General features: G+C 34.0%; 4 protein-coding genes across 4 annotated transcripts; 1 reads left to right on the forward strand and 3 right to left on the reverse strand.

Annotated features, from left to right (window-relative positions):
• Nucleotides 1-15012: 15012 nt before the first annotated feature.
• Nucleotides 15013-15939, reverse strand: LOC133036954 (uncharacterized). The gene has a single exon (XM_061113737.1). The coding sequence runs from the start codon at nt 15937-15939 to the stop codon at nt 15013-15015; it is 927 nt and encodes a 308-aa protein (XP_060969720.1).
• Nucleotides 15940-22011: 6072 nt separating this feature from the next.
• On the reverse strand, nt 22012-23533 carry LOC133037235 (uncharacterized). Its single transcript, XM_061114141.1, has 2 exons — nt 22932-23533; nt 22012-22854 (listed from the first exon to the last, which is right to left on the reverse strand). The coding sequence occupies exons 1-2, from the start codon at nt 23531-23533 to the stop codon at nt 22653-22655; spliced, it is 804 nt and encodes a 267-aa protein (XP_060970124.1). The 3' UTR covers nt 22012-22652.
• Nucleotides 23427-25891, reverse strand: LOC133037234 (uncharacterized). Its single transcript, XM_061114140.1, has 2 exons — nt 25175-25891; nt 23427-25064 (listed from the first exon to the last, which is right to left on the reverse strand). The coding sequence occupies exons 1-2, from the start codon at nt 25889-25891 to the stop codon at nt 24870-24872; spliced, it is 912 nt and encodes a 303-aa protein (XP_060970123.1). The 3' UTR covers nt 23427-24869.
• Nucleotides 25892-27608: 1717 nt separating this feature from the next.
• LOC115714227 (protein TONSOKU) lies at nt 27609-44241 on the forward strand. The gene is made up of 20 exons (XM_030642828.2): nt 27609-28136; nt 28363-29160; nt 29943-30119; nt 30306-30397; nt 30735-30833; nt 31074-31522; nt 31607-31650; nt 31737-31886; nt 32037-32184; nt 33297-33413; nt 33755-33855; nt 34118-34241; nt 34417-34529; nt 37529-37640; nt 37838-37942; nt 38038-38101; nt 38207-38327; nt 38437-38610; nt 43155-43272; nt 43394-44241. Exons 1-20 carry the CDS (start codon nt 27864-27866, stop codon nt 43930-43932), a joined length of 3918 nt encoding a protein of 1305 aa, XP_030498688.2. The 5' UTR covers nt 27609-27863; the 3' UTR covers nt 43933-44241.
• The last annotated feature ends 27848 nt before the right edge of the window (nt 44242-72089 follow it).

The raw sequence follows: 72089 nt of genomic DNA on the forward strand, positions 1-72089 counted from the left end.
GCCACTAATGATATAGGCTTATTGCACGAAACCAAGAGATTTTTATCTAAGCAATTTGAGATGAAAGATCTTGGTGACGCCTCTTTTGTATTAAGAATTCAAATACGTCGAGATCGTTCTCGGGGTATTCTTGGATTATCACAAAAGTGCTATATCGATAAAGTACTCAAAAGGTTTGGCATGCAAGATTGTAGACCAGGTGATACCCCTGTTGCTAAAGGAGACAAATTCAGTCTTAGACAATGCCCTAAAAGCAGCCTTGAAATTCAGGAAATGAAAAAGATTCCCTATGCATCAGTTGTAGGGAGTCTAATGTATCTTCAGGTATGTACGCGTCCAGATATTGCGTACATTGTTGGGATGTTAGACAGATATTTAAGCAACCCTGGTATGGACCATTGGATAGCAGCCAAGAGGGTTATGAGGTATCTTCAGAGAACAAAAGATTACATGCTCACATACAGGAAATCAGATCATTTGGAGGTCGTAGGGTATTCTGATTCTGATTTCGCTGGATGCCAAGATAGCAGAAGGTCTACATCAGGCTACATTTTTCTGTTAGCTGGAGGAGCTATATCCTGGAAAAGTGTTAAACAGACACTTATAGCTTCTTCCACTATGGCAGCAGAATTCGTAGCGTGTTATGAGGCATCAAATCAGGGAATATGGCTGAGAAACTTTGTCACTAGGCTGCGTATTTTGGAGAATGTTGAAAGACCACTTAAGATATTTTGTGACAATAAATCAGCAGTGCTGTATTCCAATAACAATAGGAGCTCATCCAAGTCAAAGCATATTGACATAAAGTTCCTAGTTGTAAAAGAAATAGTGCAGAGTGGACAGATTTCCATAGAGCATATTGGGACAAACTCCATGATAGCGGATCCGCTCACAAAAGGATTACCACCCAAGGTCTTTCATGAGCACACTGCTCATATGGGTGTAGTATTACTTGAGGATATCATGATTTAGTGGAAGTTTGTATTCTCTTTGCTTTATGTTTGTTTAAGACATTTATGTATTTGGTTATTTTCTGATCAGAAATAAAGTTTTCAGTTTATTTAATAAAGTTTTCAGTTTATTCACTCTGTTTTGTTATGTTTAAGTTTGACCTCACTTTGGTTTTAGGAGGACCAGTTGGAAATAGGCATGTTCGGTTCACATTGCATGTAATTTCCATGCTACACACCCATGATTGATCTATGTCATTTGGCTATATTTGTATATGTGACCATTGATGGATTTAGTCATGATTGATATGACGAAAATCGCTTTCATCCTATATGGGTATAGTTGATGGACGAGATTGTTGTGAATACCTTTACGTAATAGCAAATTTTAAGCTCATAAGGTTATACATTTATCAAGTAACATATGTTGCCCAAGTGGGAGATTGTTGGATTAAAAATCCTATGTGGGCACATATGTATAATGTATATGCTATTATAAAGTGTGATACAAAATTAAGTGACCAATTATGTTATAGGTATCAAAAGGGTATTAAATTGTTATGGAATTAATGTGTAGATACCATAAGTTAATTTATAATTTGTTGAGGGGCCAAATTATAAATACCCAAAACTCATTCTAAGATGAGTCTATAAATAGGTAATGGTCCCCAAGAAACACTAAAGGTTTCTGTATTCTCTCCTTCCCCATCAGAGAAAATACTTTAGAAAATAGTGTATTCTTGGAAGATCAAAACCTTCTCTGCAATCTCCAACAATGGCTTCAAGTTAGTGCTTCCGCTCATATTTTATCATCTTCTTCTTCTTCTTTAATTTAGCAAAGGCTTTATAGATTTATGATTTAGGGTTTTCTATATTAAAGCACTTTTAGGAATATGTTTGCATCTGTGATTTATATATTTCTTGAGTGTTTTATAAATCCTAACATGAAGACATCATTAATTAATAAATGTCAAAGTAGCATAATATATAATCTGGCTAACAACAAAATTATTACACTAATACAAACTAAGTACAAAAACAGAATTAAAGTAAAATGTTGTGTCTTAAAAAATGAAAATTAAATGAAGCACAATCTAGATGGAGCACAATTTTACAACATTATTGGGCCTTCCAAGTTGTGGAATCTAGATAAACACAAAATTAAGAAATTCTCTTAGCAGCATCACAATAACCTTTTTTTTTCACTTAGTAATCAACTCAATGATTACATGTTACTTCCAATAAGTTAAAATACAGAAAACAATTTAGCCTTAAATAAGCATAAATGCGCAAGATTATAAGAGAGAGATAGAGTACATCAATTTCTCCCTATGATTACCTGAAAATGTTATAGGAAAAAAAATATATTAACCATAGTAATAAGAAAAATATTAATATTAAAATGTATTCTTGAAAAAAAAAAATAAAGATGTTGGACATAAATAATGCGAGGATGAGAACTATTGAATATGTGCATTTACAAATTAAAGTATTTTGCTTCCAATCTAAAAGCTCACTTTCACTACATGTGGTCCTATCAAAGTAAATAAATTTATAACAATTGATAACAGAACAGTAAGCACAATGCTTTTCTAAATTATATCCTAATCATATATTGTCACTTTAATTTGCAATGCCAATTAATAAAGATGAGTTCAACAGACAAAATACACTAATGAGGACTTGATTCTCCATCAACACACTAATTCACAAAAGAACTCGGGCAACTCTCAATTAGCATAATGTCAAATGTGCAAATAAGAAAACAAACAAACTAAAATTGTTCAAACAATATTTAAAACTTACAGGAAAGTAAAAAAAAAGTTTGAGGATTAAGAAAATACCTCTATAACCAAGATGAAGATAATAAGAAAAGTTTTTACAAATGAAAATTACAAATAGAAAAACATAAACTAGAGACCTTTCATGAATCTTCTAGATAATAATAAGTGGATATACCTTAAAAGAATTAAAAAGAAAAAATTACTTTGAACTTTCAAAGGGAAAAAAATTATAGTTCTTTATACTAACTTCAAAAAAAAAAAGTTTCCACTAATAACATCATAACAAATATATATAATTAACTCTTACAAGACATGCTCACCACAAAATGTTTGTTAAAATCATAGCAAATACTATAATTTTAACTCTCCAATTACAAGCCACAATAATATAGAACCACATAGGAGACATGATCTTATAGAATCAAGAAATTAAAGAGCTTGTAATCTAATAAAAAAATAGAGTTAACGAAAGTTCTTGATGTGATATTCTGTACAGGAAGTTTGTGAACTGAAAAATTAAACTCTTCTCTCCACATAGGATTTTTTGAACCAGGAACCATTTAACTACATCAGCAAAATTAGACTCCTCTCCACACATAGGATTTCTTGAACCAGGAACCATTTAACTGCATCAACAACAAATAGACAATTACTATATGCAAAGATAGTAGAGTAAAAGAATTTTGTATTTTTACTCATGCACATTTCTAGTAATATGATATTCCATATAGCTTCTTATAAAATCTTAGCCTTATATTGGTTCTAAAACACACTTGAAAAAAATAAAAAGTGCCCACAAAGTAACTTGAATATTTCTATTTGTTAACACTCTTTGTTATCCATGTTTCCAGATGAGTGACACGTGGTATTTTAGAGGAGTGTTCAGTTCGCATATTACCCGGCCAGGGCCGGCCTTGAAAATTTATGGGCCCAAGACGAATTAAATTTTGGGGCCCTCAAAAATATATCAAAAAAAGAGTGTCATGGGATTTGAACACATGACCTTGGACATTATGTCCTCCACCTCAACCAACTAAGCTATAAATATTTATTGTTTATGTTACACTTAAATTTTACTTAAATAAAAGCCTAATAATTTTTTTTTATTTTTTTATTTTGGGCCCCCGGAAAGTGTGGGCCCTAGGCACGGGCCTAGCCCGCCTATGCCTAGGGCCGGCCCTGTACCCGGCCTAGGCCTTTCGGTATACGAAGGTCCAGTCCAAACTGGAGATGGGGCCCAGTAAGAGTGTACGTCAGCTTGTTTGGTGGATTTATGCTATATTTTATTCACCTCAATATAAAGATCGGGTTATAAAAATATAAGTGCAACCTGCCCAATTATAAAAAAAGAAAATAGTAACCTGCCCAATAAAATTGGTCAGTTTGGTCGGGTTAATCAATCCAAATCGACCACTAATATTTTTTTTTTTATTTTTACATTCAATTGTTATATTTTAGTTAATTGTAATAATGAGAAAAATATATATATATATATATATATATATAGATTGAATTTAAAGTTCAAATCAACTATCGTAATGGAGGACGACAAATATATTCAAGCTCCTCTCTATCAGGAGGACGACGAATCGACATTTTTACAACTTTAAATGGAGCTCGAAATGCTTCCATTGCAAGAATTGGGTTGGAGATGAAATGTGAAATGCTTCTAGTTCTTAGTTAGCAATAGTGTTCGAAGGTTGCAAGTTTTGGGATAGGAGAAGATGGAATATTAGGTTTTTTTCCTTTCTTTTATTCAGATGATTATATTTAGTTTTGGTTTCTAATTATTTACTTATTTATTTTAATTTTAATTATATTTAATTTTAATTTTATTTATGTAATAAATTAAATTGCTCAATTTTTTTAAATAATACATATCATCAAAATAATACACGTCATCAATAATAATATACGTGTATGACACGTAGACCAATTACGTGAGTCTATTATATATGACTTGTCATTTAACGCTTACAACTATCAAATGCAACAAAAATCTTACATCTTACATATCTTATATATATTAAAAGAGTCAATAATTACTACTATTCATAAAATGGTCAACCAAAACGATTCGTTTCTTCCATGCACACATATATATTAATAAAATTATTCATCCACACTTATATACCCCATCTCATCCATTCCACATTTTATCACCTTTTTTTTTTTTTTCTTTTACCTTAATTATAAATCTACATTATTGAAGAAATGCATATTAGCTTTCTTTTTAAATGTATTTTGCAATTTAATAATAAAAAACCATAATAAATTTCTTTAAATAAAAATAATCTTATTCTAAATAGCAAAATAAATTTATTAATAATTACAAAAAAAAAATAATAATAATATTTGTATGACTACCAAAAATACTATTTTTAGTGATATTTTTACTAATAGTCCAAACAAAATTACTTGTTACTAAAAAATAATATTTAAATACAAATTATTATTAATTTAATTTTACTCACAATATATTATTAATAAATTATGATTTATGTGACTAATAATTTTAGTCACAGATTTTTTAAAAATAAGAGCATCAACAATAGGAACAATTTTTAGTGTTGCCTAAGTGAACCCATTATTAGCTCTTACCTAATCAAATTTTTGTGGGATTATTTCACAAATACACAAAAACAACAAAAAAAATTACAAAAATACGGTTTCATGGAACTTTAATATTTTTATGATTTTTTGATTTTATTTACAGAAAATATAGTCTTTTTATGTTGTACTCTTGTTAATTTGTTGTTAATTTTTTGTTATCCGTATGTTATTTTTTGTTGTTGTTTTGATGTTATTTTCATCTTACTTTTATGTAGTTTTCTTGTTGTTTCTATAAAAAACTATAAAAATGAAAAAAAAAAAAAAACAATATTTAAATGTAAAAATGTATTTTTTTTTAAAATAATTAGAGACCATAAGTGATTTTTTTAATAACATTATTTTATTTCCAAGAACAAAGTGAATTATAAATAATTACAATATATATATATTAGCATAGATCTGCATATTTTATTATGAAAAAAATACATATTTTTAATTAATATTTATAGCTTTGTTTGATAATATATCATACTATTTATTGTTTATATTTCATGTGCCTTTAATTTAATAATTAACTACAAAAAATTTGAGTATTACCGGTAGGGACACCCGCCGGTAATAATAGAGCAGGCCGCCGGGACTAATTAATACCGGCAGAATTCGCCGGTAATAATCTGGCGGTATTAATTGGTCGCTATAAGTCACTATTAGCGACGAAAAGGGTCTTCCGCCGGTAATAATATTAATACCGGTGGATTAATAGCGGTGGAGTCTGCCGGTATTAATATCTGTACTTTTACACGCAGATACATTAATACCGGCGGACCACAATCAGTGTTCCACCGGTATTAATATTTATAAATATTAAAAAAACAAAATTTTAAATATTTTATAATTAAATTAATTATAATTATATATATAATAATTATTTCATAAATATATTATTAATTAGAAATAAAATATTAATATTAAGAAATTAAGCATTAATATTAATTTGTCCATTACAAAATAAACTATATTATCTTAAATAAAATTAAGAAATTGTCTTTAAATAAACTTTAAAACATAAAAATTAACATAATTAAAAAAAACCTAACTATCATTGTTCAAATCAGTATATTTAAAAATTCATCTGTATTCGAGCTAAGTCTTGAACCATCAAGATTATCACGGGATTGAGCCGGCGGGGCAGGATAATAAGGTTGTCCAGTCTGCGGTGTAGGTAAGATCTCCACAAATTGTCGAGTATGCGGGCGAACCAGAATAGGTTGTTGCTGTTGTTGCTGACTATGTGCACTGAAAATCTGACCATACATAGGCTGTTGTGGAGATACTCCCATTTGACCATACACCGGTTGTTGCTGCAACAATGACCCAAATTGATCGTACATAGGGTATTGTTGTTGGGATGAGCCTCCAATATTGCCAACCATAGGCTGTGTCTGAGATCAGCCTGCGGCATCCGAAAAAAATAATGGAGGAGACTGTGAGGGAAGCCCGAACATGTAATGTAACTGAGGCGATTGTGAAGAGCCAGCAGACATGTTGGGAGAATTTTGTTGTTGTTGTTGAAAGAAATGAGGCATCTGAGGCGATCGTGGTTGTTGTTGTTGTTGTTGTGGCACTGACGTTGGAGGGGGGCTGAACTGGACGCGCTACCTTGCAGTTGTGATGGTAAAAACTTTTGTAAAAAATTGTCAAACCACGGGTCATGCAGAGACGAGTCACTGGAAGTGCCAGACTGATCAATCTTTCCACGCATTTCTAACATAAACTCGACGAAGACTCCCATATCTTCCAGAGTAATGGATGAAGTCGGTCCTTATGATTGAGCTCGACTTTGAGTACTAGAACTTGTTTCCGAGCTGCCTTTCAATTTATAACCCAGTCCTCTTAGATAGTCTGACCGACTCCCAAGAACTTTATTCATAGCTTTTAATTGCTTGTATTTGCTAGCAGACCCATCGCTGGAATCATCTTCTGTATCCGTCATGCTAGCAACCTCTTCAAGCATTTTCTCCTAATCAAATAAAATATTAGAAACACAATAACAACATCATGCATTAATTGTAAAAATATTATTAAAAAATATATTAAAACTTACATGTAGTTCTCTGCATGTCTCGCTAATCCAAGTGTCTTCTGTTCCTTTTCTGAGGTGGCCTCTCTTTCAAGTATGGATTACGTAGTCTTCAGGGACGTCCTGTTCAAAAATAGAGTTAGTTTGTGTTTAGTAAAAGAAATTGCTAATAGAAAGTTGATAATTTTACTTACATATTCATAACGAGACGCTGCCATCGACCTTGAGCCTTGCGTGGACAAATACTTCATTTCCCCTCTATTTTTCTTGTTTTGATTTGAACGCGCAATGAATTTTGGGCTCAAAAATAAGTCAATGATTTGCTTCTAGCTCTCTGTAGTGCAGTGATCAGGTACAACTTCAATAACACTTGTCAAATCATTTGGATCCCCAGAATAATGTTCCTGAAACCACGTGTGCCTGATATTCTTTCTCTCAGAATATCTTCTCTTCATCTCATGATAAAGAGTTCTCATCACTCTTTCAGGCTCGGGATGGCCATCAATATCGTACAAATACTACAAACAAATAGTATTTGTTTAAAAATTATGTATTAATTGAAATTAAATATTTGAAACATTAAACTTGTTAATGTGTTTTACCTTCATTTTTTCTACAATTTGGTCTTTAAAGTGTTGAGGGACTTCATTAAAATTCAAGTAGTGTCCTAACAACGTAACTGTGACCTCAACACCCATTTGACGGACAAAAGCTTGATTTCCGTACCAACCACTTTGCCTGTCACGACATCAAGTTTTAGTGGTAATGGTTTTCCTGCATCCCGCCTTCTTTGCTCAACATTCAGGTTGGTAGCAAGGCCACGTCCCTTTCTTCTTGGCAGTGGAGCCGTCTGACAAGTCGGTGGTACCCTACTAGGGTCCGGTGGATCGGTACCACCCCCATCTCCACCATGATAAGTTGATACATCAGCTGACATTACTTTTTTTTGAAAAAAAAATATTTCATTTATAAGTAATAGTAACAATAGTTTAAAATTAATAAAGTTAACTTGAAATAAGATATATTAACTTGAAATTAATAATTGTATGTATTACAAAATAAAGTGATTGAAAATTAATCATCCATATCACTATCATTATTAACTAAATGATCATTCACATCATCTTCACACAAGTCAACTAAAATTTCTTCGTCAGATTCTTCAGTAACATCTTCGTCGTCCCTGTTGCGGTCATCTTCGTTGACATCCAAACTTGGTTCAGTGCCAATGTCCATCGGAGGTTGATTAGGTAGCAAAATTAACTCCCTAAGATCAACTGTTAACACAAAATTGGATGAGTTGGTGTTGTGTACCAAATCAGTTTCGACATTAGCATCATCATCCACGATGTCCCAAATTTGTCGGTGATTTACATTCTCAACTATTTTCCAATTTTTCCCTCTCAATAAATCATCAAGATAAAACACTTGCTTTGCTTGACTAGCAAGTATGTATGGGTCATCTTTATACCATACACCACTGACATTAATACTAGTGATAAGGTTCTCGACGATTGTTTTCTTCCGTCTTGGATTTGTATTGTACCACTTGCACTTAAATAATGTGGCAGAGTAAACACCAGTGAAGGTTAACTTTAGCACTTCGGTGAGTGTGCCGTAATAAGTAAAACATTTTGTTCCTGCCACAAACACTCCACTATTTTGTGTGCTCCTCTTCTCATCTCGTTTGGTAGCCATAAATCGAACTCCATTCACAATACAACCTTCATAGTAAGTACCTAAGTGATCAGACCCGGATGCTAAAGCTAGCAACTCTTTGCCATTCTCTAATGATCCAGACTTGTACAAGTCATATATCTATAAAAATAAGTACCTCATTAAAAAATGACAAACACCACTTAAGATAATAAACCTTTACTACACATATATATTCACCTTCTTGTGAAACCACGGACGAAAATGTTTTTTGTGTAGAATATTATGATCTCTATTCGGGTAATTTTGTCGGATCACTTCCAAGTGTTCACTGTAAAATCAAATAGATTTGAATGGATTGATTGAAATTTAAGGTGAAAAAAAAGAAAAATTAATAAAAAAAAAAAACTCACTCTAAGTAAGCTTGAATTTCAGGTGAATTGTTGAATATATACCACTCTACTTGTTCACGAGATGCGCGATCAAGTGGCCGGAGATTGCCTTTTGTAATGGGCCGACATTGAGATTGAAACACAGAAAGCTTTCGTGGGACAACCTCATCTTTATTACGATCAAGACGGTTAAACCTTGTTTCAACCCCCTTGAAATACATTGAACAAAATGTCACAGCCTCATCAACAACGTAACTTTCTGCTATCGACCCTTCAGGACGTGCTTTATTTCCTACGTAGTTCTTCAATTTTTTCATGTACCTTTCAAATGGATACATCCACCTCATAAAAACAGGTCCACCCAAAATTGCTTCTTCAGACAAATGAAGGACCAAATGAATCATTATGTCAAAAAATGCAGGAGGAAATATGGACTCCATTTTACACAAGATTAAAATAAGATCTTGTTGAGCAACCTCCATGTCTTTAACATTTATAGTCCTTGAACAAATTTGCCTGAAAAAGTTGCACAGTTTAGAGATGGTGGTCGATATAGCGTTCGGGAGAAACTTGCGAACACCAACAGAAAGCAATCGTTGCATTATTACATGGCAGTCGTGTGACTTCAATTCAATGAAATTTGTTAAATTTTCATTTACTTTTATTTTTCAAATTTGAACAAAAGCCATCGGGAAATTTCACATCCTTAATAAATTTACAAAATTGGATCCTATCATCAGGTTTAAGCACGTAAGGTGCATGAGGTTTCAACAGCTTCCCCCTCTCATCTTCATAAATCCACAACCATTCTCTGACGCCTAGCTTCTTTAAATCGTGTCTTGCATTGGTAGTGTCCTTGGATCTCTCATTGTCCGAGATTGTGCCCAATAAACTATCACAAACATTCTTCTCAACATGCATGACATTAATATTGTGTTTAAGAATATTTGAACACCAATAGTCTGTTGGGTTTTGTGCCCTAAATAAAACCCATTTTAATATAATCAGATTTACTTATTAATAAAGATCAGAAATAACATTTTATGTTGCATGGTTCACATGATTTATTTTATGATTATATATATAATGTATGAATTCTATTTAAGTCCAGAATACATGAATTTGTTAAAGATTATAGTGTTGTCAGCATAGTGGAATATAATCTTAATTATATGTTCGAAAGTTTATTCCCTGATTTGTCAGTACACTGGATTTAGACTGACATGATATAATCATCGATAGGTATTCTTACACCTTGGAAAAGTGTTATGTCCTTTCCAGGACATTGGCAAAGTTTACCAGTATCGGATGTATAAAGTATACATCGGAAGGGACCGATATTGAACTTTGATTAGATATATAAAAATTTACCGTAGTATCTATTCAATTCAATATCACCCGTTGATCCTAGATCAAATGATCTTAATCCTGATATGTTTAGGTTCGATCTCAAGAGTACTATACATGTTCTTTGATTTGTTAGTTAAGCCTACTTTTGGGTCAGGGTGATACGTACATTTTGGGAACATGATAGTATAATTGAGTGGGAGCGCTAACATAAATATGGAGTCTATAACTTCTATAGGAATTTAGAAGTGAAACGATGATATCCTTCGAGCTTGGCTAAACAGAGATAAATGGTGGAGATCTCATTTCACTTCGCTGAAATATCATTTATACGGAACTAAGTGTTTTAAGGATAAAATACATTGAAGGTGTAACGGTAATTTAGTGCATATTCAATGTAGATCATCTATTAGAGGGTCGTTAATCAAATTAGGATTATAACAATGGATAATTAATAGCGTATCTATATCGTGGAACATATAGAGCGTTCTATATGACTGAGAGTACAATTCCAAGTTCTAAGTGTGGATTCAATAAGGAATTAATAAGTTAGGGAATTTACTTGGTAAATTCGGTTCGACTTATTGGAAGCTCGGAAAGATAGGCCCATGGTCCCCATACTAGTTGAGACCATACTGCTTGTAAGACTCAGTTAATTGATTTTGATTAATCAATTATAATTCTAAAGTTAGACTATGTCTAGTTTATGAATTTTCACTATGTTATGGCTTGATTGTGAAGAAATAGTGTTTTGGGATTTATTTGTTAATTAAGAGACTTTATGGAGTCTAATTAATGAATATTATAAATGACAATTTTATTTGATAGTTATTTTAATTATCAAATAAATAGTTTGGCATTTATAAGGTTGAATTGGAAAATATGGTATTATTGAAAAGAAGAATAAGTGGTTGAAATAAAGTGGCAAAATGTAACTAGAGATTGGTCCACTTATTGTATACGACCAAGAGATATTTTTGCTCAATATTTTATTCTTTTTTAATCCATTTAATTCAACCCTAACCCTATTGAAGAATTGTAACGCCCTAATGCTAAGGCACGCTACAGTGCTTTTTTTTAATTATTGTGTAATCTTTGCTAATCAAAGAAATTTCTCGAAAAACGTGTCAAATTAAAACTTTTGCTTTAGATATTAAACTTTGTAATATAATATAATATTTACAAATTCCGGGATCCCGATTTCAAGCTTTGTAAAATTTACTGTTTAAACTTTACATTTCAAAATACATAATTTTTCAGGTCGCACAGCGACTTTCAAAATATAACTCCCAGATGTCCCGAGACCGAACACTCCAGGTCGCGCTGCTTGACATGTACAACCTCACCCGAGCTCAGGTTCACTCCTGTTCAGCCTTCGCCTTTCCTTTACCTACACATAGAAGCAGAAACTGTGAGTCAAGAGACTCAGTAAGAAATGCATATAACATACCATATAATTTCCGACCTGTAAATAGGCGCCCATACACCTATTTACAGAGCTTAACAGATGAGTATGAACGTTCAATACCAGGGTACAACCACTATACCACATACACATCGTACCTCACTGTACGAGTGTTGGTAGGGTTTGCCCCGATCACTGAGTGACACTAAGTGATGTACCACACACCTTAGCATTTTCCCATGCTTATGTTGGTATCACTGTATCGTACTCACAATCATAATAGTCACTATACCAATGCACTCTATAACTTATTCATACAAGTGTTGGTAGTGCTTAACATAATTCAAGCATGCATATATAAACACATATACACACATTCAGATAATCACACCATACATTATACACAGTTCTTACCTGTTTTCCGAATTCAAGTGTGCTGGCCGACCTGAACGGAATTCACGTGCTAGATGGATGCCCTAATCACAATAATTGCAACACAGATGAGTGACTCACTAAATCACTTTCCGGGACTTTAAACTTGAAACTAAAAGTTTCCCTATCGATAAACCTCATGGCAATACCCTAAATATCTCAAAATTGGCCAAAACTAGGGTTCTGGAAATTCCCCAAACAGGCAGACCGGTTCCCAACCGGCAATCCGGTTCTGGGTCACCAACCGGTCGACCGGTTGGTACTGGTCTCCCAGAACCGAATTCCGCTTCGCCGTGGGAACCAAAAATCATCCCCCTTGATTCAATTCAATCCCAAACCTTACCAAACTCTCCAGTATACCTATACAATGCATAAACAATAGAATCCAAGCAGTAATTCACAGAACAAACCAATAAATCCAATTATGCCATTTAAGCTCAAAGCTTTGAACTTTAAACCTAAAATTGCATAAAAACCATCTACACCCATTAAAACCAGCAGCTAGGACTTAGAATCAACTCAACTAAACCCTAAAATTCGAACCCTAGGCACTTCAAGCCTTCACAGCCCCTAACTTACAATTTCACAAACTCAAATCAAAGAAAAAGCTTAAAATCATATCTTTAGAAGTTCTAGGGCTTTACCTTAGTTGGAACCTCCTTGAATTCTAGCTAAATCCCAGAAAAATGGAATGAATATGTTGATCCTTGCCCTGGTTTGCTTCAGCCGAAGGAAAGAGAGAGAGAGAGAATTCAAGAACAAAGCATTTTTTTCTAATTTTTCCTTTTCTTAATTTTCCACAAAAGACAAGAGTTTTTTCCCCAAAACTCTTTGCTGAAAATAACTTAGATTAGGTGTCAAACACCTAGGCAGCCACCTCACTCACCTTAAACAAAAGACTAAAATGCCCTTTAGACTTAAAACTAGGGTATTTCTAAAGCTAGGGGTAAAATGGTCAATTTCCATAACCCCGCTCAATCCCGATAATTTATTTTCTCTAAATTATTTCCCACTATGAAATAGGGTTCTAAACTTACCCATGTGATCAATCTATCCATCCATCGCATTTTCCGTTGTCGCCGAGCAAAAATTACAAAAATAACATATTTCACATATAGGCTAAATAATACCCCTAGAGTTTAATAAAATCTCCGGAATTGAGAAATTATAACTCTAATATTTATTTCTAAATATTGGGGTCCACATTTAAATTAATTCACAAATAATAATAAAATAATAAAAATTAGTGCTAATTGCCTTTACTAAACCAAATTACTAGAGCGGTCATTACAAGAATAGTATAAAAGGAAGGTTATGGTCTCATTATCCAACTAATGCCTCCAAAGCTAAAAACCTATATGAGACCTCTTCCTTCTTCTTTCTTCTTCCATTCGAAACACTAAGCCTATCTTCACACTAAATAATTTCAGCCATTAGTGAATGAGTGAGTGCCCACACACATCAAGTGGTATCTCAATCATAGTGTGTAAGACTGTAGGAGATTCTAAACAACAAGAAGGAGAATTAGCATCAAAGGAAGGAGAGAAAGAGATCCAGGTTCAGATCTTGGTGATGCTCTGTTATAGAAAGGAATCAAGGGCTAGAGATCTGAACGGAAGGAGTCATTATATTCTGCTGCACCCAATGTAAGGTTTTCTTAAACCCTTATGTGTTTATTTCATTGTTTTAGAATTCATATTAGGATGTTAATAAAACATACTTGTTAGTAAATCTAGATCTTGGTAAAATATTTCCAACATAGTCAAGCTCGTAGAAGATGTTTTTTTTCCTGCTAATTATGATTTTCTGCAACTCGCCTACGCTTCACACCACCAAAGAGCTCATGATTTCCAGGGAGATGGGGTGGGAGTTTGTTTACTTGTTCTAATGCTTCTTCATAAGTAAAACGTCTTGGAGGAGGTCTTCTCTCAATTTGTCCGTCAAATTGAGTATCCCTTCTCATTCGATGGTTATTTGGCAAAAATCTTCTATGACCTACGTAAGATGTCTTACCAATTACTCGAATAGAAGATGTATCTTCATTGCAAGTGGGACAAGCTTTGTATCCTTGACCACTCCAACCAGACAAATAACTACGAGCAGGAAAATCATTCACTGTCCACAGAAGAGCTGCACGCAACTTGAAGACAGTGTTGGTTCGAAAATCTCTCGTATCTACTCCGTTAACCCACAACTCCTTCAACTCATCCACCAAGGGTCTTAAAAATACGTCTATGTCTATTTCGGGTGATTTATCTCCAGGAATAAGAATGGTCAACATAAAATTATTATCATTCATACATAACCAAGGTGGAAGATTATAGTTCGCCAAAACTACAGGCCACATACTGTAAGCTTGGCTCATGTTGCCAAATAGATTAAAGCCATCGACAGCTAAACCGAGACGAACATTTCAAGGTTCACTAGCAAAATCAGGATGTTTGGCATCAAAGTCCTTCCACGCTGCTCCATCCACAGGGTGTCGCATCACACCTTCATCTTTCGATTTACCATTGTGGTGCCATACCATGTATTTTGCTGTATGCCTTGAAGTATACAGTCTCTTCAGTCGCGGAATTAACGGAAAGTAACACATCACCTTATGAGGCACCTTTTTTGCTCCTGAATATTCTGAAGTTATCCATCTACTAGTGCCACAAACTGGACATGAATCTTTATTTGCATGTTCATTGTAAAATAAACAGCAATTGTGCTTGCACACATGAATTGACTCATACCCCAACCCTAATTTTTTCAATCTTTTCTTGGCATCATAATAGTTTGATGGAATTTTATTTTCCTTTGGAAAAGCTAATTTTAATAACTTCAGTAAATCATCAAATATGTTGTTAGAAATCTTTCCCCTAACTTTCAAATGCAATAACTTTGCCAAAACGTTAAGAGAAGATATCCAATCACAACCAGGATACAACTCAGCCTCAATCTCTTCAAATAATTCGTCGCGCCATTGATTTGCATCTGGATTATCATCAATTTTGAATGACGGCTGAAGGAAGTCATCCACTATCGGAATCATCTCGTCAATTTTAGAATCATCATCAGCGGCATCATTGTCATTCATTGCATTAGTGGCACTAGATTCTGCTTCACCGTGGTAAGTCCACATCTCGTAACCAGTAAAAAAACCCCAATCGAATATGTGTGCTTTCACAACAGGTAAAGTTTGAAGCCTATTGTTCACACATCTTACACAAGGGCACCTAATTCTACCATCACAATCTTTACATTTCGAGGCCATCTCTAAAAATGCATTTAGACCATCCCAATATTGTGGACATCTACGATTTCGCAAAGTGGTCCAAGACTTGTCGATTGTCATCTAAAATTTTTATGAAGACATAAGATTTAATAATATAAAGAAAAATTGAATGATAAAATTTTATGCTATTTTATGATATTTTATGCTATTTTATGATATCTTATGATATTTTATTAAAAAAATTTACATTATTATTTTATTATAACTTACACCATTATTTATATATTATTATAATATTAAAATTCATTATTAATTATATTTTATATTGATAAATTTTAAAGGAATATTATTTAAAAATATTTCCCATATTGAAACTTTTTTTAAATAAAATTATAATTAAAATCGTAAAAATAATTTTTATTCTTTACATCAAAATATTTTTTTTTTGCTTTTATATTTATTTTTAAAGTAAATATTACAATAAAATTTTCATTTATTAAATTTTTTTAATTTTAAAAAATACATTATTATTAATATTTATTTTTCACATATTTAAATGTTAAAATTTCATTATTTAATTAATTTTTTATATTTAATTATTAAGTATTTATTTCATAAATTTTTTTTGTAACTTAAATTTTGATTATTAAAAAAATTATAATTTAGATTTTTAAATCTTATTTAATAATTTACATAAAAAAGTTATTTTTTTATGTTTTATATTCATAAAAATTAATTATATTAATTTATATTTATATCATTAATGTTAAAAAATATTTTACTTATAAGTATTTTTTTCAATAATATAGATTTATCCTAATTTTTTTACTATATTTTTTTAAAAATAATCAATTGTATATCAATTTTATAATTTTAGACATATTTACAAGTTGTTTATTATTCTAAAATATAAATAACATAAAATTCCTTGAGAAAATTAAATACTAAACTCTATAAATTACATTTATTATTACATAATATATATAACAGTATATTAGATATACAATATATACAGTGTATATACAGTATACATACAGTATATATACTGTGTATATTATATACACTGTATATACTATATACACAGTGTATAAATTGACAGTATATACACTATATAATATACAATACACAGTATATATATAAAATATATAACATACAATATACAGTATACACAAAACAACAATTAAAATTACACTAAACTATAAATCTTAAATCTCTATGAATATATAATATATAAGTGTATATATAAATTTTTCAAATATAACACATACATATATCATATTTTTTACAGAAAAAAAAATTTATTTTTATGAGATATATACACAAATATTGTAAGAACTAACCTTCAAATATTTAGACCACCGACCGATCCCGGCGTTTTACTCAGAAATCTCCTCCCCACCGATTATTTATCTCAAACTTTAAAGATGGAGAAAAAAATTAGATATTAAGAAAAAAAAAATAACAATATGTAAAAAAGATAAAAAAGAAAAACGAAGAGCATTACCGGTGCACTGGAGGTTACGGGCGCTGCACTGGCGGTGGACGGGCGGCGCACTGGCGGTGCCGGGGAAAAAAGGCCGGAGAAGGGGCCTGTTTGAAAAGGGGAAGGGGGAAAGTTTTTCTGAAATGGCAAAAATGGGTTTCTGAAATGGGGTTGGATATTTATAGATATTTAATACCGGCGTGACCCGCCAGTATTAATTGGCGGGTCCTGCCGGTATTAATCCGCCGGCATTAGTGTATTCAAAACTTTGGGCGGTAAAAATCCCACCCTCTTTTTTCGAGGCGGGATTCCGCTGGTATTAATACCCTTCCGCCGGTATTAATATATTTTAAAATAAAATTTTATTTATTTAATTAATATATTATTTATTAAATAGTTATTACCGGCGGATTACTAATTCCGCCAGTAATTCCCCTATTATTAGAGGCGGGTGGGGTCCGGCGGCATTAATACCGCCGGCAATGCCCCCATTTCTTGTAGTAATTTTAAATAATAGTAATAAATTTTAAAATAACTAATACAATTATATATATTAGCTCAATATGTAATTTTAATTTATCTTTATTAATTATATTTTTTATATCGAATATCTTTGCTATACATTAATACTGTATATGTTTATGTGAATTTAATATAATATTTATTAAAATAATATTAATATATTTTAAATTAATTGATACTTTAAAATTTCTTTATAATATAAAAAAATTTCGAATAGGATCATACATATAATGGTAATGATGGTAAGCCCTTTTGATGGTTGCTATTTAGTAAATATTTTATGTTATATTTTTTTATTTAGAAAAACTTTGTATTCTACCATATTTAATTTTGAGTGAAAGAACTTTTTATTATTATATCAACTTTTATGTATGTGTAATTTTTAATTTCATTTTAAAGTTTAGTATCAAATGTATTATTTTTTAATTTTTTGAACAAATTAAATGTATTATTTTATTAAAATTCTTTATTATTGTGCCATTTTCTAATGATATGTATTTTTTTTTTATTTCAATGTCTTTTAATACATATTGTATTAGAATTATATGTTCCATATATATTTAACATAAAATATCATTAATAATGATTGTAATAACTATTTAAGAATTTTATTATTAAACATATTTATGATACAAATTATTTATATCCATAATTGTACTTTCAATTAACTTTATGATAATATATAATTTTTAAATAATTTACCTTTATAATAAGGGAAAAAAATAGGAATATTCTAAAAAGGGTAAAATATTACAACAATACTGTGGGCCGGCCCAATCAATATTTGTACAGCCCAAAATGAAAATATTACAAAAATACCACTTGACCTTACCTTCAGCCGCACGTCACAAACGGAGAGGATGAATGAACCTCCATCGATGCAGTCGGCTACGCAACCAGAATGAAACCAGATCCAACGTAAAACAACCATAAATTCCGTCTAATTTCAATAGGAAACGAACAAATCCAAGGATCTAAACAGAAATTTAAAAAAAAAAAAAAAGACCAGGAAAACCGTGGAGAAACTGAAATTCAACATTTGATTTCGGTTTTTATAGTGCAATATCACTCAAACGAGCGTCGAAAATTCAGATTGAAGCAATGTAAATCTGTATTGAACAGATCTGGAGCTCCCCCTCAAATAAAAAAAAAGGTATGAACTGAAATTTTTTTTCAACAATGATACACGTCATTTGCAGTTGCATTCTGGTTGATTCACTGGTGTACAACAGGAAAATCATATGGTAAAAACAATAAACAAGAACTGATTCTGATTAAGGAACCACGTGATACTAATAAGGTATTTTATTTTTTTTGCGTTGGCTTACAGTTGCATTATTGTTTTAAAATGGTTTAGAAATCATGAAGAAGTGTCAAATGACAAGTACCAAGAGCTAGCATATATACAAGGTAATATTTATGTTAATGGTAGCAAATTAGTTTTATAATAGTTGTAAATCGATCTGATTCGAATAAACATGATGAAAAATGACAATGAGTAAGAACTATGTAATTTTGGGGATAGAATTGTGGTTTTTAAGTTGGTTTACAGTTGCATAATCATTTAATAATAGTTTCATTACGTTTTTTTGCAGGAATTTATTTTGGAAAAGATAGAGGACAGAACAGTTTGAGAAATGGTTAGTTTCACAAAATTTAAATGAAGTTTCTTAATAGTTTTATTCTTGTTTCTTTGTAGTTTATTAACAACAAAAAAAATGGCAAAATCAGGAATCAGGACAGGAAATACAATGCTTGAACAAAGGGACAGAGATAGAAGTAATTTTGTACTCTATTTCATAACAGAATCAAACCAGTTTTAAAATTCGTTGCCTCGGACTAATAACCATTGCAAAAACACAGGAAAGGAAAGACATTCCATTCCTAGTCTTCTACAATGGACAATTCGATGATCGAATGAATTATGAGAATTATGAAGCCAATGGACATTACATTTCAGCCAATTGTAACTATGAAGATTTGCAACAGAAACTCAAAGATGTCCTGGAGTGCAACCAAGAAAACACTGTTTTGCAACTGAAATATCAAGTGAAGGAAGGATACCAACCATTGAGGATAAAGGATGATCAAAGCCTGCATTTCTACATACAACTCAAACTGAAAGACCCCGACTTCACAACATACCCAATGTGTGTGAATGTCATCAACAACCCAACAACAACCATCGATGCATCATTCTTGGGAAATGACAATTCATTAATTACACATACAAGCGCCTTCCAACCAATCGAATACAATGCAGCAACAACAGAAGACTCAACAAATCAACAACATATAATTGAAGCTACAGTACCGGAATTTGGGGGAGAAAGTTTTGACTTCATGGACTATGCAAAACTTGTGGCAGAGGAGATGGTTGAGCAACTGGAAAACAACAGAAAAAAGGAACCAGAAATCACAGATTATGACGAACTACTAATCACAGATCCGCATCATCCTGAAATAGAAGAAGCACAAATATACAAAGACAAAGAAACACTGCAGAGTGTGCTTGGTTTCTATGCAATTAGGAACAACTTCCAATTCAGAGTTAAAAAATCATGTGCAAGAACATACAAGATTTGTTGTTTGGATTCAAAATGCAAGTGGGCACTAACAGCATCCAGAAACGGGCCAACAAAGTCATTCATCATTCGAAAGTACGACAGAAAGGTGATACACACTTGTGATCTAAACATCAGATTTGCCGACAAGAGACAAGCTACAACGAAATTGATTGGAAACTACATCAAGCCACGGTTCACCAACATAAAAACAACTCAAACGCCACAAGACATCAGAGGAGAAATGAAACACAAGTATGGGGTGAGAATGAACTACATGAAAGCATGGAGAAGCAAAGAGTACGCGCAAGAAGAATTATGAGGAAAAGCCAACGAATCATACAGGTTGCTGCCCGGTTTTTTGCACATGTTGCAAAAAAACTAATCCCGGAACAATAGTGCACATGGAAACAGAGGATGACAACAGCTTCAAGTACTTGTTTGTCGCACTGGATGCATCAATAAAAGGATGGAAGAAATGCAAACCTATAATAGTTGTTGACGGAACTTTCCTTAAATCAACATATGGAGGTACATTGCTCTCTGCTTGTACACAGGATGCAAATGGGCACATTTTTCCACTAGCTTTTTCTGTTGTGGATTCAGAAAACAACAACTCATGGCAATGGTTTTTCACAAAAGTGAGAGAAACATATGGGATTAGAGAGGAACAGTGCTTGATCTCAGATAGACATGAGAGCATAAGTAAGGCAGCTTGTCAAGTATTTCCAGAAATCACACATTGCTATTGTGTATACCACCTGTTAAGCAACCTAAAAGCAACCTTCAAGAAGAATGCAAGCAAGCTGGATAAACTATTCTTCGCTGTAGCCAGAGCATACACAGAGAGAAAATTTGAATACCATATGAGCGAGTTGGACAGCTTGGACATCCGTGTAAGACCATATTTACAACAAGTTGGATACCACAAATGGTCAAGATACCACTGCAAAAACAACAGGTATTCAACTATGACTTCAAACATTGCTGAATCTCTAAATGCAGCAAACTTGGCAGCTAGAGAGCTACCAATCACAACACTGATGGAGTCATTGAGAGCATTGATTCAACAATGGACATACACAAACAGGAAAAAAGCACAGAAAACAACAACATTTTTAACACCTACAGCAGAGAAGAAATTAGTCGACAACTTTGTGGACTCATTGACAGAAAATGTAATGAAATGTTTATTTTAGTTGCATTATAGTTTCTTAATAGTTTGTTTGCCGTTGTTATACATATTAACAGTTTTACACTTAATCCGCAGGTAAAACCAATAAACGAGACCATGTTCGAAGTCGTTGAACTAACCAGATCATGGGTCATCAACCTCAAGGAGAAAACATGCAGTTGCAACAGATTCCAACTTGATGAGTTACCGTGTGCTCATGCGCTTGCTGTTATAAAAGAGATGAACTTGAATGTTTACAACTACTGTTCAGGTTATTACACCACGCGAACATGGCTTGAAACATACAGCGGCTCAACATATCCGGTACACAATCACACAACTTGGGATGTGCCACAAAACATAAAAGATATCATTGTTCTGCCACCAAACCAAAAAATAAGATCTGGAAGACCAAGGAAACGAAGGTTTTTATCTGAATGGGATACAAAAAAATATAACAGGTGCAGCAAATGTGGACAACACGGACACAATCGAAAGACATGCAACAATCAAGCAATAAAATAGATACATATGAAATATTTAAATTGTTTAATTTTGTGTGCAAATTCAAACAGGTTAATCTGTGATGTTCTAAATACATGGGATTTCATTTTTATGAAATTTGAAACAGTTTTTTAATAGTTTCAAAATCGTTTTGTTACAGTTGTGACCCTTTGTAAATATTAAGTACCGGAATGACTTCTTCTTTACAGTTTTAAAGGCAGTCAGTCAAGAATTGATAAAACATAACTAAAATAAAGGGAAAATGATTAATGGAATACGAAGAATAAAAATACATTCATAGCACAATTTAGAAAAAATAAAAACATTGTTTGTATTCAGTTGGTTAATAGTTTCTCCATAGTTGTGCGACCGTATAAAAGAACTTGAACAATTAAAAAAACAAACAACTTTGGGAAATACAAACCTATACAATATTATAAGGAGTAAATGTCAAATATCCTAAAAGTTTTAAACCAGGTGCATAGTATAAAATCAAATATAATACCTACATTCAACCAATAACACTAAATATTGTCTGGTAATAGATTCAACAAATAACAGAAAAGAGTCACCAAATTAAAAGATCCTATTTCTTCAATTTAGATGTCTTAGAAGACTTGTTTTGCTTCTCATCCTCGCTGTCAATGCTTTCATCAATTTTCCTTTGGCCGTACGAGAAGAAAAGTGAAGCAAGTCGGGTACGATAAACTTCGATGTCAAAGTCCGCAGGGACATCCTTTCCGTGGATAAAGAATTCAGCAAAGGCAGCAACATATGCTCCGCAATCACTATAAAAAATAGAAGAAAAAGTAAACAGTTTAGAAACTAAAAAACAACATAAAAGAAAGTTAAAAGAAACACTCACTTCTTCTGCTGAGACGGAAGACCACTAAGCTCCACGATTCTTAAGGGAGCTGTAGGGTCAGAACTTGAGGTAGGAGCTTGTGCCCTATTCTTCCAAAACCCAAGTAAATCGAAAAACAAAGGCAACAACACAGAATAAGCCTTCATGGCATTCCTAGCTGCTGCATTCATCTTCGCGGTCCTCAAAGAATTGTACAGAAACAACATCCCTTCGTTCAAGTCAAGACGCCCAAACACCCAATGACTTTCCCTTCTTAAATTGATGATGAATAACACATGATCGGCTTCATACCAAGGCTTGGAACAGGGAATGCGCATACCTCGGATGTAATGCGCTATTGGGTGGGCAGCGTGAATGTGTGACATCTTAGTCTTCATTGACTTGGCCTTGTTATATTTGTGGTACAAAGCTTGGATGGAATCATCAAAGAGACAATCAGTAGTTGCGAAATTCAACGTCACAGCGGAAGAATATTTACCTTTTTTCCGAAGGTAATAGAATATGGTGTTCATATGCTGAGAAAAAAAACAACACAGAAACACAAATGAAAAGGTTGAACAACTGTAAAAAAACTGTAATGCAGTATCAAAACTTAAAAACATTTATAAAGCAACTGAAAACAAACTATCATAACTACAATATAAATTGGAAACTTTACCGAGTCGTTCATAAACATGTCGCATGTAGCCAAATGATAAAACCAAGTTTTATCCTCAACATAATCAACACCTAGCCTAAAACCTGGGGCAAATTTCTTTGCGCCATCTTCATGACAATTATAATGCCTACAACAACAAAAAAACAGCAAAAAAATAGCATTAAAACAGGAATAAAACTGAAAAATAAAACATAATACAAAAACAGATTTAATAAAAACAGTCACCTAGGATGTTTAAGCAATCCTTCACCAATCCAAGCGTCAAATTTTGCCTCAATCTCGGTAGATACGGGATCAACAAACGCATCATTAAGAGCATAAAGGCCCTTCACATAAGTCACCATTTTGAAATTCCTATCATCCCCAGCTGATTGAGAACCTGAGGACATAAGCTCCATTGGAGTGCTACCGACATCAGCAGACCCGAAATCAACAAATGGAGATTTCAAGGCCGGAGCACGCTTCCTCTTATCCAACAGAGGTGTATCAGAGACAGTGTCCTCAGTTTCTTCATCAGTATGAAGGGCTTTTGACTTCTGACCAACAACATCTGGATTGGGTGGGGGAACCTAAAAAGAAAGAATGCATTAAAACAGTAGCAAAACAGACTAGAAACTATTGAGCAACCAAAAAGAAACCTAGTTTTCTTGAAAACAATTAAAAATAAACTTACATGGATTTTACCAACAGCCTCCAAGCCAGCCAACACAACTTGATCATCATCTATTTCAAGCTGGCTCAACCCATCAAAGAAATCGTCCCCCTTCAATCGAGACTCATCGCCCTTTGGCTTCTCAACATCCTTAACATTTTTATCACTCCCTCCAACAGCCTCAGATGGATTCACATCAGCAGCGGGAACAGCAGTAACAACCTTGTCAGCATCATCAGCATCCCCACCAACTTTAACCAACTCACCACCATCGTTGGAGTCAGAATCAATATTTTCTGGATCAGGCAATTGCTTCTCATCATCCTCGGCATCATCATCATCATCATCATCATCATCAGCATCATCATCAGAATCTTGAGTTACTAATTCATCCGATGACTTTCCCTGTATCAACCAACATAAATGAAACTTAAATAAAACAGTAAAGAAACTTTTAAAAAAATATATGAAAAAACCTAAACAATAAAATATGAATAAATACCTCATCAGAAGGACGACGATGAATGGCATTAACCTTCTCCTGGATATCCTTAATTACAGTCATTACGGACTTGAAATTAAAATCAACAAAACACCTCAATGAAATGAAGTCCTCGGCCAATGATGATTAATTCGAAATGACCATCTCCAACTTAGATTTCATCCAATCAATATCTGCTGAATCAGACTTCTTTGAAGATGACCCACCCTCAAAGGATTGCTTCGCTACACCACGGTCATCAATAGATTCATCAAGAAATAAACCGTCAAGTTGAAGCTGCTGCCTCTCTTCATCAGTAGGACGCATGTTTTTTATCTTCAACTGAATAGCATAATCAAACATAATATGAAAAAAATTAAAACAATTGGAAAAACTAAAAATTAACAACATAAATAAAACTGAAAAGAAACAGTAAAGAAACTGTAAATTACCTTTTCCAAAGGTAAATCAAAAATCTTGCCCTTCAAGTCTCGAAGAGTTGGATTTTTGGTGACGATGGTGTTGCTCCAGTTCAGAATCCTTGGAATAGAAGATGAAACTCTCTTACAGAAAGAGTTCACCATTGCAGGACAGCATTCATAAAACCAAACCGTGAAAACCCAAGGACATCCCAATGCCCTATACCAGCCATCATATTGGCCTCCCTTCTCTGCCTTCCTATTTTTCATAATAATCCCATGCTGGATCCTACCTTTGAATGAGTCAATTGTCAATTCAAATGATTCCCTACCCCAACAATACTCGTCCCACCGACCGCTATCCACTACATCTAGATCAAACCTAGACACTTCTTTGTCAGGAGTATTGCTAAGAAGAAAACACTGAATGAAATACAAAACAGCCATTTTCAAACCAAGAGACTCATCCAAACCCCACCGACTACCCAAAAAAGCATCCTCGATGGCTTTGTGGTCAATAGTTTTTACACCACGGAAACATGTTTCTACCAATTGATTTGTTTCCTGTGAAAACAACAACTTGTTGCAATCACCGAAACAATCTAATCCATAAATCAAGTAAAATTCTTCGGCACTAAACCGTATGCAACGGCCAACAACCTTAGCCCAAAACTCTTTAGGATTGGGCTGGAAAACTTCCCTTAGTAATAAACTATGTACGACTTGCGGATGAAAAACAAACTCAGGCATATCCAGAAAATGCCCAAACTAAGTTTGACGAAACAAAGAAAGCAAATTAACAAATAAAGTGTTCTTAATATTATCTATCACGGAATAAACACTGGTGCATACACACTTAGATCTATAAAAATCAGAAGGACTAAATTTGTAGTCCCAAACCTGCAACATAACGAAAATGGCCACAATAAATTATAAATTGTGAATAAAACAGTATAAAAACTGAAATACAACTATAAACAAACTACAAACAAACTACCAATAACATACAACTACACAGAAAAAAACAGTAAAGACCTGAAATCGTTTTGAAACGTAAAAAAAACAGAAAACAACAAACCCTAAAGGAAATCGAAAAATACAGTATGAAAAGAACAATAAAACTATATACAAACAACAAACAAACTACAAAACAGATACAACTATAGAAAAAAATAGAGCAAAGATTTGAAAATCGTTTTGAAACCTAAAATATAACAGCAAACAACTAAACCTAATGAAAATCGAAAACACATCAAACATACCATTATCAAACTATTTAAAAACTTATAAGAAACTACAAACGACTGATTGAAAACACTAAAAACGAAAACAAAACACATAACCTGTAAGCACAAAAATACACTGAAAATAAAGAAAACAAAACCAAATTAAAGAACAACACCCAGAGAAGAACCAAATGAAATGTTCAAAACCAACAATAAATAACTAAAAAATTTAAAAACATGAAACGAAATGTGCAAATGAAACCCTAAAATTACACAAAGCAGAATGAACATAAAAACGTCAAAATCTGGGTAAAGTGTAAATGAAGGAAAAGGGGGAAACGATAATGAAACTAAAAACCAACCTGAGTTCGATCTTCAGCAGATGCAAGAGTTTTTTTCCCAAAAATTTCTGGAACCGTGTGCTCCTCCAAGTTGAGCTTCGTTTTCTTCGAAGAATGGGGTCTCCCACGCTTGGGCATTGGAGCTTCAAAATCAGAATCATAATATTCAATGATCGGGCGTTTACCCTTGGATTTGTTGGCCAAAGATTTCTTGCCCATTTTTGATTTTTGTTTGAGAACTGGAGAAGGGGATGCTGATGAACGAGTGATTGCCATCTTATAAATAAAATTGAAAAAAACTGAAACAGAGAGGGAAAAACAGTTGATAAATCGTGGGCTTAGAGGGAGTTGAAATTTCGTGGATGAACAAAAAAGAAGAGGGAAAAACGTGATGAATAATGGGTGGTTAATCTTATGAAGGGAGGTTACTTGTATTCAAATGAAGTTAGAAAACAGAAATGGAAAATCGAAAATGAAATGAAAAGAAAATGAAAAAAGAGAGGGAAGAGAGTAGGATTTGATTGATGATGGATGAGGAAAGCACACGTGTATGTGCATGAAATGATGACTAAGTGGTATTTGTGTAATAAAACCAACATTGTAAGTAAAAAAGTTGATATAAGCGTATAGAAGTATTTTTGTAATAAATTGTGCAAAAAGGATTTTTCATGTAAAAATTTCAAATAATAACATATGATTTTTCTTTTTTATTTTTTTTAAACAGAATTACATACAATCTTTAACTATATTTATTATCTCAAAACTAGTAAAAGTTAAGAGACTTTTACCGCTATTTTTTTTTTAATTGAAGTCTTACGTGTTACAAATCAAAATAATAAAGGGATTTTGACGCAATTTTTTCAATAAAAAAATGAAAAATAGAAAGACATAGCTCACTGTAAAATACATGATCTCTCCCCTATCAAAATATATCTCTCTTTTTTCCGCACCGCCAGAAAAAGTGTTTGGCGGGAAAATCATTAAGCCCTCAAAAAAAAAAAAAAAAAAAAAAAAGAAAAAAAACAGGGACGGGGAAGAAGTTCAAATCAAACAAAGCAGCAGCTAAAGAAAGCCTAAAAAGTCTCCATTACCCGTAATTAACACAAAATCGAAATTTTTTTGCTTCGAAATTGTTCAACGCCTTCTCACTCGAAAATGGCTCGCGATGATACACAACTGAGAGCGGCGAAGCGTTCGTACCAGAGCGCCAAGCTGGAAGGGAACCACCAGGAGGAGGCCAAGTGGGCTAACGTTGTCGGCCATATCTTGAAGGACCGAGGAGAGTATGTGGAGGCTCTCAAATGGTTTCGTTTCGATTACGATATCTCTATCAAGTTCTTGAATCAGAGACAATGCCTCGCTAGTTGCCAGTCTCTCGGTGAGGTCCATCTTCTTCTCAAGCAGTTCAAAGATGCTCTTTTCTTCCAGGTAACTGGGTTTTCTTATTTCTAATTCTTCATTTTTTTTGATACAATCTTTATTTAGTTGAAGCAAATGGATCTTTCCTAAATAGAGCCCCAATTGATGTTGAAATATTTTTATGTGTAGTTTTACACGACAGTTTGATTTTCGCAAAACATTGCTTTTTATATGAATATATGGCTCCTTGAATACACTTACAGATAGATACTTGCATTGTTATTTATTCTGACAGAAAAAGCATTTAGAGCTTGCCAGGGATGCGTACGACAATGTTGAGCAGCAAAGGGCCAACACCCAGTTAGGTCGTACCTATTATGAGATGCTTTTGAATTCTAAAGATGATAATCAGGTAGTGCTGAGTGCCAAAAAGTATTTTAAGTCAGCTATGGACCTTGCACAAGTTCTGAAGGAGAACCCACCTTCTAATACTTGTTCTTTCTTGACGGAATATATTGATGCACATAACAATATGGGAATGCTTGAAATGGAGCTTGACAATTTTGAGGAGGCTCAAAAGATCCTGAGTGAAGGATTAAAGATATGTGACGAAGAAGAAGTGACAGAACACGATGCTGGGCGTAGCCGGCTCCATCATAACCTTGGGTTTGTTTATATGGAGTTAAGGGAGTGGGATAAAGCAAGGTTTCACATTGAAAAGGACATTTTGATTTGTAACAGTATCGAGCATTGTCAGGGAGAGGCAAAGGGGTACATCAATCTTGGTTTATTGCATTACAGAAATCAGAAGTATGATGAGGCACTTAGGTGCTACAAAAGGGCACGTGATCTTGCCAAAACAATGGAAGATGAGGATTCCTTAGTTAATGAAATTGATCAAAATATTAAATCTGCCAAAGAAGCTTCAAAAATAGAGAAGGAATTGATAAATGAAGAGCAGAATCTTAAGAAGCTTATTAGAGTTTTAACCACTGCAAGAGGAACGCCTCGAGAAAGAAGTTGCCTACTGAAACAAGACACTTCTCTTAATTGTCTAATCGATAAAGCCAGATTAATAACTTCATGGTCAAAGGTACAGTGTAGACCTAGCAGTTTTCGCTGCATTTTTTTTTCCTAATCACTTTATTGTTGTTCACATAAAACAATTTTCTTACAATAATGTCAAAGATTCTCCTGGTCTCCTTTTTCTGTCACACATTGATTCATGTTCTGAGGGTGGGAGTAATATGCTCTTAAGATGTCTTGCTCAACTATATACTATTCCAGAATGTTCTTTGTATGTCATCTAATGCTTTTGAATCTCTGTCCTGTTGACGAAATGGGACTGCGCATGGTTGTCAACATAGAAAAATGTGATTCCACATTTGATGTGTATATTTTCACCATATTACAGCCATTTTAACCATGATGAAGCATCATCAGTAGTTGACCATGAAGACCAGACTGTGTTCAAGTATTTACTTCGTGCCTTTTTTACGGGCTGGTGGTGACCAAAGAAGTCTTAGAACTGAGCAGTCTTATTCATCATTGTGTCAATAGTCTTAAATTTTTGTATAACACTATCAATATTAAAGTGTTTATTACACTTTATACCACAATATATGGAATAGTACTATCATTATCAATTTTTGATTATAATTTATATTACGTTGCCATTTTATAGAAGTCATTGAAGCCTGTTATGCATTTCTAGTGATTTCTTAACTGTGTTACTGGAGGGAGAAAAAGGGCTAATGCTCTGCAACTAATTGGTCTGAATTATTGTAGTCATTAGAGATGAATATGACCTGCAGATAATTCTTGTTGTGATAGAATTTGAAGTTGCTTATTTCTTCTGTTGATATTTTATTGTAGCTTCTTAAATATGGAAAACAGAAGAAGAAGATATCCAAAGAACTTGGTGACGAAGAAAAATTGAGTGATTCATTTTTGTTTATTGGAGAAGCATACGAGAACCTCAGAAAATTCAGCAAAGCTAGTAAATGGTACACAAAGAGTCGAGAAACATACAAGTCAATTCGCAACCTAGAGGTAAGATGTTGTTCAGTTATGCTCTGATGTCAATAGTATTACTGTTATTTCACAAGGAATAATAGGCGAGTACATATTTTCTAATAATAATATTCGAATTATTCGTACTACAATTTAAGTGTGAGATTCATAGTTCATTTATTTAGTTACTTTCATGAATTTTTACTCTGGATTATAACATTTCAGGGGCAGGCAATGGCTTTACTTAATATTGGCAATGTTTTGGATAGTGCTGGTAATCTGAAAGAAGCATTGAAAACATACGAAGAATGCTATAGGTCTGGTTCTTCTAGTGGGAATTTCTTATAGTTATGTTTTTGTTTCTTTTGTTGTCCTTTGGAGTTTGAAGGTTACAAATGAGAACACTATTAATCATTAAATGCCGTGCATATTCAAATTCTAAATGCAGACTCTTAATATTGAAAAGATTCTGATACATGTTCCAAATGGTTTAGAGTTTAATATTGTATTGAATTAGTTTATATATATAATTTATTCGTGGCTGTTACTTGTTGCTGGTTTCATTTTACATGATTGTGGTTTCATTAATTGTTTTATGAAAAGAAAAGAGATATCCTTTTTATATTAATCTACACATATAATTTTGTGTCCCAGGATTTCCCATGAAGCTAAACTATATTCTATTCAGCTTAATGCTCTGGAGAATATGAATTACATCCACTTGATAAGGTCTAATGACATCAATGAGGCCAGGTAAATGCGGTTCATGTAACCTTCTCACTAGTATCAACTCTAGCTTTAATGTTCTATGAGGAAGTTAAAGTCAGGATCTTATGTTGTACCGAAATATTGTTCTCTATTTATTAACATTTCACTGGAAGGGGTGAGTTTTGCTATCTCCAGAAGCAAATTAAGGGGCATTTATTTGGCTTTTGCATAGAGAAATGCCTTGCATGAGTCTTTTCACTGATTAACGAAACTTTCGCCTTACAGTAAATATCAGCTTCAAATTAAAAAGTTGAAGGAGTCGGAAGATAAAGAGCTTGAAAAACAAGATATGGTGGAGAATTACTGCTCAGAATCTGACACTGAATGGAGCGCTCATATCTCAAGTGACAGATCAAATGCATGTGACTCACCTGACACCTTGGCTGGCATAGATGAGATGAGTGATGATGCACCTTTGATTTCACTTATTCAGTCCACGAGGAGGTCGCCCAAAATCAAGCCAACTTATATTGGAAAACAAAAACAATCTTCAAATTTCAATAAACTTTCACCAAAAGGTTCCGCTAGATCAATCAGTAATCAGGAGACCATTGGTCGTAAACGTGTTCGTGTAGTGCTTTCTGATGACGAGGATGAAACATTTGTTGAAGTGGAGCATTCTAATGGCAGGACTCTGAGTTACCAAGCAGAGGATGTTGCTACATCTGATGAATGTAGGTTTTAGTCATAGCTGATTCAAGACTTCAACAATCATTTATTTGAAACAGAATACTGAATTTTATTCTAATTGGTTGCAGTTAAAAATAAAAGTGATGCAGTCAATCCTGGTTGTATGATTCAGGTAAAGGAGCCACTGCGCTATAATTAGAAAGCACTATTGGGTTATTGTAATGGGTATATGAAAGCCTAATGCTTTGGGTTTTGCAGGGTGTGTCAGGAGTTGTTTCCAAACACACAAACAGGTCCTACACTCCTGTTAACATTGAAGAAAGCTCCAGTTCATACAAAAATACAGGTCCTTTTGTTTCCACTCAACATGACGAAGGTCATAGATCTTCAAGTACTAAAGAACATGATGTGAGTGATTCTCTTGCTCCTTGTGATGATATGTTAATGCAGTCCTGAATATGGCTTTACCATATTGTGTAGAGAGCTCAAGTTTTTGTTGCTTTACTTTTGTTATCGTTTTAAGCTGTACTAATCTATGGTTGCTTGTACTAATTTCAGCAATGCGTTGCAGTCAAGGTTGACACAGAGCTGATACATGTTGAAGCTGAAAAATTTGTGGCTACAGATAAATTGAGTATTGAGTCTTTGAAGGTTGAATTGGCATGCTTATACTACTTGCAACTTCCGGTTGGAAAGCAATCAGAAGGCAGGTTCTGGATTTTGAATTTAACATGCTTCTTATTGACTGTAATTGCTCCTAATTCAATGATAGGTTTGTTTACAGGAAAATAGCTAAACACAGTAAGGATTAGGAAGAACACAGAAAACTTGCATTGATGTCCTATGAAACTTGAGAGCTTGGTCTGTCCTACCCCATACAAAGCTCAAATTACAACCTCCCTTTCTTTCTTTCTTAGCTCAACATGCAATATTCCAGCTATATCCTTCCCCAACCCTCAGAGAGAGACAACCCACTCCTATGCTAATAATTTATGAGAATATTCCCTGAGGGATAGCCAATCACACTAAGATGATGTTTCCTTCTTATGGTTCCTCCTAGCATACTGTTACGCCCCAAGTAAATTCACACACGGCACATAAATGATTGTATTTGATCGACCACCTATCTCCCAAGATAAATAGCTTCTAATTGAAATTCATACAATACATATCCTTTTAGTCTCTTTTACTATAAATGTATAAAGTTCATAAACTATTTGAAAGTTTTTTACACTTCCCCAAAACCACCTGTGGTCTTTTAATACAAACCATACCTAACATTCTTGAAAATCTTTAACACTTTCCGCTACGCATCATTGAATTGTCTGCCATTAAATAATAATCCAAAGGGAAACTGACATTGTTGGAATGAAATTGTTTTTACCACAACTGAATAATTCTCACTGCACAGAAACAGGATGGCAAAAGCATATTTTTTGATATAATTTTATTCTCACCTATGGAACATTATCGTCAAAATATGTTTGCCACTAGAGAATTTACTTGATGACTGAGACGTAGTAAGTTGCCACTTGGACTCATAGAAGGCTTCTCTTATCAATGACGTTGATGCTGAAATATTCTGATTCTAATTTTTGGAATTGAAATGACTTCAGATCAGTTGCTATTCCCTGTTGCAAAGATATAATGCTTTTCATAAGGGCGGTATTGTTTTTCTTTGGCCTATTAGGCCATATCAAGTAATGTAGGATTTGCTGATTCCGCACATAGATTTTTGTCATGTTTGTGCATTGATACTGTCTATTTATGGAAGTGTATCTTTAATATTATTCTAATATCTAAATTTTCTTTTGCCAGGTTTGCTTCCCATAATTCACCATATAAGATGGGGCGATAGAGTGATAGAATCCTTGGAAGCAATTGAAACTATAAAGGATCAAATGGGAAAAGTCTTGGTTGAAGCTTTCTTAGATGGTAGATATATTGCTTTGAGCACATTTCTTCACGTTTTATTCTTGTCATTGTTGTTTCCTATCGTGTGAGTGTATCATGTTGGAGAATTAGATCTCGTGGGGACAATTTTTATTTCCTACATGCAAGTTTGATATTTTCCTTTCATCTAAACGTGACCTTCTAATATTTTGTCACTCCAAGTAGTTGTTAAGACCTCAGGCATTTGTCAGACTATGCCGTTTCCTGTTTTGTTGTAACATCAATGCACTTTTATCAGCTTACTAACATTTCCCAGCAACACCATTGAGCAATTTTTCTTTTTTACGAGTTAAATTTATAATAATATTACATGACTGTTGCAGGATGGGTTCAAAAGCGTTTGATAAAACTCTACATAGATGGCTGCAAGGAGGTATCAGGAACACCCAATTTGAAGTTGTTGAAGAAATTATATGATTTAGAGGTAATAGTTGAATTACGTGCTAGGGGAAATTGTTTGATGCTCTTTCGATATCATTACATTATGTAGTGCTAGGGTGTCTGTTGTACTCTCTTTATGAAACCGTGTTCCTATAAGTAAAAGCTTTTTTAACTAAAAAGGTGAAACTTATATTTTATAATGTTTCTCTTTATTTGTAAGAATTTGACACACTTACTTGATGCTTAATGGCAATGTTGAAAACATGATGGATTTAGAAAATGAATGTATTTGTTGGGTATGACAGGTTTCAGATGATGAAATTTCTGTATGTGACTGTGAATTGCAAGACTTATCAGTAACCCCTTTGCTCAACGCCTTGCAAACCCACAGAACATTTGCAATGTTGGACCTCTCTCACAATGTATTAGGTATCTACATCTCATTGATAGCCCCTTTTTAGTTTTGTGGTTTTTACGAACTCTGAGGATGACACTAGCATTTTCTTCAACGCTCTTAAACGTGCCCAGTGTGGCGCTACTCAACTAAGAAATAAGTAGTTATCCATATGTGAGTAGTGTTATCCATTTACTCATTGTTCCCCAGGAAATGTAACTATGGAAAAACTGCAACAAGTATTCACATCCTCAGGCCAAAAGTATGGTGGGTTGACATTGGATCTCCATTGCAATCGGTTTGGTCCAACTGCTTTGTTTCAGGTTTGTAACCATTTTCAGCTTGTTAAAGTCTTTATGTATGATTCTCTAGAATTACTTATGCTTTTTATTCAACACTAGCTACAATTAGTAGACTAGTAGGTTTGAAATTCATTCTAAATTATCCTTTATGGAGCCATAGTAATGATATCCCCAGGTCAAAATCAAATATTGGTTCCATAAAATTTTAATTTTGAATAAATAGGACTTTTTCTCTATGACTCTCGTAGTGTTTTGTCCTTTTGAATTATTGTTATTTTTTTTTTTTCGAAAAAAATTCTCTCCAAACTATGAAAATAGTTACAAATATTTCCTTTTGGTTGCATTTTGCTTGATCTTTTTAAATAATTTGCTTACAGTAGCGTTGTAGCACGCCTATTTAACTAACTTAAGCTAGTTGAAATCCAATTTATTGATAGACATATAAAAAATAATTCTAAATACTGACACATTATCCCAAAATTCGTTACTTACCCCTATTTATGCATGTATTTTCTGTTCAGATTCTTGAACTTTTCCAGATTAGCATCACATTAGTGTTACATCAACAAATTATTTTTTTTAAAAAAATAAACAGAATATAACCAAATGGGAACATTTGCAACAATTTTTATAGTTGGAGAAAAATATTTTTACAAGAAATGTGTAGAGGGTGAAACTCTACAAATGTCATAGTTGAGGAAAAAAAGCCTAGCTATTCTAAATTTTAAGTAAGCTATTCTCCTTCTCTCCTCTCCCATCAAGATTTCAACAGACCTCAACGTTCTTTTACTAATCCATTTATATATATAAATATAGACTAGTGGCAACTCCACGTGAAACACTAACACATGTAAATATGTAATCAAACTCATGCTATAATTGAGAATCTCACTATTAGTTTTGACAATTTAGTGAAATTCATACATTCTACTTATAAATACAATAAAACATAATTAATATCTCATGGTGATCATTCTTTAAAAAATAAAATTATATTTCACGGTGATCATTAGTTTCTCCAATTAAGTTATTATAATTGATGTTTTTGAAATAAATCATAATAGTAGGCGTTATATATAGCTAGTTTCTAAAATAAGTTGGTATACTTTGCTGCCTTTATTATACTATATGAAGAGAAATGAAAGAAAATAAAACTAAAATTAAATAGTTGTGTTTAATTCTATGCCTTTAAATGCACTATGTTTATTAAGACGATTAAGGTATTTTTTTCACTCTGACAACAATTTCAGTCATCTATGTTTTACCTTCTTTGTCTTTCGTAGTCATCCACCACATGTTCATCTACCAGTGCCACCACAATCACACACCATCAATAATTTGTGTACAAATTTCATAACTTTGATCGTATCAATATATGATTATATATATGTTTCTATTAATCTATTTTGTATTATTAAGTTCATATATATCTTGCTTTCTTAATTGTAATATCGATACTGGTTTCAAAAAAAAAAAAAAATTGTAATAAGAGTTGTTCGATTTTTTTTTTTTCATTACTTTTAACTTTTGGGAATATATATGGTATTTAAACAAATAATTGAATCGATAATAATTTCATGTATGATGTATGGTATGTATATATATTGGTACTGATGAAAAACGACAGGTGTGAATGATTCTTCTATGTACTGTAAAAGACCTAATTACCTCTAACAAAGCATAACATAACAATAAATTTCTTTCTCATAATTCCTAGGACAAAATAAAGAACCAAAATCTTTAGATACTATATTATCTCATAAATTTTTAAAGTTTTGGCATCACAAATTTTGTTTAAGATCACTCATTTTTAAATCTCTCATGTTGCAACTTTCCATGTTATCTTTGGCATCTTATCACATTTTCTTTGACAATTTATCACAAAGTTGAAGGAGTTGATCAAAATATTGTTGATGGATAAGCGAATGTGTTGTTAAAAAGAATGTGTAGGTGCGGTATAAAATAGCTTTTATTAATATTATTACTTTTATTTGTTTTGTGCTAAAAAATTACTTGGAAAATATCGAGTTGATGAATTTTGTCAAAGTTGACATCTTTAGGATTTTTTGTTGGTTTGAACGTAGCTTGCACATAGTTTGAATTAGGTTGGAACCTAGTCTGCACATGGTTTGAACTAGGTTCGAACCTAGTCTGCACATGGTTTGAGCTAGCCTTGCATAGTTCAAACATAACCTAAAACATGGATCGAACCCATTCCTATTCATCCACCATGTCATCATTGTCATGTTTGATAGGCCTTTTTTGTAAACTAACATGTTTTATACAACATATTTTGGAATGGGAAATAAATCCCTAAATATTCAGTACTTTAAAAATAATGATTTTACATATGAAAATATTTGATAAATATGTATTCTTATTTTTCTTCACAAGTTAATCCAAATTTAGTAAATAATTCAAATAACATACCTTGAAGCGCCATTAAGATAAGGAAGGTGGAAACTTGGGGTGGCTGGCAGAGACTCATGGGGTGCACAACTTTTGAGGCAGCAATTACTGGGGCAGATGGCGGTGACAACTATGAAAGTAAGCGACAAGAGGCTTCAAATAGAATGAGGAAACTGATGGCCTGTGGGGGGTTTCATGGGGCGGCGATGGCAGCTTGAACATATGAAGGAGGGATGTGACTGAGAAATTTTGGAAAAAGACCTCTAACTTTCATTAAGGGATTAAATTTTCTCACAAGGTCTTTAAAATATATTGAGGGATATATTTAATAATATGTATATTATGCGGTAAAGACTTATCCATCTCCAAAGGAAAGTCAGTGATTCCGCAGGAGAAATGGGAGAGAAGAATGCTAACCTGTTAAAACTTGTAAAGTAAGACTTCTTTAGAAGGGGAAGAAAGTGTGTTTTCTCGGAATTGTGTATTGAGTAAAGTCAATGATGTTCCGAGAGAATCAAGCTCTATTAACAGGATTTTGTGTTTCATTTCACAATGATGATGAAGAGTAGTAGTATTTTTTCACTTCCATAATGAATGTTATTGTACTTCAGGTTTGTGAATGTCCTTCGCTATTTGCTCGATTGGAAGTCCTTAATATGGCTAGTAATCGCCTCACTGATGCTTGTGCATCCTACCTATCAACTATACTGCAAAATTGCCGAGGTACCTTTTCTTAGTAATCCTGCTGATACCAATAATTCCATTTCCAATACGTTTTCAGAAATTTTAATTTTTTAGTACCTTATCAATAACTTCGAATAGTGTCGCTTCTTTTTGGAATATGTTGCAATTAGTTGTTGGAGGATATTTTTTTGGTCAATGCAGATATTCTCATGCTTCAGCTTTGCTTTTGTTTGTAGCCCTTTGTAGCTTAAACGTAGAAGACTGTGCCATAACGTCTAGAACAATTCAAAAGGTTGCTGATGCCTTAGATGCTGGGTCTGTCCTTGAACAATTATGTATTGGTAAGTTTGCTTATCTTTTTTTTTTTTGGTGATGACAGTGTCCTTTGATTTTCTTATTTTTAAATTAAAAGGTTGCTCAACTTCCTCTCCTACAGGACATAACCCTGTCTCTGGAAATGCCATCGTTAATTTACTGGTCAAGCTTACTGCCTTGAAAAGGTTTGAATCAATTTTTAAACTTCATTATTGTTCTCTTACATATAGCTATAAATTTGCTGCCAACTGAAGAACAAGTATGTTTTTTTTCTCCTGATTTTTCTATAGTTTTTCAAAATTGAGTCTGAATGGTTTGAAGCTTAGCAAGCCTGTAGTTGATAGCCTTTGCCAGCTTGCTAAAACCTCTTCTTTGTCAGCATTAATGCTTGGAAAGACTGGTATTGGAACTGTGAGTGAATTTCATTTCATTTTAAAAGTACAAATGTTATTGTTTATTTAACTGTAGAGTTCATGTTGCAATTTCTCCTATGCTGACTGCGTATGATCTATTCTGGCAGGAAGGGGCTTTAATGATTACGGAGCTTATGTTCAATGGGACTGATGATTCTGTAAAACTTGATCTGTCATATTGTGGACTTACACCTGAATACATTTTCAAATTAAATGCTGATATCTCCATCATTTGTTGCATTCTTGAGCTCAACCTGGCAGGAAATCCCATTACACAGCAGGTTTGCTATTTTATGCTGTATTTTTTCTGTTGTAACTGGAAAAAAAAAATCGGCAGTAAAGAATCAAGTGGTAAATACATTTATACATTTATTTCCTCCAAAAAAAAAAAACATTTATATCCTAAACCAATCATTGAAGTTTTTATTTTTTATTTTTTTATTTCACTTTTGAAAAAGAGGGACCAACCACTGAACACTGTTATGCTCTTATCATCCAATAATATATGTTTTAGGGGATATCATTTATCTTCATTTGATATAATTCAGAACCTGTCAATGTTAACCTATTATCAATGTTTATAGATCAATTTTTTTTCTTCAGTGTTTACTCTATCAAATGATAGTCTGAAATTGCATAATTTTCAACTGTCATAATCATCCATGTGTGAAAGAAATAACAGTTTGGAAAGTAATGGTTCTCGTTAATTTGGAAATGAAGTATTACAGCCTTTTAAGTAGAAGACTACAGAGAAACCCAAAAAGACTAAATTACCCTTACCTATTAACTAATTAACTAATTAACAGAGTTAGTTACAATAGGTACTAAACATTATTACTCTTAACACTCTCCCTAAAACTTAGGGTAGATAGGGACTCTACTCGAAGTTTGTTTCTAAGCAGTATAAACCTTGCATTGGACAGTGCTTTTGTGAGGATTTCGGTTGTTTGATCATATGCAGGAGTGTGCTTAACCACCAGAGTTTTAGCTAGGACCTTCTCCCTTACAAAGTATAGGTCAAGTTCTATGTATTTTGTTCTTGCATGAAGAACATGCTTTGCAGACATCAAAGCAGTGCTAAGGTTATCACAACACACTGTTGGCCTTGGAATGGATATTCTGAGTTCAGATAGTAGTGACTGGATCCAAGTGGGTTCAGCTGTGACACTGGATAGACTCCTGTACTCGGCCTCAGTGCTTGATCGGGAAACTTTTTGTTGTTTCTTAGATGCCCAGCTAACCAAATGGGAGCCAAAGTATACACATAATCTTGTAGTTGACCTTCTATCATCCATGTCTGATGCCATCAGAATCACAAAATCTTACAAGATCAAGGGAATTTGATTTTTGGAGTGTAAGGCCATAGTTAGGTGTCCTTTTCAAGTATCTCAAAATACGTTTCACAGTTCTCCAATGAGACTTTAATGGTGAGTGCATGAACTTGCACGCTTTATTGACAGCATGGGAAATCTCAGGTCTTGTTATGGTAGCATATTGGAGAGCTCCCACAAGGCTTCTGTAGTATTGAGGGTCTTTAACTGGATCACTCCCAATGGAAGATAGGTTCTCCCCCCAAACTTTGGAGTTGGCAAACTGTTGGCAAATTGAAGCTTGGCTTTGCATAGAACATTTGTGATATGTTTGGTCTGAGAGAGATGTGTTGCAGTGTGTGTCACCTGAATTCCAAGGAATTAGTTGATGTTACCAAGGTCTTTGAGAGCAAATTGAGAATTCAGTTGAGTGATAAGTCTTGCGATCTCAGCAGAGCCATTTCCAGTTACAAGAATATACACTAGGATGAATGTGGTATGATTGGGGAGAATTGTTACAAAAAGAGGTGTCTGCCTTGGAACTGTTGACACCCAATTGAGTAAGTGTTTTTCTGAGCTGATCAAACCAAGCTCGAGGAGCTTGCTTCAAGCCATACAAGGCTTTATGTAATTTGTAGACTAGGGTGGTATCTTCATGCTCAAAGCCAGGGGGTTGTTGCATAAAGACTTCATTTAATGTGCCATGTAGAAAGGCATTGTTAATATCGAGTTGTTTAATTAGCCACTGTCTTGAGAGAGTAAGAGCATCTCCAACCATGTTCTCTAAACACACTCCTTAGCTAAAATAGGTAGTGAGCTTTAAAAATATGAACTCCAACCATACAAAAAATGACTCTCTATGATAGAGAATGGATAGAGAGCTCTCTAAATGTAGGGAGCTCTCTACTTTTTCGCTAAATTTTTTTAATAGTATTTTAATCTAAAACTTTATTACTTTTTCATTATTTTATTAAATTAATTTATATTTAACATATTTAAATTATAAAATATTATTAAAATAATCAAACACTAATTAAAATAGGGTGATTGGAGCAAAAATAAAAAATTGGCTCTCTATTTTAACTTTTTAGCTATTTTAGCTAAAATTTGGCTAAAAAATAGAGAGAGGTTGGAGATGCTCTAATAGCGAGTATAATTCTGATGGTAGGTGACTTGACTACAGGGTTGAATGTTTCTTAGAAGTCAAGGCCACATTGTTGGTGAAAGCCTTTTGCAACCAATCGGGCTTTGTATTTAGAGACTGTTCCATTAGGGTTCTCCTTGATCCTTAAAACCCATCTGCAACCTATGACTTTTCTTTCATGAGGTAACTTGACAAGTGTCCAAGTTTTTTTGTTTTTTTTTTTGAGAGCATACACTTCACTATTCATGGCTGCATTCCACTTGGGATCAACAAGAGCATCAACAAGAGTCAAGGGTTTTTTGGAGCTGATGTATACCTTTGGTTTATAGACATTTGCCTTTGCTCTTGTTTTCATATGGTGAGCATTGGTAGAGGGTAACTGCAGGAGAGGAAATGGAGGGTGGAGAGGAAGATTCTAGATCAGTGATGGTGGTGTAGGCTCAGGTGTAGACTGAGATGGTGAGTTAAGAGTTGGAGTAGCAGGGTGAAAAATAGATGGGCCTTTGGAACAGGAATAGTAGGAGTTGGATCTTCAGTTGTAATAGTTTTGAGTAGGTGTAGGCTGTTTATGTTTAGCATAGGGAAAGTGGTACTCATTGAAGATGACATCTCGAGATAAAGAGTCTGCCAGAGGTAGACAGACACATTATAGCCTTTATGTTTTAGACTATAACCAAGAAAAGTGCATTCCTCAGTTCTAAAGGCAAGTATGTGTCTATTGTAGCAGGCGCACCCGAAAACCCTTATTTGAGAGTAGTCAGACTGCATGTGAAAGAGTTTGTTAAAGGGAGTATTCCCTTTGAGTGCTGAAGATGACAACCTGTTAATAGGAAAGGTAGAGGCACGAACTGCCTCATCCCAAAATTTTAATGGAAGAGAAGCACGAGCAAGAAGTGTCAAGGCAGTTTCAATGAGATGCTTTATGTTTTTTCTCTGCCACACTATTTTGTTCATGAGTGGTGGGACAAGAGATTCTATGATCAATGCCATTGTCAACAAGATATGGGGTGAAGGCTTGAAATTCACCCCCCAATCAAATTGCAGCCCTTTTACGGGAAGATTAAACTCTTTTTCAACAAGAGTTTTAAAGTTAATGAATGTTTGAACAAATGTAATTTTGCAGCTCAGTTGTGTATTGATCGATTTTTGCTTCAGTTTGTGACGTGAAGTACATTCCGAAAACTGACTAAAGCTTGCCTGAGGTTTCACTATTCACAACTCGTGTGAGAATTGGTTCGGTCATTGATGAAAGTAACCAAGAAAATAGCAGTTGATCTTGTTGTTCCCAATCAACGAAGGCAGGATTCAATGTTCCTGAAGCACGATCATTTTTTGAGAGAAATTGCGGTGGTGGAGTAGCAGTACTGATAATATATCGTTGAAGCTTATGACCTCTAATGCCGGAAAGAACTTGAGGTCTCCATAGAAGGAAGTTATCATGATCCAGTTTCGTAGCTAACTTGTGGGAGAATACAATAGGCATGAATGATGAGGCTGCAGCACCTGAGGGTGATGACTGACTGACGACAAATCAAGAATGAGAATCAGATATGCACTGATACCATGTGAAAGAAATAAAAGTTTGGAAAGTAATGATTCTCATTAATTTGGAAATGAAGTATTACAGCCTTTTAAGTAGAAGATTACAGAGAAACCCAAAAAGACTAAACTGCCCTTACCTATTAACTAACTAACTAATTAACAAACAGAGTTAGTTACAATAGGTACTAAACATTATTACTCTTAACACCATGGTCCTATGATTGAGCTTTCTGCCTTTGAATAATCATGTTGGGACATGTTTTGCAATTAATCTAATCACTTGAGCTATTGGTTCTCACTGGTAAGGTCACTTGACTTCTGTCATATAATTTTGGCTCGGTGTTTTTCAGACTGAATTGTCTTATGCCCAATTTGATTACAATTGCCTTTTTGTTAATATTCTTTTCTGGAGGGTTTTGTTGTTTTTTTCCCTCCTAGTCAATCCATCTTAGTAAAGTTATCAAACATTCCTTTCTTTCTTGCATATAGCTGATATAGATTACACGGCTGGTTTGAAATAGCTTGTTAAGAGGCTTTATTGATAGTTATGCATCTCTGATATTGCCAGATATAAAGATAGAATTAGTTCTTTCTCTCTTGCATATCTTGTGACCTTTGTTGGGTTGTTTTTGGCTTCACATATTACTATCTCTACAAGTAGCAGACAAAAGGAAGATGGTATTTTGTTAGCATGACTCCAAATTCTAGGATGAAATATTCAAGGAAGATCCGATACAGTTATATGTTATCAAGTTAGAATACATATATCCTTTATCCTTTAATGAGATTTTTTTTTTTTGAATTTCTATGATTAATTTATGTAAAACAGGGCACAGGGCCTTTATCATCAATGCTTATGAATCCTCAGTGTTGCCTGAAGGTTTTGGTGTTAGAAAAGTGTCAACTTGGTGTTGGTGGAATTCTTCAAATACTTCAAGCTTTAGCAGGTGAAAAACCTGAATCCAACTTTTTCTTTCAGATAATTAGCAAAAAAAAAACTTTTTCTTTCAGATGTATCTAATATGTAAATAGCTTTACTCACGAATCATTTGATTGCTGTTTTAATAGATAACAACTCTCTCGAAGATCTAAATCTTGCTGCCAATGCTGACACTGATCAACATAATACTCCACAACACGCCACAACAACAAAAGAGTGCACCACAGAGATCGTGCAACCAAAGACTAACATAATCGAATCTTCTCCCATGATGTGTACACTGCAGGAAGTTGTACCTACTCAACAGGGTTTCCCCCTCGAGAGCGTTGATTTAGATCAGCTCGAAGTTGCTGACAGTGAAGATGATCATACTAAAGTTGAAGCTGCGGCATCTGGAATTGATGACAGCTGTGCAAGTTCATGTCAAAGAAACTTATCTCAAGAGTGCCAACTTATTCAAGAACTTTCCACTGCCATCAGAACGGCCAAGAAGCTGCAATTACTGGATCTTAGCAAAAATGGTTTATCAACAAAGGCTGTAGAGTTGTATGCGGCATGGTCAAGTTCGAGGCCTTGTCCTGCTTATAGGCATATTAAGGACCGAACAATACATTTGTTCACGGAGGGTAAGAAATGTTGCATAAGATCCTGCTGCAGAAAGGATTGACTCTTTTATCTGCTATTGTTGGAAATGGTCCAACAGTTTTGTTACAACTGACCTGGTGAATAAAACTAGCTAGCATTTTCTGAGTTGCCATTATATTGTTCTTCCATGATGCATGTTGCACTGACACATATGTTGCTATTGTATAGATAAGGCTTAGTCCGATTAAATCATAGATTAATTTTTTTTGAATTGCAGTTCGTCTGTGTAACAGACTTATAACAGTAACTAGTTTGTATTCCTTCCATCATGTATATTGTATAGGCCTTATAATTATTGAGATTTTAATGACATGTTTACTAGCTTAAATTATTCTGGAGTATATTTTATATTTCCCTCCACTTTCAGCTAGTGTAATGGATATCTCGCTGTACGCTCATGGCTGAGCTTAATTTCAAAATTTTCCTTGACCAAAGAATGAGGGTTTTTTTTTTTTTTTTACAAGTTTAGTTGAGTTATATGTCAAAATTTTCCATGACCATAGAATGAAGGCTAATTAGTAATTTTTTCCCTTGAACTTTGACATGTACTAAATCGTGCCCCTTGAACTTTTTTGGCCGTTAAAAATTCCCCCTGAACTATTGAGATTGTTAAATTTAAAGACTTTTGTCTAATTTTAGTAAAAAAATTCTAACATGGATGAAAGTTCAAGAGGAATGATTTAGTACATATCAAAGTTTGAGGGACATGATTTGGTAGATATCAAAGTTTGGGGAGCATGGTTTAGTACACAAACAATCACTGAAACAGTAAAATTGAATGAAATTAGACAAAAGTCCTTAAATTTAACAATCTCAATAGTGTGGGGGGAATTTTTAACGACCAAAAAAGTTCAGGGGGCACAATTTACTACATGTCAAAGTTCAGGGGAAAAAATTACTAATTAGCCTAGAATGAATTCTTTTGATTGTATTTTGAAAGTGTAATCCCATGTTGTTGTTGTAATACCACTTTTTGGAATAAATGTAAGTTTTTATACAGGGAATCTCCATACTTAACAGTGGTTTAGTTTTTATAAAAGTTATGTTTTATATTTTGATTAAAAGTTTTAATTTTCGTAAATTAATAAAAATATTTTAAAAATAAGTTTGTAATAACACATGTGGCGTCCTTGTGGGACAATACGTTACAACATGGTATCAGAGCGACTAAGGTTTAAAGATCCTGAAGACTGGTTTGATATGTACATTGGCTGTGAAGACTCATTCGACTCATGGTTCAGTAAGTGTTAATTGTTAGATTATTTGTTTATTACCTGATTACCTACTTATTTGAAATATGTTAGTTAGAAAAGTATAGTAAATACTGATGTGTATGTGAATACATGGAAATACTTATTAGTATTGTATTGTCATGATTTGAGATATATGAAAGTTATGGTCGCAGGTGTATAGTTCATGCACTCGAGGCGATCTGGTAGGGGTAATCGCGAGCTTGTTGGGCTTGGGGTTGGCGGTGAGGGTGAGGAGCCTCCACCACCATTGAATTGGGAAGAGTTATATGCCGCGATGCAAGAGACCATCCGGTATCAAAGTGATCAAATTCGAGAGCTGAGGGAGCAGCGAGCTTAGCTTGCTCCAAATCCTAATCCTGAACCTCCGGCACCTCTGGTAGTGCCACATAATGCAAGAAATCGTCTGGAGCCACTGTACGAGCAGTTCAGAAAGTGAAATCCGCTAGTGTTCGAGGGTGGTGCTGATCCACTTAAGGTGAAGCAATGGATGAGTATGATTACAATCCATCTTTGATTTCATGTGGGTCGAGAGTAATGATCGTGTTAGGTATGCCATTTACATGTTGCGAGAGGATACTCACATCTGGTGGGAAATTGTATCACAGGGTCGTGACTTGAATAACATGACCTGGGATGCTTTCCGTACCCTATTTTACGAGAAACACTACAACAAATCCATCCGAGCTGCAAAGGCAGAAGAATTTATACGATTGATCCAGGGTAATATGACGGTGACAGAGTATGCCACCAAGTTTGATCGACTGGCAAAGTTTGCCTTAGATGAAGTGGCCACTGAGGCTGCTAGGAAAGCTAAATTCATCCGGGGATCAGAAGAACACATTGCTAGAGATGTGATTGTTGCTGCCAAACAACCTAGGTTTGTTCAAACCTATGCTTAGGTGGTTGAGTTGGCCCTTGCTGCTGAGGGTGTAGAAGATTAGATCTAGAAAAGAAATTGTGCAAGAAGAGATTCATGGAAGCAGACGTCTAGTGCTAGTTCGGGTAAGGATGCTGACCTAATGACCATAAGAAAAGGCCCAATGATCCGTTGGCTATAGGACCAAATAAGAGGTTTCAAAGTAACCAAGGTCTCCGTCGTGGTGGAAACGAGAATTGGCAGACCTATCCAGAATGTCCAAGGTGTAAGAGATGTCATCAGGGCGAGTGTCAAGCTAGGGCCTGCTTTCAGTGTGGGGTAGTAGGCCATATGAAAAGAAATTGCCCACAGCTACTGCGATCGGAATAAAAGAAGGATGATACACTTGTTCCTACTCGGGTATTTGCCTTGACCCAGGCAGAGGCCGATGCTGGCCTTTCCACTGTGATAGGTCAGCTTTCTATTGGTGGTACTTTTTTCGACTGTTGTTTGATTCCAGTGTGACACATTCCTATATTTCAAGTAGAGTAATTGGAAATTTGAATAGACCTAGTGCTGTGTTATCGAGTGGTTTTGGTACCTTGTTGCTGTTGGGAATATTTTACCAGGATCTAGATTTACTAACAAGTATGTTGATTAACATCCTAAATATGAATTCTCTAAAATAATGAAATAAACACATAAGGATTTAAGAAAACCTTACATTGGTTGCAGCAGAATATAATGACTCATTCCGTTCAAGATTTCTAGCCCTTGATTCCTTTCTGTAGCAGAGCATTATCAAGATCTGAACCTGGATCTCTTTCTCTCATTCGGGTTTGGTTACCATCGTCTTACTCACTATGATTGAGTACTTGACTTGCTATGTGTGGGCATGTCACTCATTTACTAAGGGTTCGATTAGGTGAAGAACAATGAAGGAGGTGAGAAAACACTAAGGAAGGAACTCTCTCATCAAGTTTGGTTGAAGTCATTAATTTGACAAAGTGTCAAGTTGATGAGATGAGAGTATCATGTTCCTTTTATAGTGTTTCAACTAGGGCTTATGGTTGAATTATATGGATTAAAAAAAATAAAATATTGGGCAAAAAAAACAAAAAAAACTCGTGGCCGTACACAATAGTGAACCGATTTCTAGTTACAATTTTGCCACTTCATTTCAACCACTTATTTTTCTTTTCAATAATACTATATTTTCCAATTCAATCTTATAAATGCCAAAATTATTTATTTAATAATTATAATTAATTACTAAATAAAATTATCATTTATGTAATTTATTAATTAGACCATACAAAGTCTCTTAATTAATAAATTGACCCCAAAACCTCTTTTCTTCACAATTAAACCCTTGCTTAGTGAAAGTTCATAAATAAGACATAGTCTAATTTAAGAATTATAATTGATTAATTAAAATCAATTAACTAAGTCTGCAAGCAGTATTATCTCAACTAGTGAGGGGACCATGGGCCTATATAACCGAGCTTCTAATAAGCAAATCTAGAATTTACCAAGTAAATTTCCTAACTTATTAATTCCTCATTGAACCACTATAGAACTTGGAATCTCACTCTCAGTTATATAGAACACTCTATATGTACCACAATATAGATACGTTATGATTATCCATTGTTACAATCCTAATAGTCAAGGATCCTTTATAGATAATCTACATTGAATAGGGACAAATTTACCGTTCTATCCCTCAATGTATTTTATCCTTAAAATACTTAGCTCCCTATAAATGATACTTCAGTAAACTAATATAATTACTGAAACGAGGCCTCAATCATTTATCTCTATTCAGCCAAGCTCGAAGGAGATCATTGTTCACTTCTATGTCCAGATAGAAGCTATAGATGCCATATCTATGATTAGCGCTCCCACTCAATTGTACTATTATGTTCCCAAAATGTACGTATCACCCAGACCAAAAGGTAGGCTTAACTAACAAATCAAAGAACACAAATAACACTCTTGAGATCAAACCTAACCATGTCAGGATTGAGATCCATAGACCTAAGATCAACCATTGATATTGACTTAGAAAGATATAATGGTAAGTTTACGATATCTTATCTTAGATCAATATCAGTCCCTTCCAATGTATACTCCATACATCCGATACTGATAAATTTTGCCAATGCCCTGAAAAGGACATAACACTTATCCAAGGTGTAAGTATACCTATCGTTGATTATCATGCCAGTCTAAATCCAGTGAACTGACAAATGATGGGAATTAAATTTTTGAACATATATTCATGATTATATTCCACTGTGCTGACGACACTATAATCATGAACAAAGACATATAATTTGGACTTAATAGAATTTATACATTAAACACAATCATGAAATAAATCATGTGAACCATGCAACATAAAAGCGATTTCTGATCTTTATTAATTAGTAAATCTGATTACATTGAAATGAGTTTTATTTAGGGCACAAAACCCAACAGTTGCCTACTGGAGAACTGGTTATTTCCAGCAGGTGGGTTAGGTCCCTTCCAATGTTTGTGGATAGATGAGAATTGTCAGTTGATATGATTGAGCTAAATTTAAAAGATTATGATGTTATACTAGGAATGGACTTGCAACCATCGATTGTAAAAGAAAGATGGTAACTTTTGAACCGGAGGGTGATGACCCATTCTTGTTTGTGGGCAAGGTTCAAGGATCCTGGATACCATTAATCTCGGCACTTAAGCTGAGAGATTTGCTATGGGATGGATGTATCAGTTTCTTAGCCAGTGTGGTGGATACTACAAACGAAACACCAACAAGATCGGAGCATGTTCTAGTGATTCGAGAATTTCTAGATGTCTTTCCAGAGGAGTTACTAGGGTTACCACCGAAGCGGGAAATTAATTTCAAAATTTATTTAATATCGGGGGCAGAGCCTGTATCTAAAGCTCCGTATAGAATGGCACCTACAGAGCTGAAATAGTTGAAAGTTTAGTTACAGGGGATGTTGGATTTAAAGTTCACTAGACCGAGTACCTCACCTTGAGGTGCACCGATTTTGTTCGTGAAGAAGAAAGACGAAACCCTACGAATGTATATTGATTACCGAGAATTGAATAAGTTGACAGTAAAGAACAAGTATCTTTTGCCGAGGATAGATGACCTATTTGACAAGTTGCGGGGAAAGAGCGTCTTCTTTAAGATCGATCTTCGATCTGGTTATCACCAGTTAAGGATTCGGGAGGAGGATATTCCAAAGATAGCTTTTCGTACCCAATATGGACATTATGAATTCTTGGTGATGTCCTTTCTGATTAACAAATGCTCCAGCGACATTCATCGATTTAATGAACCGTGTGTTCAAGGACTTTTTAGATGATTTTGTGATTGTCTTCTTTGATGATATTTTAATCTACTCTGATTCAGAAGAGACACACGAGAAACATCTTCGGATGGTGTTGCAACGTCTTCGGGAGCATAAGCTTTATGCAAAATTTAAAAAATGTGAGTTCTGGCTGGCCCATGTAAGCTTCTTAGGGCATGTGGTGAATAAAGATGGTGTCCTAGTGGATTCAGTGTAAATTGAAGCGGTTCGGGATTAGCCTCAACCCAAGTCTGCAACTGAGGTTAGAAGCTTTTCGGGATTAGCAGGAACTACAGATGATTTATTGAAGGGTTTGCTAAAATTTCTACGCCCTTAATAGAATTGACTCAAAAGAATTGTAAGACAAGTGCGAGAGTAGCTTCCAAGAATTGAAGCAGAGGTTAATTACTGCGCCAGTGTTAACTTTGCCGGTCAGTAATGAGAAATTGGTGATTTATTGTGATGCTTTGAAACAGGGGTTAGGTTGTGTTTTAATGCAGTCCGAAAAGGTGATTGCTTATGCATCCAGGCAACTGAAAGAGTATGAGCAACGATATCCTACTCACAACATTGTACTAGCAGTAGTCATTTTTGCACTGAAATTTTGGCGCCATTACCTGTATGGCAAAAAGTGTGAAATCTATACCGATCACAAGAGCCTCAAATACTTTCTCACTCAAAAAGATTTGAACATGAGATATCGGCGATAATTAGATTTGGTTAAAGATTATGATGGTGAGATTCTCTACCACCCTGGAAAAGTAAATATGGTAGCAGAAGCTCTAAGTCGAAAGGGTCCAGGACAAGTTTATGAATTGAAGAAGATTTCACCGACGTTGGCTGAGGATATGACTAGAACATGGATTGAGTTTGTGGTTGGAAAACTTACCAATATCATGTTACAGTCTGATTTGCTAGAAAGAATTAGGACGACCCAACAGAGTGATTCCGAGCTAGTGGGGTACAAAGAAAGGCTTGAAGCTAAGTCGGCAAAAGACTTTTCAATTTTGTCAGATGGATTATTAAGGTATAAGGCCAGGGTTTGTGTACCAGCTGACAAAAGTATCAGACATGATATTCTAGATGAGTCTCATACCACACCATATTCCCTGCATTTGGGGACCACAAAAATTTATCAAGATGTAAAAGCCCTCTACTGGTGGTCAGGCATGAAAGGTGACATTGTGGAATATGTATCGAAATGCCTAACCTGTCAGTTGGTCAAGGCAGAGCATCAGAGACCCGCTGAACCTCTGAAGATTCCTGAGTGGAAATGGGAAGATATAACCATGGACTTCGTGGTTGGATTACCAAGAACATTAAGGTACTATGATTCTATTTGGGTAATTGTGGATCGATATGCATAATTAGCGCATTTTTTACCAGTGCAAACTACGTATACGGTGGATCAATATGCTGATTTATATGTCAAGAAAATAGTTCGACTTCATGGTGCCCCAAAGTCAATCGTTTCGGATCAAGATCCAAAGTTTACATCCAAGTTCTGGGAAAGTCTGCAACGAGCGATGGGTACCAAGTTAAAGTTCAGTACAACTTTCTACCTCAAACTGATGGTCAGTCTGAGAGGACTATTCAAATACTTGAGGATATGCTATGAGCGTGTGTATTAGATTTTGAGGGTTCCTGGAACAAGTATCTTTCTCTAATTGAATTCTTGTATAACAATAGTTATCAGAGTACTATTGGCATGACACCGTACAAGATGCTTTATGGAAGAAAGTGTCGTTCACCCATTCATTGGGATGAAGCCGTTGAACGGAGATACCTTGGACTTGAGGCAGTCCAAAGAATGAGTGAGGCCATTGAGAAGATTTGAGCTCGTATGCTTGCCTGACAGAGTAGACAGTGTTGGAAATTGTTTTACCAGGATCTTAGATCTACTCACAAGTATGTTGATTAACACCCTAAATATGAACTTTCTAAAACGATGAAATAAACACATATAAAGTTTAGGAAACCTTACATTGGGTGCAGCGGAATAATATGACTCCTTCCGTTCAGATCTCTAACCCTTGTATCCTTTCTGTCGCAGAGTATTATCAAGATCTGAACCTGGATATCTTTCTCTGAATCTTTAGTGCTGAAACTCCTTCTTGATGAAATCTTTTTTCACGATCTTCCTCACTATGATTGAGGTATCACTTGCTGTGTGTGGGCACTACTCTAATCACTAAGGGTTTCAAAATATTAAGGAAGAAGAGAGAGAGAGAGAGTGGGCGGCCAAAGGTAGAGAGAGAGGCTCATGTTTTTCTGAATGGAAAGTGTAATTTTCCTGAAGCCTTCACTACCTATTTATAGCATTCTACTAGGGTTAGGTTTGAATTATTTGGCATTAAAATAATGAAAATATCAGAGGATAAATCCTATAAAAGTGGTCGGCCATGGCAGTGTGGATTTGGGCCTCACTTTTTGCAATTTTGCAGTTTTATCACTTTTGCATCTGATTTTCTCAAAAACGCCAATTTTCTAATTCAACCATTTAAATGCCAATTCTTACTATTTAATAACTATAAATAATTATTAAATAATATTGTCATTTATCATATTTATTAATTGAACCATACAAAGTATCATAATTAACAAATATGCCCCTAAAACTCTTTCTTTACAATTTCGCCCTTACTTAGTGAAAAATTCACAAATAGACATAGTCTAAATTGAGAATTATAATTGATTAATCAAAACCAATTACATGAGTCTTACAAGCAATATTATCTCAACTAGTAGGGGGACCATGGGTCTATATAACCGAGCTTCCAATAAGTAGATCAAGAATTTGTTACTTAAATTCACTACCTTATTAATTCTTCGTTGAATCCACGCATAGAACTTAGAATTGCACTCTCAGTATATAGAATGCTCTATATGTTCCACCATATAGACACATCATTAGTTATCCATTGTTATAATCCTAATTTGATCAATGATCCTTTATATGAATGATCTACACTGTAAAGGGATTAGATTACCATTACACCCTACTATTTATTTTATCCTTAAAACACTTGACCCCATATAAATGATATTTCAGCTTATGTGAAATGAGTACTCCACCATTTATTTTCGTTTGGTCAAGCTCGAAGGAGATCATCCTTTGCTTACTATTCGCCAGATAGAAGCTATAGATTCAATGTTTATGATAGCGCTCCCACTCAATTGCACTACCGTGTTCCCAAAATGTACGTATCACCCTGACCTAAAAGTAGGCTTAACTAAAAATCAAAGAACATGAATAGCCTCCTGAGATTGAGCCTAATCATAACAGGATTAAGATCATTTGATCTAGGATCAACTAGGCGATATTGACTTGAATAGATTTTACGGTAAGTTTAATAAATCTAAGTCAAAGTTCAATATCGGTCCCTTCCGATGCATACTCCATGCATCCAACCTGAGCTTTACTTTAACCAATGTTCTGGAAAGAACATAGCATTTCTCCAAATGCAAGTAAACTCTTGTTGTAGATTATCATATCAGTAAAATCCTGTGTCTGATAAATCTAGGAAACTTTATTCACATAGTAATGTTTACTTTCCAAAGTGTTGACAACACAATAAACAAGATCAAGTATGTGAAAAGGGTTTCAGATGAATTTATAAATCAAATAGACAAGCAATTGATAAGGTGAACCAAAACATACACAAATGAATGAAAAATACTTCTATTTCTTTATTGATGTTGAATAAAATAGATTACATTGAAATGGAGTTTTATTTAGGGCATAAACCCAACAGACAGAAGAGCTACGCTAATCCAAATTGTAAAGATATTGAATTCCAGGTTGGGGATTTTATCTTCCTGCCGGTGTCCTCAATGAAGGGAATTCAGAGGTTTGGGAGAAAGGAAAAGTTGACTCCTAGATTTATTTGCCCATTTAGATTCTTGAAAGGGTAGGTTAGGTAGCCTATCGACTAGCTTTACCCCTGCTTTATCTGGGGTTCACAACGTGTTTCACATCTTGATGCTTCGAAAGTATGTGTTTGATACGACTCATATCCTAAGCTATAAAGATATCGAGCTCTAGATAGATTTGTCGTACGAAGAACAACCATTTCAGATTCTGGACAGAAAAGAAAAAGTATTGCGGAACAAGACTCTTCCGCTAGTTAAAGTGTTGTGGAGGAACAACAAGGTTGAAAAGGTGACTTGGGAGTTAGAGTCGCAGATGTGGGAGCAGTATCTTGAGCTATTCAGGTAAATTTCAAGGATAAAATTTCTATAAGGAGGGAATAGTTGTAATATTTTGAAAAATATTATAATATTTAATTATATTGATAAAGAAGTAAGATTATGATCTTACTTAAGCTAATTGTGTGATAATTAGTTTAAATTTAATAAATGATTAAATAGAGCGTAATTTATTAATTACAGAGATTAAATCGAATTATGTGGGTATTGCAAATATCATTTTTGAAATAACTTATTTTTGAGTTCGGCGGCCCTAGGAACTCGATGGAGTGGTAAGAAATGTCACAACAATTAAGTTGCGTTATATTATATTTATACCAGACTAGGTTGAAATGTTAAGAAGTAGGTTATGTCGAGAAAGTTGAAAATGACCATAGTGCCCTTAAGTTATGTTTTTAGCTTGGTGTGTGTGAAATGAGTAAAATAGTCATTTCATAGGTTAAAATATTATTTTGTCTTATTTAGATTATTAGAGCTGAAAACTTAGGTATGATGTTTAGTTTATTTTTCTTAAGTTAATAATTTAGAAAAGGTAAGAAAGAAATAGAAGAAACCTAAATTAAGAAACCTCTCAAGCTTTCTCTTTCTCCTCTTTTCGGCCCTAGAAGAAAACGAGGGGGAATTCAAGTTCTTTCATCTCAATTTCAGCTCAGTTTTGCTATAAAACTGCTCTAGTTGCTATCCAAATTCTTGAGGTAAGTTTCTTACTAGGGCTGTACATCGGTCGGTTTGGGCAGTTTATCCTATATATTTTCTAACCCAATCTAAAGTTCGGGTTGCTAAAATTTAAGTGCAACCTGCCCAATTTTAAAAAAAAATTGTAAACCAACCAACAGTTTGGGCGGTTTGGTCGGGTTAACCCGCCCAAACCGGCCAAACATTTTTTTTTTGGGTTTCAAAGTCAATAAAAATTAAAAAAATAAATTAAACATATAAAATTCCACCAAAGCACAACACAATATATATGACTTTGAAACCAACAATTAAGTATACAATTTTATATTATTATGTATATTTAATCATTTATGTTATATATAATAAAAACTAAAAAGTAAAAAAAAAAAAGCCAAAGTTGGGTTGGTTGGGTTATTCGGTTTAATTTCGCGGGTTGGACCTATTTTTAACCCGCCCAATTAACAGATTGGGCGGGTTGTAATTTTTTTGGGTTATTTCGGTTTGTAATTTTTATCGATTTTTTCGGTTCAGTTTGGGCGGTTTAAACTTTTTTTTGTACAACCATATTTCTTACTATGTTGTTTAGGAATTTTTCAAGTTTAAAGTTAGTTTTGGGTTAGGGTTTTAAGATTTAGGGATAGAGATGTTAAATTGAGGTTAGATTATGTTTTTAAGTTTGTTTTAGGATTTGTATGAGTTTGGATTGAGTGATTTTAGTGGCTATTTGACTTGAATTGGTTTGGATGAAGTTTAGTGAGTTTAATTTTACTTGATTATGGTATTTTGTTCAAATTGATGAATTGTTGTGGATTGTTTGATTGTATATACTGTTTTTATGATTTTGGACTATTGTGGAGAGTTTGAGCAGGTTTCATGGTGATTTGGTTAGGTTTTGATGCAAAAACCTGAGTTTTTTCTTTTCTGCAGCTGAGAAACTAGTTAATCGGTTTGACAGGTATAGTGAAACCGCTCAGCTAGTTTTGCCAGCAAGGAAACTCTGGTTTTTAACCTCGAAACCGATTTTTCTCGGGGTGTTTTTAAGAGTTTAGATTGAGTGATTTTAGTGGTGTTTGAGCTGTTTTGAAATTGTGAGAGTTAGTTATGTCCAGTTATGAAAGGTTGTTCCCAAAGTTTTTTACGAAGTTATTTATCGAGCTTCGTTATGGTGACATAGGACCCGGGATCGTCGAGCGTAGTTCCAATCAGGTCAGCCCGCATGCCTGGTTACTGGACTGAAGTAAGAAAAGCTTTAAGCACCGATAAGTATGTCAGATAAGAAGTGATTATTATCGTTGATGCCTCGATTATGATTGCAGTAATGATTGTTATTGTTGTGACTCGATTATGATCGAGAATTAGATACGGTCATTACCGTTATGAGTAATCACTCGCTTAAAACTGCAGATAGGTTTCTTACTTATCATTTTTTTACCGGGTAAGAATAGTGGCATAAATAGCTCGTGGATAACGAGTGGTAAGGGTACTTTATGAGGGACTGAGATTGTCTCATCTTATAGACGTTTAATTGATTATGCATTGTTGAATATATGTTGTATGATGAGTATGTTTGTTATATCATGATGTTATTACTTGCATTTTATATTGCGTGTGATTTAATAGCTTTTCTTGCTAAGTCTCTATGACTCACGGGTGCTTCGTGGTGCAGGTAAAGGGAAGGGGAAGGTGGACCAACCATGAGTTAGAGGTTTTCCAGCGATGTACATATCAACTGCGATACCTCGGCTTCCAGTGGACATGATCCACCCTTTTTATTGTATTTTGAAAGTGTAATCCGATATTGTAATACTAGTTTTTGGAACAAATGTAAAAGTTTTTATACAGGGGATCCCTATACTTAACAGTGGCTTAGCTTTTATAAAAGTTATGTTTTTATTTTGATTAAAAGTTTTAATTACACCACACTTTTCGTAAATTAATAAAAATAGTTTAAAAATAAGTTTGTAAAAGTACACACGTGGCGTCTCTGTGGGACAGGGCGTTACATGATCATAGATAATATACGGTAATATTTTAAAAGTGATAATAATAATCTTATGAGATATATTATCACCAAAATAATTATGGATTGTATGTGCATGAGGGGGAGACATATTCATGTTGCACTCTTTTATTCTTAGTTCAGGTTTTGTCCCATTGGATTTTTTTAGCAAGATTTTTAATGAGGCAACATGCAAATAATTATGAGTATGAAATATATATATTGCACTCTTTTTTTCTTAACTCGAGTTTTGTCCCATTGGGTTTTCCTAACAAGATTTTTAATGAGACAACTTTAAATTATGCTAATTAACATACTTACACTTTATGTTGCAAGTAGAGAATGTGTAAGAGTGAGATCATGACATAACACATTCAGAAATATATGGATTGCACTCAATAAAAAGGTATCAACACTAGAAATTCTCTATGAACATAATACTGCTTGCTTTGTTCAACTAAAAGGAGGATACATTGAAGGAGATATAATTAAAACACATTTCACTAAATTCTTCTTTATACATTTCAATAGAATGCATATTAGTGTCCAACATATTCAATCAAGTGTCAATTTTGCAGACTTATTCACAAAGTCATTACCAATATCAATATTCAAGAAGATGGTTCACACGATTAGAATTCGTCGATTAGAAAATTTCTACGAATGCATAAATAAGGCAGAGTTAATTAATGCTGCACTCTTTTTCCCTTGATCGAGTTTTTGTCCCACTAAGTTTCCTTACAAAGTTTTTAATGATACAGTTATTATAGACATCTAAGGGGAAGTGTTATTAAATATTAAATATATGGATGTCCAATTCACCTAAATATTTTTTTTATTAATTACCAGTAATTATAATTACTATTCATCTCCTTAGTTCCTAATCTATGACTCACATATTTGTATAAATAATGGATCATCCCATTAAAATAAAATATTGAAATCTCATTTTGTTTCTCTTTTTCTCTTTATCTTTTTGTTCTTTTAATAATTTTATAATATCACTACATTTTTTTAATTTTATCTTACACATTTATATTACATTAACATTAACTTTTTCATATTTTCTCTATATATTTATATCATTTAAAAATTATATATTTTTTTAATATAAAGTAAATAAATTAAAGATTTTTTTTAAAAAAAATTACTATAATATTTATTACTCAATAAATATGCTTCTCTTATAGGTTAAGTTTAACTCATTGACTTTTACTATATATATATATGGAGGAGGTTGCAATGGTTACATTTTTATTGTAACCATTATGGTTACACTTTTTTTAGCCATTGGATCACTATTAAATGGTTGTGATTAATTTGGAAATTAAATAAAATAAATAAAAAAATGACCTGTAATCTTATATTAACCTGTTAATTTATTTCTTTATAATACTTTAATTAAGATTTATTATATTTTAAAATTAAATTAAGTATAATTATTAATTAATTTTTTGCAATTTATTATTAAATAAGGATCTTTTAGTAATTTTTTTACACTTAAATTATTTAAATTTTTATAACAAAACTCTTTATAATTTAAAATTATACACATATAATTTCATAATTAAAATTTTATTATATTTATAATTTTAATTTAATTTTTTTTTTGATGAATAAGAAAGTTTTATTGCTCTAAACCAAACTTTACATTACAGTTCATGCCATGTTTCCCAACACTGATTACAACAGTTTATAACACATTAATCTTCCTGTACAATTAAATTTCTAGTATCCAATCTATATCCTCCTTCTTTGCTTTCTTAGGCGGCCAAGCTTTAATTCTCAGCTTACTGGTGTGCTTAGTTTGCTGAAGTGTTCTGCTCGTGAGGCCCCTTTGCTGGTTCCAGAGTATGTCATTTCTGGTCTTCCATATATGATACACAAGACTAGCCAACATTGTGTTTATCATGCTCTTCTTCGCTGCAGAGAATCGCTTTGTTTTATGGAAGATGTGCAGCAGTTTGGGAATATCTGCTGCTGGTGTATTCCATTGCAGAGATACTTTGATTGTCTGCAAACATTCTGCACTATATTCGCATTGAAAGAACAAGTGTTCTATGTTTTCATCTCCTTTCCCACATAAAACACAAGTAGTGTCTATGGTAGGATTATATTTACTTACTCTTTCCTTTGTGTTCAATCTTTTCCAAAGAACTAACCATAGAATGAATCTATGTTTGGGAATGATTAGTCTATCCCAAACTAGATTGCACCATGGAAGTTTAGGATGCTCTGGGAAAAGATCAAGATACCCTTGCTTAACTCGATACCTCTGCTGTACAAAGCTCTCCATGTCTCCTTTTTGCTGAAACTTGTTCTTGACAGCAACAATTTTTTTCCAAGCCAAACTGCAATCCTGTGGAGCAACATAACTCCACCAGCTTTGCTCTTTCAAATATACCATGTGAATCCATTTCACAAAAAGACAGTCCTTCTTGCTTGCTATGTCCCAAACATATCTCCCTAAAGCTGCTATGTTCCATTGTTGAATGTTCCTAAATCCCAGCCCCCAGCAGCTTTTGGTCTGCAAATGAATTCCCAAGCCACTAAACCAGGCCCTGCTGCCTCTTGTATGCCTTTCCAAAGAAAGGACCTACATGTTGCCTCTATGTCCTTCAATAGTTGCTTGGCCAATACAAAAATCTGAGCCCAATATGTGTGTATGGCAAGCAAAACCGAGTTTATCAAGGTGACTCTACCCATGTATGATAGATTCCTTGAACTCCAACATCGAATCCTGCTAGTCATTTTTTCTAACAAACATTGACATTCAACTCTAGATATCTTCTTAGAGCAAATTGGAACACCTAGGTACCTGAAAGGAAGAGAGCTTCTCTTGTAATTAGATGCCTCGAGAATTCTATTTACTTCATTTTCAGGCATGCCCGAGCAATAAATTGCTGTTTTTTGTTCATTTGGCATCAAGCCAGAAGTAGAGGAAAACAACTTCAATTCCTTAAGTAGCAGCATGATAGAGATGAAATCTCCATTACAAAATACTAACAGATCATCTGCAAAGCATAGGTGATTCAGTTTCATTTGACTGCATTTGTCATGGTATTTAAAACCAGGCCATTCACCAACCTTCTTGAAAATTCTCGAGAGGTACTCCATTCCCAGAACAAAGAGCAAGGGAGACATCGGGTCTCCTTGTCTTAACCCTCTCTTGGAATTGAAAAAACCACACATAGAACCATTCAATAATAAGGAGAACTTAGGTGTACAGATGCATTCCATAATGAGATTAATGAACTTACTAGGAAAACCAAGTGCTCTCATCATCTCCTCAATAAAGCCCCATTCTATGGTGTCATATGCTTTCCTCAGATCAATCTTGATCATACTACTTGGCTTGCAATTTTTCCTCCCATATAGTCTGACTAAGTCTTGGCAAACAAGCACATTGTGAGCAATGAATCTCCCATGAACAAATCCTCCTTGATTCCCTGCTACAAGATCAGGTAAAATCCTTCTCAACCGATTGCAAATCACTTTAGTAGCAGCCTTGTAGATGACATTACAGCAAGAAATGTGTCTGAAATCTACTACACTCTTAGGGCATTTTGACTTTGGAATAAGAGTTATAGTAGTGGCATTAATCTCCTTTAAAATCTTCCCTGAGTTGAGAAAAGACAGTACAGCCTCTATAAAGTCATTCCCTACTATCTTCCAATTATCTTGAAAGAAGGCACTCCCATAACCATCTGGCTCAGGAGCTTTATTTTTGTCAATGGCAAATATTGCTTCTTCAACTTCATTCTTTGTGTACTCTGCCATTAGGATTTCCTTGTGAATATTGTTTATTTTAGGACCCAAATCCACAATTGCTTGATTCACCTTCCTTCTAGACTGTATTGTAGTTCCAAGCAACTTTTTGTAATAATCCAAGAAAGCATGTTGAACTTTATCTGGGGTATCACACCAATTTCCATACTCATCCTCAATTGAGAAGATTCTATTATGAATTCTTGTCAATTTTAGAGAAGCATGAAAAATGTGAGAGTTGTCATCCCCAAATTTAGCCCAACTTACTTTTGCTTTTTGAGCCATGAAGCTAGCTAGGGCCTTACTCACTTCAGCAAACTTGGTTCTTGCTTCCTGCTCTTGGTGGATAATCTCTATATTTTGAGGATCTAGATTCAGTTTGGATTGCAACTCAGCCAGCATCTCTCTTGTGATACTTTCTGTCTTCTGAATTTCAGAGAAACCTGTGTGATTAATGCGTTTCAAAACTGTCTTCAGCTTTTTTAGTTTCTGTACAATACAGTACATTTTGGTTCCCAGACATACCTCATTCTAGGAGTTTGTTACTAATGCATCATAATCAGGCCATTGCTTCCACATGTTGAAGTACCTAAACGGCTTCCTCCCATAACTCATATCCTCATAAATTGTTACTAAGATAGGAGTATGATCAAAACTCAGTTCAGGTAAGAATACAGCTTCAGAGCAAGGAAAATTGTTTATCCAGTGTGAATTAACCATGACTCGATCTATTTTGGAAAAAATCCTTTCCTCAGGCCTCTGTTTATTATTCCAAGTGAAGAATGACCCTGAATGTTTCAAATCAACCATATTGCAATTTTCCATACAATCTCTAAGTCTCTGAGATGGGCAGCAGTGAGCTCTCCTCCCAACTCTCTCATCACCATTCATAATCTCATTAAAATCTCCCATTAACATCCATGGTTCCTTGATTCTCTTTGCCAATTCTTCTAGCTCGACCCATAAATCTTCTCTTTTCCTCTCTTCATTGAAAGCATAGATCATTGACACATGAAACTTCCCTGTTTGTTGTTGAGACTGGACATAACAATGCATGATTTGGCTAGAGCAATATTGAATATCTACATTATATACACTTGGCTGCCAAGCTACAACTATTCTACCTTTATCTATCCAAGGATTGTTAGTAGAAAAACACCAACCTTGGAAAAGACTTGAATACAAAGCTCCCATGTTCTTATTCTGTACTTTTGTTTCTAAGAGGCTCACAAACCCAGCTTGTTTCGTGTGAATCAATTGCTTGATTTCATTGTGTTTATGCTGGCTGTTAACCCCTCTGACATTCCAACAAAGAAACCTATCCATTTGAGGAAGAGGGATCTCCCTCGCCTCCTGTGTTCTTCCCAATTCCGGCCTCTATGTCCTCCATTTCCATCTCAACATCATCTATGTTCCCAGGTTCTACAGCAAGTGAATCGAACATATTTCTTACAGTTGTCTGTTCAACCTCTTGCCCAGTATTAATTTTCTTGCCCTTGATGACCTTCTGAAACCCTTCAGCATCTTTAACAATCTCTTTTTCTTTTGCTGGTTTCTTTGGTAGCCAAACCTGTTTAACAGGTTCTTTTGTCCCTTCTTTCTTCCTACATTCTGAGGTTTTATGCCCAATGCCAGAACAATTATAGCACACTAATGGCAACCATTCATATTTAACATCCAAAAACACTTCATGATCGAATTCATCAATAAAGGAAATTTTTTCAGGAAAATCCTGATCAAGACTTACCTGAATGAGAACTTTAGGGTACTGCAGCCTGTCCCGATTCCTCGTCACATTATCAACTTGCAGAGGTTCCCCCAGCTGGCCTACAATCTTGAATAGGGAAGACTCTCCCCAATACTTGATGTCTAAGCCTTTGAGTTGTACCCATGTAGGAACCTTAGATACCTCTTCCTTAGTAAAATCATCGATTGGATTCCATGGCTTCATAACCATTGGCTTTCGATCAAAGAATACATATCCCTGTTCCATGACTTTGTCTCGCTGCTCTAAATTCCGAAATCGAATAATGAATATCCCTTTGGCCAGCAAACCTACTTTCACCACATCATCTTTCCATAATCTCCTCACAAATCCTTCCAAAATGCTAATTGGAGGGTTAGCTCCAATAACATAGCAGACCAAAGACGACTGCCAGTAGTTAATCTCATCTGCAATATCCTCTAATTCAATCTTAATTTTCTTCTTCATTTCTGGTTTCTCTGTTTCTAGCCCTGAGTTAATAAACGAGGTCTCAAGATTTCGCACAATGCTAGATCTGAGAATCGAGGGAGAAACCCTCTTCCCAGTGTTGACATCCTGAGAAGCACGATTTGCAATCGTGAGCCACTCCAAAAAATCCTGTCGAATCTCACTTTGCCTGAAAATAATCGCCTCCGATTCCTCCGGTGAAAAAACCTTCTCAATGTACTGTTCCATTGGTTCTTGCTACTGTTCTATTGGTTCTTCAACATCTTCGACTTCCAATTCTTGTATCCCCAAAACAACATCCATAGATCTAGTCTTAATGACTCTATCAGAGGATGAGGGACCAGTTTTCTTGCCCTTCGATTTTCCTTTCCCGGCCATTTTCGCTCTTTTTGCCATAGCTCCGATAGATCACCAGAAGAGAGAGAAGGAGCGGGAAAATTTATTTGACACCTTAAAATATTGAGAGAACTTTACACTTAATTATTTAATTTTTTTATTTAAATATTTAAAAAGTGAAAAATAAAATAGTTTAAGGTGAGAACCAATACGGTGAGAAAGAAGAGAGGAACTTAATGGCAGATGGTTTGAAATTGTGTTTGAAGATTACGTTCATTGTCTGATTTTCCATCACTCCTTGCCCAAGACCACGCCCATCATCTCTTACCAAACGACGATCTACAGTTTTACTCCAAAACCTCTACACTCCACCATTTATCGTGTGCCAACCATCTATATATTTATGTGGTTTTGGTTGATTTAGACTTTGTTGACAATGGATAATGTTCTACATAACCCACCATTGAAGAAATAAAGGCAACTGCAATTGTATTCATTTGTGTCATTCTTTGGAAATTTTTACTGTTTCGTCACCAAGGAAAAAATATGTATGCAGTATTGGGATTATTGTTGAAAATTATTTTACCAGGATCTTAGATCTACTCACAAGTATGTTGATTAACACCCTAAATATGAACTTTCTAAAACGATGAAATAAACACATATAAAGTTTAGTAAACCTTACATTGGGTGCAGTGGAATAATATGACTCCTTCCGTTCAGATATCTAGCCCTTGATTCCTTTCTGTAGCAGAGCATTATCAATATCTGAACCTGGATCTCTTTCTCTGATTCTTTAGTGCTGAAACTCCTTCTTTCTGAAAGTCTTTCTTCACGATCTTCCTCACTATGATTGAGGTATCACTTGCTGTGTGTGGGCACTACTCTAACACTAAGAATTTCGAAATCTCAAGGAAGAAGAGAGAGAGGGAGTGGTCGGCCAAAGAAAGGGAGAGAGAGAGGCTCAATTTTTTCTGAATGAAAAAGTAGAAAATTTAAGTGTGTAAATTTCCTGAAGCCTTCACTATCTATTTATAACATTCCACTAGGGTTAGGTTTGAATTATTTGGCATTAAAATAATGAAAATATCAGAGGGAAAATCCTACAAAAGTGGCGGCCCTATACTTGTGGATTTGGGCCTCACTTTTTACAATTTTGCAGTTTTATCTTTTCTGCATCTGATTTTCTCAAAAACGCCAATTTTCTAATTCAACCATTTAAATGCCAATTCTAACTATTTAATAACTATAAATAATTATTAAATAATATTGTCATTTATCATATTTATTAATTGAACCATACAAAGTATCATAATTAATAAATATGCCCCTAAAACTCTTTCTTTACAATTTTGCCCTTAGTGAAAAATTCACAAATAGACATAGTCTAATTTGAGAATTATAATTGATTAATCAAAACCAATTATATGAGTCTTACAAGCAATATTATCTCAACTAGTGGGGGGACCATGGGTCTATATAACCGAGCTTCCAATAAGCAGATCAAGAATTTATTACCTAAATTCACTGACTTATTAATTCTTCGTTGAATCCACACATAGAACTTAGAATTGCACTCTCAGTATATAGAATGCTCTATATGTTCCACCATATAGACACATCATTAGTTATCCATTGTTATAATCCTAATTTGATCAATGATCCTCTATATGAATGATCTACACTGTAAAGGGATTAGATTACCGTTACACCCTACAATGTATTTAATCCTTAAAACACTTAACCCTGTATAAATGATATTTCGGCTTATGTGAAATGAGATCTCCACCATTTATTTTTGTTTGGTCAAGCTCGAAGGAGATCATCCTTTACTTATGATTCGCCAGATAGAAGCTATAGATTCTATGTTTATGTTAGCGCTCCCACTCAATTGCACTACCGTGTTCCCAAAATGTACGTATCACCCTGACCCAAAAGTAGGCTTAACTAACAAATCAAAGAACACGAATAGCCTCTCGAGATCGAGCCTAATCATAACAGGATTAAGATCATTTGATCTAGGATCAACTAGGCGATATTGACTTGAATAGATATTACGGTAAGTTTATTATATCTAAGTCAAAGTTCAATATCGATCCCTTCCGATGCATACTCCATGCATCCAACCTGAGCTTTAGTTTAACCAATGTTCTGGAAAGAACATATCATTTCTCCAAATGCAAGTAAACTCTGTTGTAGATTATCATATCAGTAAAACCATGGGTCTGATAAATCTAGGAAACTTTATTCACATAGTCATGTTTACTTTCCAATGTGTTGACATCACAATAAATAGGATCAAGTATGTGAAAAGGGATTCAAATGAATTCATACATTATGTACATATAATCATGAAATAAATCATGTGAACCATGCAACATTAAATGTTATTTCTGATCTATATTAATAAGTAAATCTGATTATATTGAAATGAATTTTATTTTGGGCATAAAACCCAACAAACTCCCACTTGCACTTATATAAAACAAAATGTGCATTTCAAATAATCTCAACACCTTGATATACAAATCAAGTGTAGTAGTAGTAAACTCCTCGTAATAGGATCTGAAAGGTTGAATTAAACACAACCTTTTCTCTACCATTACTCTTCCTTAATCACAAAATCATTGATAATGTGAAATTCCTCTCTATATGTCTACTCTCTTGGGATACTGGATTCTATACCTTTGGCAACTACTTCTTGGTTATTCAGGAAGTAACACTAGTAGTTAAGGCAATTTGGAATGATGCCAAAGATATATAGAACTTTCCTTAGACTGAATGAGTACCTTTCCTGCAACTTTAACATTCAGTCCCTTTCTGGTAGACCTAGAGACTTCAGATAGGTTTTTACACTTCTCCAAAATCACTATTCCACCCCAGAGTAATCACCATCTTATCAGAAAGATTTTCTAGCACAAAGGCGAATTTTGAAATCTGATATGGTGTAGTCTAAGAGTTTTAAACACACCCTTATCGACGAACATATAGTTCCTCTTCTTAATCTTAAGATTTACTTGATTGTCTTCCAATGTTCTTCTCCTGGATTAATCTGATACCTACTCATTACTCCCACTCAACAGCAGGTGTCTATTCTAAGGCATACAAAAGCACATCTAAGACCTTTCACTGTTGATTTAAAAAATTATTTCATGGCTTTATCTTTTCTGGAATAGTTGAGACTTTTCCTTAGATAAATAAAATCTATGCCTAAGAAGTTGTGAAGCTTCTATAGATTGCCATTAGAAAGAAAATGCTTCAGCATCTTACTAAAGTAAGTTGCTTGCATTAGAGTAAGTAATTACGAGGTATACCACAAGCCATAGGTTTAGATAAACTCAAACCTATAATACTAGGAACAGGAAGTTTGTTAAGTCTATAGAATAGACTTATTAACTAAAATTTCCTTTTATGTCCTTGTAATAAAAAACTTTAGGTTATTCCATGTGAATGGATTAAACCATAGTTCTATTGGCTTTTCTTCTTAGTTTCTTATCTTGACAATCCATTACTTGTTTAAACTCACAATGGATTTTAATCACTAGTGTCTTCCAAGAAGGTGAGTTTTTAGAAACTCTCCCACTACGACAACGTACCTTGAATTATGTCTAAGAAAACTAAATGGTATTAACCTCTTTGGTTGTGACAAGACAACAGAGGCAGTGGGATCATCATATGTCAAATAAGATGATAGAACACTTTTGGAATCAAGAAATAAATATCTCCTTTATATGCTACTTTATTTTCAGACTTAGTCATTATCTTAGAAAAGTAGTATTTGTTTGAACAAACACTTTCTTATCTATTGACTATGGGATGGTCCACCCCTAATCACTTAGAATAGCTAACAAACCATGGTTAACCGTTCTAGCTTTTCTTAAGATTTTGATTAGGTCATCCATGAATCTAGTAATGATTTACATTAAGTATACAACCATTACATCATTCTGAAATTGTATTACCATAGAAGGATTTAGGCAACGACTAGTAACTAATCATCAATATGCAAATCGAAATTTCTGGGGAGGTAAGTTTGGATATAATTCAAAAATCAATTTAATGATCTTTGAACTGCATATCTACTAACTATTTCTCCACCCCTATCAGTTCGCAAGATCTTTAACAACTTACCTTAATGGTATTAACCATTACTAGAAATTAACGAAATTTTCAAACATTTCAAATTTCTTTGCATAAGGTATAATCTAGAGTGATCGTTTTAAGAATACAACGAAAAACTCATATCCACCCCTGAATGTACATCCATCTGCGAATGAGATGAACTACTTTCAGTGGATATAGGCATATTTGCTCTTTGCAGAGATTGATCTTGTCAAAACCACTATGAACAAGATACAAATGCCATAGATTAAAAATTGTGTGGTTGTGTCTTTTTGATGACTTAGGTTAGTTACATCAAAGAGTTCTTAGAATAGTGCAAGTGGATCCTGGTCACAGAAAACTAAACTCATATTCCATACAGTTTGAATCCATTGATAGAAAATGGTTATTAAACAATTGTGAAAGTGTAATTGTATTGTATTCTGGAACTAGAAATATAAGAATATTTCTATTTGGTATCTAAAATTAAAGTCAAAGACTTAAATTTATACCAAATATAATGAGTAATTCTTTCTTGGACCACCACTACTAATTTAAACTCTAAGTCAAATTTGCCCATACAAGTAGGAGATTTCTAAGATTGAAGACTTATATCATTGTGGAATAGAATTTCGGGATTATAATCATATGCGTCATTTAATTTCTTAAGAGAATATAGAATGACATGAAATCATTTATAGACCATTCATCCAATGATATGTTATGGAGCTAATTCAAAATGAATAAGCTAAGAGGAATTATCGATAATTTCGTTTATAAATAAGAATCCAACGATGCTTCGATTAGCGAGAGTCAAAGTAATCTTATTTATACAATCTTCTTGCTTCATATTGTAAAAATACTAGTCTAAGGTGTCATCAATTGATGAACAGCTAGATGTTGCATATACAATATTTATCTTTCGAGATCTAACACTATTATGAATGTCTAATGGTGAAAATCCATTAGGGATTTATCTCATTAGATAAACAAGCCAAGTTAGACCAACAATGAAGATTCGAAATTAAACTACAACTTAATAACAGAAAATAACATGGTTCAATATATATTCATACACAATTCAGAAATTATTAAACATATAGCAAGTAGGAATGTCAAGTGAAAATACTAAAACATACAATCCTAAATAATTTCCAAGGTTTTCAACAAACTGATATCAGTGTCCCGTTTAGGCGAGAGTCAAAGCTACCATTCATTGAATAGAGTTGTCAGCTCATCTAAAATGTTAAACATTCTAGCAACCTTTTATTCGATCAAGATTGGAATTCAGCGTTGTCCCGTTTAGGCGAGAGACAAGGCAATTCTATCTTATGAGCTTCCACCATTGTTTCATAATTTGCAAGTCAAATATGGTCGCCACCATTAGGGTGATCCATACCATATAAAACACTTACAAACTACTTATCTTTCGAGATTAAACGGTGCGAAATTGCTAATGAACGTTCCTCCATTAGGGAGGATTACTCACTAAAACAAACGCGATGTAAAACCAACAATGGAGATCGAATTGTTGGAAATAATTTTACCAGGATCTTAGATCTACTCACAAGTATGTTTATTAACATCCTAAATAAGAACTTTCTAAAACGATAAATTAAACACATATAAAGTTTAAGAAACCTTACATTGGGTGCAGCGGAATAATATGACTCCTTCCGTTCAGATATCTAGCCCTTGATTCCTTTCTGTAGCAGAGCATTATCAATATCTGAACCTGAATCTCTTTCTCTGAATCTTTGATGCTGAAACTCCTTTGCTGATGATCTTTCTTCACGATCTTCCTCACTATGATTGAGGTATCACTTGATGTGTGTGGGCACTACTCATACACTAAGGTAGTTCGAAATTCAAAGGAAGAGAAAGAAGAAGTGGCAGCTAAAGATAGGGAGAGAGAAGGCTCAGGTTTTCTGAATCAGAAGAAGTGTTTTTCCTGAAGCCTTCACTATCTATTTATAGCATTCCACTAGGGTTAGATTTGAATTATATGGCATTAAAATAATGAAAAAATCAACTTAAAATACCTACTAAGGTGGCCGGCCATACACTTAGTGGATTGGGCTTTGCTTTTTGCAATTTTGCAATTTTAACACGTTTTGTATATGATTTTCTCAAAAATGCCAATTTCCTAATTCAACCATTTAAATGCAAATTCTAACTATTTAATAACTATAAATAATTATTAAATAATATTGTCATTTATCATATTTATTAATTGAACCATACAAAGTATCATAATTAACAAATATGCCCCTATAAACTCTTTCTTTACAATTTCGCCCTTACTTAGTGAAAAATTCACAAATAGACATAGTCTAATTTGAGAATTATAATTGATTAATCAAAACTAATTACATGAGTCTTACAAGCAATATTATCTAAACTAGTGGGGGGACCATGGGTCTATATAACCGAGCTTCCAATAAGTAGATCAAGAATTTAGCACTAAAATTCACTAACTTATTAATTCTTCGTTGAATCCACGCATAGAACTTAGAATTGCACTCTCAGTATATAGAATGCTCTATATGTTCCACCATATAGATACATCATTAGTTATCCATTGTTATAATCCTAATGTGATCAATGATCCTCTATATGAATGATCTACACAGTAAAGGGTTTAAATTACCGTAACACCCTACTATGTATTTTATTTTTATCCTTAAAAACACTTGACCCCGTATAAATGATATTTCAGCTTATGTGAAATGAGATCTCCACCATTTATTTTCGTTTGGTCAAGCTCGAAGGAGATCATCCTTTGCTTACTATTCGCCAGATAGAAGCTATAGATTCCATGTTTATGCTAGCGCTCCCACTCAATTGCACTACCGTGTTCCCAAAAAGTACGTATCACCCTGACCTAAAAGTAGGCTTAACTAACAATTCAAGGAACACGAATAGCCTTTCAAGATTGAGCCTAATCATAACAGGATTAAGATCATTTGATCTAGGATCAACTAGGCGATATTGACTTGAATAGATTTTACGGTAAGTTTAATTAAATCTAAGTCAAAGTTCAATATCGGTCCCTTCCGATGCATACTCCATGCATCCAACCTGAGCTTTACTTTAACCAATGTTCTGGAAAGAACATAGTATTTCTCCAAATACAAGTAAACTCTTGTTGTAGATTATCATATCAGTAAAAACCTGTGTCTGATAAATCTAGGAAACTTTATTCACATAGTCATGTTTACTTTCCAATGTGTTGATAGCACAATAAACAGGATCAAGTATGTGAAAAGGGTTTCAGATGAATTTATACATTATGTACATATAATCATGAAATAAATCATGTGAACCATGCAACATTAAATGTTATTTCTGATCTATATTAATAAGTAAATCTAATTATATTGAAATGAGTTTTATTTAGGGCATAAAACCCAACAAACTCCCACTTGCACTAATATAAAACAAAAAGTGCGTTTCAAATAATCTCAACACCTTGATATACAAATCAAGTGTAGTAGTAGCAAACTCCTCGTAATAGGATCTGAAAGGTTGAATTAAACACAACCTTTTCTCCACTATTACTCTTCCTTTAATCACAAAATCATTGATAATGTGAAATTCCTCTCTATATGTCTACTCTCTTGGGATACTGGATTCTATACCTTTGGCAACTACTTTTGGTTAATCAGGAAATTAACACTAGTAGTTTAAGGCAATTTGGAATGATGCCAAAAATGTATAGAACTTTCCTTAGACTGAATAAGTACCTTTCCTGCAACCTTAACATTCAGTCCCTCTCTGGTAGACCTAGAGACTTCAGATAGGTTTTTACACTTCTTCAAAATCACTATTCCACCCCAGAGTAACCACCATCTTATCAGAAATATTTACTAGCACATAGGCAAATTTCGAAATCTGATATGGTGTAGTCTAAGAGTTTTAAACACACCCTTATAGACTAACATATAGTTCCTCTTCTTAATCTTAGGATTTACTTGATTGTCTTCCAATATTCTTCTCCTGGATTAATCTGATACCTACTCATTACTCCCACTCAACAGTAGGTGTCTGGTCTAAGGCATACAAAAGCATATCTAAGACCTCTCACTGTTGATATAAGAAATTCTTTCATGGCTTTATCTTTTCTGGAATAGTTAAGACTTTTCCTTAGATAAATAAAATCTATACCTAAGAAGTTGTGAAGCTTCTATAGATTGCCATTAGAAAGAAAATGCTTCAGCATCCTACTAAAGTAAGTTGCTTGCATTAGAGTAAGTAATTACCAGGTATACCACAAGCCATAGGTTTAGATAAACTCAAACCTATAATACTAGGAACAGGAAGTTTGTTAAGTCCATAGAATAGACTTATTAACTAAAATTTCCTTTTATGTCCTTGTAATAGAAAACTTTAGGTTATTCCATGTGAATGGATTAAACCATAGTTCTATTGGCTTTCTTCTTAGTTTCTTATCTTGACAATCCATTACTTGTTTAAACTCACAATGGATTTTAATCACTAGTGTCTCCCAAGTCATAAGAAGGTGAGTTCCTAGAAACTCTCCCACTACGGCAAGGCACCGTGAATTATGTCTAAGAAAACTAAATTGTATTGATCTCTTTGGTTGTGACAAGACAACAGAGGCAGTTGGATCATCATATGTTATATAAGATGATAGAACACTTTTGGAATCAAGAAAAATATCTCCTTTATTTGCTACTTGTTTTCAGACTTAGTCATTTTCTTAGAAAAGTAGTATTTGTTTGAACAAACACTTTCTTATCTATTGACAATGGGATGGTCCACCCCTAATCACTTAGAACAGCTAACAAACCATGGTTAACAGTTCTAGCTTTTCTTAAGAATTCGATTAGGTCATCCATGAATCTAGTAATGATTTACATTAAGTATACAACCATTACATCCTTCTCAAATTGTATTACCATAGAAGGAATTAGGCAACGACTAGTAACTAATCATCAACATGCAACTCGAAATTTCTGGGGAGGTAAGTTTGGATATAATTCAAAAATCAATTTAATGATCTTTGAACTGCATATCTACTAACTATTTCTCCACCCCTATCTGTTCGCAAGATCTTTAACCACTTACCTTAATGGTTTTAACCATTGCCAGAAATTAATGAAATTTTTAAACATTTCAAATTTCTTTGCTAAAAGGTATAATCTAGAGTTATCGTTTTAAGAATACAACGAAAAACTCATATCCACCCTGAATGTACATCCATCTGCGAATGAGATGAACTACTTTCAGTGGATATAGGCATATTAACTCTTTGCAGAGATCGATCTTGTCAAATCCACTATGAACAAGATACAAATGCCATAGATTAAAAAAAATGGTAGTGTCTATTGATGACATAGGTTTAGTTACATCAAAGAGTTCTTAGAATACTGCAAGTGGATCCTGGTCACAGA

The sequence above is a fragment of the Cannabis sativa genome, chromosome 4, assembly GCF_029168945.1.
Source record: "Cannabis sativa cultivar Pink pepper isolate KNU-18-1 chromosome 4, ASM2916894v1, whole genome shotgun sequence".
Classification (NCBI taxonomy): Eukaryota; Viridiplantae; Streptophyta; class Magnoliopsida; order Rosales; family Cannabaceae; genus Cannabis; species Cannabis sativa.

What these genes read in the sequence shown, in the direction of transcription:
- LOC115714227 (XM_030642828.2), top strand. Translation starts at nt 27,864, where the DNA reads ATGGCTCGCGATGATACACAACTGAGAGCGGCGAAGCGTTCGTACCAG. An exon ending in TAATAACTTCATGGTCAAAG is followed by an intron (nt 29,161 to 29,942) that starts GTACAGTGTAGA and finishes ATTTTATTGTAG; the next exon opens with CTTCTTAAATATGGAAAACA. An exon ending in ACATACGAAGAATGCTATAG is followed by an intron (nt 30,398 to 30,734) that starts GTCTGGTTCTTC and finishes TTTGTGTCCCAG; the next exon opens with GATTTCCCATGAAGCTAAAC.
- LOC133036954 (XM_061113737.1), bottom strand. Translation starts at nt 15,939, where the DNA reads ATGACAATCGACAAGTCTTGGACCACTTTGCGAAATCGTAGATGTCCA.
- LOC133037235 (XM_061114141.1), bottom strand. Translation starts at nt 23,533, where the DNA reads ATGTTTTTAAGTTTTGATACTGCATTACAGTTTTTTTACAGTTGTTCA. An exon ending in CTTCCGTCTCAGCAGAAGAA is followed by an intron (nt 22,855 to 22,931) that starts GTGAGTGTTTCT and finishes TATTTTTTATAG; the next exon opens with TGATTGCGGAGCATATGTTG.
- LOC133037234 (XM_061114140.1), bottom strand. Translation starts at nt 25,891, where the DNA reads ATGCCTGAGTTTGTTTTTCATCCGCAAGTCGTACATAGTTTATTACTA. An exon ending in TTGATTTACCTTTGGAAAAG is followed by an intron (nt 25,065 to 25,174) that starts GTAATTTACAGT and finishes TATGCTATTCAG; the next exon opens with TTGAAGATAAAAAACATGCG.